This window comes from Nicotiana tabacum, chromosome 17 (genome assembly GCF_000715075.1).
Source record: "Nicotiana tabacum cultivar K326 chromosome 17, ASM71507v2, whole genome shotgun sequence".
NCBI classification, from domain to species: Eukaryota; Viridiplantae; Streptophyta; class Magnoliopsida; order Solanales; family Solanaceae; genus Nicotiana; species Nicotiana tabacum.
Genome location: NC_134096.1, coordinates 83,957,208 through 84,028,627, shown reverse-complemented (window position 1 = coordinate 84,028,627; position 71,420 = coordinate 83,957,208). Strand labels below are relative to the sequence as shown.

The window sequence follows — 71,420 nt, the reverse complement described above, 5'->3', positions numbered from 1 at the left end:
TATCAATTTACCAACAACAAGACAAATTGCACAAGGTATAAAAATAAACATAAGAAAATCATAACATCACATGAAAATCACCAACACCACGACTCCACATCATCACATATCATCCCTGACAATAGCCACCCTTATCTATCAAATAGCCACCTTTATCCCTCCGCCCCGACAATATCAATAGCCACCCTTATCGATCCTATAGTCACCCTTAGGCCTTATCACTCCTCCCAGACAATATTCCAACAAACACAACAATACTGAAATGCCACCCTTATACCCACATAATATCAATGGTGAAATGCCGCCCTTATCTCCTCAAAATAATAACTCACACAACACAACAATTTACACAGAAAATTATCACGGCAACATACAAAATCAATTCATATCACAATTTGCCCAATGGCCACAACCAAAATTCCAAAGATACAACCAAGTCAATTAATTTCACAACAAATAGCCGAAGGCTCCACATAATGTGTATAACACCCCAAAATAATCAACAGAGATAGAAATTACTCAGCATAAAGCAAGCCTTCATTAACCCAAATTTAGATAATTATATTAACACTTCTTTTTAAACTTGCTTAAATTAATTATTTGCATAGGGAAAATTCATATTGGAATTAAATTCCAATAAATATCAAACCAACAATAATCACGAAATTACATAATTTTTCAAGTAACAATCACACCAAATTGTCATGTAAACATAAATTCAACAACAAGGATTTAGACATGGCAAATAGACGATTTAACAAATACTAACAATTATCCAAATTACTATACAATTTGCCCAAGACTTTAACTCAATGAATTTTGCATATATAAGCCTGAGTACGTACTCGTCACCTCGCGTACACGGCTTTTCACATTTCACAAATGGCACATAAGGCTCGATGCCTAAGGGGTAATTCCCCCACTCGAGGTTAAGCAAGACACTTATCTTTTTTAAGTTATGCCGATATTCCAAAATTGCCTTCTTGCTTGAATTGACCTCCGTACAGCTCAAATCTATCTAAATTAATTGCATAACTTCATTAGAATTCATCAGAAACAATTCCGGATAATAATACGTCGACTTAAAAATTTTATTCCAAAAAGTCAACAAAAGTCAACGCGGGGCTCGCCTCTCGAAGGCCGACATAATTTTCATGGATTCATGAAATATAAACACTTTAGGATATAGAACACTTACCCCAACCAAGCTTGTGAAAATCCCTCCAGAATCACCCAAATCCAAGCTCCAAAAATCCAAAATGAAAATGGCAAAATGACCAATTTTGGTCCTTAATGATTCTATCTAGTTTTGCTTCTGCGAGCATTGTTCACGCTTATGCAGGCACTGTTCACGCTTCTGCGCTGCCTCCGCTTCTGCGAGTACTGTTCACGCTTCTGCGATCACTGTTCACGCTTTTGCGAATCACTGCTCATGTTGCTGCCCAGAAATTCCAGCAGCTTATCTTCATGTCCGAATTGATCCGTTAACCTTCCGAAATCCACCTGAGGCCCTCGGAACCTCAACCAAATATACCAACACGTCCCAAAATATAATATGAACTTAGTCGAGGCTTCAAACCATGTCAAACAATACCGAAATTACGAATCGCACGTCGAATCGAATTATGAGTTTTCAACTCTTCCAACTCATAATACATCATTTTGAACTCTTCCAACTCTTCCAACTATTCAAATTTTCGGAATCAAAATTCGACCTCGTTATAAAAAATTCAACCTTCGATCGGACTTTCCAAAAATCTTCCATTTTCCAACTTTCGCCAAAATACGTCGAATTGTCCAACGGACTTCCAAATCCAAATCCGAACATACGCCTCTAAGTCCGAAATCATCATACGAAGCTATTGCCATCATCGAAATTCCATTCCGGGGTCAATTGCTCAAAAGTCAACTCTCCAGTCAACTCTTTCTATTTTAAGCTTCTAAATATGAATTGTTCTTTCAATTTAATTCTGAATCTTCCGAAAATCAAACTCGACCACACCCGCGGGTCATAATACATATTACGAAGCTGCTTGAGACCTTAAGTCACTGAACGGGACGTTAATTCTTAAAACGACAAGTCGGGTCATTACATTCTCCACCTCTTAAACAAACGTTCGTCCTCGAACGTGCTAAGAATTATTCTAAGGACATTAAATTACTGAGTGTATTATTACACACCTACTAGCGTGCGATTCTATGTTTTGCAATTTAACATGGGTCCGATAACACCATCTCAATTGAGATTATTTCTTTTATCTATACATATAAATCTTAAAACCAATTTCTTACACTCCTAACATGTTCAAAAGGCCTGATTTTCACATCAACGCATGATATTAGTCTCAACTGGCTATAGCAACTCGTGCCTATGCACACATCAACTTTCTTGATAGTGTTGAAGTGCTTCAAAAATTTTCTGGGGTGTTACATTCTCCCCTGCTCAGGATCATTCGCCCTTAAACACATAACATAACTTATCTCTTCTTTTGCACGTCTCAATCCCCCAAATTTTACTAACTCCCAAATTTTTCAGAAATTTCGGCAGAGTCTCCCCTGTAATTGGGCCTATCCACCTGCCAGAGTAACACCAAAATAATTCCTAACAACACATCCACAACCCAACAAAATACCACAATGTATATATCAATAACACTAATCTCAGCGTCACAAGCACTGCATTATCATAATGATATCAAGACATGAAGTACATCATATGTATGCCTATCACCACATTTCTGGTATTAATAGTTGTTCATAATCGATTACAACATCGCCAATTAACCTCATATTAACCCAAACCTCGTTTCACATTTTCACAACACTGACAGTAAAATATGAGGCATGAAGACCTCATAACTATTTACCCGACTTAACGAGCCACATTTAACGCCGCCTGGGCACTCACCTCATAGGTTAAAACTCAATATTTTCTCACAATTATGGATAAATATGCACAGAAACACATAAAAGAATTATCAAATAAGCCTAAGAGGCATGTCTCCATATTACTACTATAGTACAAATTTTAATTTCACAAAAGGAGAATTTAAACTCATAAAATTTTCACAAGGACCTCGTCCTTATATAACTTACACCGCGGCTCGTAGCCCAATTTAAATATTTCACATCATATAAAAATGAGAGGATCTCGTCCTCAATTCCGAATCAGAAGTATTTTGCACATTGTACCAACTGAAATTTCAATTTTCTTTCTTTCTTCTTTTCAATAAATTTCGTAAATATTTTTCATAACACATAATGAACCCTCATATCGGTAGGACATATAATTCATAAAATTGGAATCAATTATTTCGAAACACATTAAACCCACTATAATGAATAATAAAAGTTACTTTTGGACTCATAGCCCTCAATGGTGTACAAAAATAAAAATGACAGATACGATCTCACATCTTCAAATCTCCCAACAGGGATAAACATATAAGCGGGTCATAAAATTACGAAGCTCGCCCATAAGCGGAGCATAATAGGAGGACTCGCTTCAATATTCAGAACCGAATCAAATTAAGGGAAAATATTCGTTTATAACCAATCAGGATCGTACTTGTAACGACACCATCCGGTGTATCGGCCTTAGCCAAATCATAGCGATTATATCAACGGGTCGGGCCTCCACCTCTTAGGCGCCCACTACCCGCCTGTCCTCCACCTCTAACGGACTGTGCACGTGGAGTATTAACTAGAATAAAGCTTGTAGCTGGAGTGCTCTGATAAAATCCACCCCTCCCAAGACTGGGACAATCTCTCATGATGTGCCTAGTATCACCACACTCATAACAACCCCTCTGAGGTCGCGGTTGCTCGTACGGAGTCTGTGCCAGATAATTGAAATAATCATTATAAGAATCTCATGCCGGTGGTATATAAGAACTTATTGGAGCACTCCGAGTAATTTGATGTGCGGACTGAGCTGGCCGACTGCTCGAGCCTCCGCTATAATGGGTCCTAGCTGAAGAGTAAAATCCATTGAACCCTCCAGATCTTCGAGACCTTTTGGTCTCCTTAGACTCCCTTTCCTCTCCTAAAACACCCTCAATCTTACTTGCAATCTCCACTACTTATTTAAATGGAGTATCAGTTTGCAACTCTCGAGCCATGCAAATTTTAATATCATAATCGAGCCCTCAATGAATCTGCAGACCCGCTCTCTGATTGTAGGAACCAAGATAGGTGTATGACGAGCTAACTCGCTGAACCTAATAGCATATTCTGACACTGTCATAGTGCCTTGACGCAACCGTTCAAACTCTGTGCGCCACACATCTCTGAGAGTCTGGGGAACAAACTCTTTCAAGAACATTTCCGAAAATGGAGCCCAAGTTGGTGGTGTTGCATCGGCTGGTCTACCCTCTTCATAGATTTGCCACCACCGATATGCTGCGCCTGACAGTTGAAATGTAGTAAAGACAACTCCGCTCATCACCAGCAACCGGATATCCCGCCAAACAACTTAAGGTATCAAGATTCGACCCAGCATGAGCTCTAATCAAATTATATTCACAGGTTTAGGTAATTAAACTAATAAGTTGAGTGCAAGTAATACAAATATCACATGATAGAGTCCTAAGTCTACTCGGACTTAAGCATGATTTTAGCTACGTACGGACTCTCGTCACCTTGTGCGTACGTAGACCTCACAACAAGTAGCACATAACAAATACATCACCTATGGGGTAATTTTCCCCTCACAAGGTTAGACACGAGACTTACCTCACTCTAAAATTCCATAACTGGCTCTAATGCCTCTCCAACACCTCAATTCAATGCCAAACGATCCAAAACTAATTAAACAACGTGCAAACAAATCAAAATATACTCCAATACTCTTAATTTAATAATTTATAACAATTTCCAACTCCGCTCGAAAAGTCAACAAAGTTAACCCCCAGCCCACGTGCCCTGATTCCGAAACTTTTCAAGGATAAACATTACTCATAACACCACGAACTCAAATATGTAATTTATTCCTAATTCTATATCCAATTTCGTGTTCAAAATCCAAAAATTCAATTTCTAGGTTTTCTTCAAAAGTTCCATAATTTCTACAAATTTTCATGTTTAAATCCATATATAACTTATGTATTTAGCTCACAATGTACAGGAATTCACTTACCACATGATGGATGATGGAATGACACTTCAAAATCGCCCCAAGCTCGGCTCCCATGGAAGAATTGAGATAAAATGAACCAAAAATCCATTTTTGCAAAATTATACACTGCCCAGTCGACCCTTCTTCGCGAACACGGCAAGTCCATCGCGTTCGCGGAGCACAATCATCTTCTGCTCCCCAATTCCTCTAGAGAATGCAAGAAAGGACTTGCGAACGCAAAGCTTTACCAGGCTTCGGTTCGCAAATGTGGCATCGCCTACGCGAATGCGAAGGCCAAGTCACCGCGAACGCGAACCTGGCATAGCGAACGCGAAGCATTACTGACCATACACACGAGACCTCAATCGCGAACACGAAGAATAGATCTCCACTAACTCCAAATCCTTCTTCGCGAACGCGAGCTTCCCTACGCTTTCGCAAAGAACAAAATCAGAACCAGCAAACCAACAACAACAATTCACCTAAACTTGGTCCGAAACCATCCCGGAATACACCCGAGGCCCCCAGGACTCCGTCCAATCACACCAACAAGTTTCACTACCTCATTCAAACTTATCCAAAGGCTCGAAACGCCACAAATAATATCAAAACCATGAATCGACGATCAAAATTCTTCTTTTAACTTCCAAACATCAAACTTCGTCGAACGCGTCCGAATCACACCTAGACATTCCAGAATGACGTCAAATTTTACGTACAAGTCACAAATCACAATACGAACCTATTCCAAGTCTCGGAATCCCATATGGATATCGATATCACCAAAGTCTACTTCAAATCGAACTTAGAAAATTTTAAAATCTTCACAATGCCAACTTTCCACAAGAAGCGTCAAAACGCTCCTGGACCATCCGATTCTCAAACCGAACATATGCCCAAGTCCAAAATCATCATACGAACCTACTGGAACCTTCAAATACCAATTCCGAGGTGATTTACTCAAAAGTCAAGTGTTGGTAAAGTCTTTCAACTTAAAGCTTCTGAATTGAGAATTATACTTCCAAATCAACTCCGAACTTTGCGAAAACCGAAACCGACCACACGTGCAAGTCATAATACATAAAGTGAAGCTATTCAAGGCCTCAAACTGCCGAACGACCGCGCTAGAACTCAAAACGACTGATCGAATCGTTACATTATCCTCCTAGAATATTTACTTCGAAAATTTATAGATTCTCTAAGGTCGTTTATGTCACATTACATTTTACCTGCTTGATGGCCAAATTTTTTTAATTGATTACTTATATATGGAAGATGCATGACTAATTTGATTTTATTGGGAAATGGAAGGGTAATCACGTATTTGTGTTGAATTATTCTTGCTTAGGCAGCCGGATAAGTGATTTAAAAAAAAAATTATTCTCTCCCTTATAAAAAATTTCACAGGTAAAACAATGTAGATTAGTAGTAATTTGGTACTTATATAGTTTCCCATTTCAAAACTTACAAATTCCATTTTAAGTAATCATTCCAACAGTCATTAATAGAAGTAAGTACTCATCCAAATGTTGATTATTTGTATTAACGAAAACACAAAGAAAAGAGAAAAAAGAAGAAAGAAAAATGAAGGGCCTTAAAAGACAAAGACAACACTAAAGGGGTTTTAGAAGGGTTTTAGCAAGTGCAAGGTAAATACGACGTCGCAGAAGCATGACTTATCTAGTCCGGAGACGAGAAAAGGAAATCAGAAATCAGGAATTAGCCATTGTTGGAGTTTTGTCTCAGCTCCCAATAGTGAAGCATGACCCATTTTCTCAGCTTGGATACATCAATTTCCGCCACCACAAATCTCTCAATCTTTCACACCCCCTTTTCACCTTCCAATGCAGTAATATTACCCTTAGTTTCTCCCAAATCTCTGGCTTTGCCCTTAGAGAATTCCAAGAAATCAGCATCAAGAACACCAACTAGAACTAGTACTAAAACCCCATTAACCAGTAACTACTTTGTCATCTTTTCTTTTATTGTTATCTTTTTATTTTTTTCACTTTTCTTGATTTATAATTTTTTTTATGGTTCCTTTTTAGAGGTATTGGCCAGTGGTGTAGCTGCTACTTCAGTGGAGGGAGAAGGTGATGTTGAAGTTGCTCAGGGATATACAATTACTCAGTTTTGTGATAAAATGATTGATTTATTCCTAAATGAAAAACCCAAGTCAAAAGAATGGAAAAAGTACTTGGTTTTTAGAGAAGAATGGAAAAAATACAGGGATAGATTTTACAGTCGGTGTCAAACTCGAGCTGATTCAGAAGCTGATTCTCAAATGAAGGAGAAATTAATTAGCTTGGCTAGAAAAGTTAGGAAGGTATGTTGAATTTCCTTTAATGCATATTTCAGTTGATGGTTGAAAATGAGAAGTCAGTGTTTTACTTTGGAAAGGCTTTGGCTTTGAATATTTATGTGGTTTTAGTTCGGTAAAGGCTTTAGTTTTGGATATTCCCAAGTTGTTCTTGATCAGGAATGAGCCATTTGCAGATTGATGATGAACTGGAAAGGCATACTGAACTTCTCAAAGAGATACAAGATAACCCGAGGGATTTGAATGCAATCGTTACTAAGAGGCGCAAGGACTTCACTGGTGAATTCTTTCGTCATTTGACTCTGCTTTCAGAAGTTTATGATAGCTTGGAGGAGCGGGATGGTAAAGTGTCTTTCACTTAAGGCATTAATTTTATTTTAGCTCTATTGGTCTTAGTTATATGATGTTTGCAATTCAAGGGAATCAAAATCGTTTTGCAGCATGCTGCTGCATTCTGAACTTTTCTGCTATAAAAATGAAATTGGACTATATTTTCATGGCATACTGTTCAAGCTAAAGCAGTCAGGCTTGCAACCAATTATTAGTTAAAAGCTTGTTTCTGGGGGCGCTTAAGCCCTGAAGCTCAGTGCACACACTAAGTTATTAAGGTGTGTCTCGATGCCGACGGGCTTTGTTCTAAAGAGGGCCAGACTAAGGATAAGTATAGCTGGCGAAATGAAATATCAATTGTTAAGGAATCATTATGGACGAATATGTCAGTGATTACGAACTGAGATTAGGAAGTTAGAAATTTAGAATAAGATGGATAGTCACCAGTATCAATCTAAATTAGAAACCTAAACTTGCTCTTTGCAGTAGAATTATAAATTAAGATGTTTTTTAATTAATTGGAATCATACTTTATGTAGTTCACTTAATTGCAGATTTTTATTTCGCTTTCTTGGACTCTGCATAACATATATTTCTAATTTTTGTCCTCATTTGCGCCTTTCTGCACTAAGGAGCTTGCTTTAATCCACTTCGGGCTTAAAGCCCCAATAGGCACAAAACTGATCAGCCTGTATAAGTCCTTTTTTCCCTTTCCTCTTAGCTCGAAGTCTTGTCTGTTCTAAGAGGTATCTAATGAGCATGTCATTCATTTTGTTTATTTATTTTATGATAAAGATCATGTTATTGATTTAGTGGTTATTTCACGTTATCATATTTTGTGAACTTTTTATGAGCAGCAATTGCCAGACTTGGGACTAGATGCTTGTCTGCAGTCAGTGCTTATGATAACACATTGGAGATTGTGGGAACACTAGATACCGCCCAGGCCAAATTTGATGACATCTTGAACTCTCCATCAATTGATGCATCATGTGAGAAGATTAAAAGCCTTGCCAAGTCTAAAGAACTTGACTCTTCTTTGGTCCTGCTGATAAATGGTGCTTGGGCTTCAGCAAAAGAATCCTCTACCATGAGAAATGAGGTATGGACTTTTGTAGTCTACTCCACTTGATTCACAAACAAGAGATTTCCTTGTTGATCTATTTTTTGAAGTGAAATGCTGAATTTCGTCATATGTTCAGGAACTTATAATTTGTCCAAACAGTGTTATGGACTAGACATTATTGTAATGTTGATGATGTTCCATAAACTGTTCTGGATTTGTTTTGTGTCTTAAACTTGTCAAGAAGATGGACTCTTTCATATTGCACATATATAAATGGTTTTCCTACTTCATTTTTTCTCCCACATCCATTAATGTGCTAGGAAATTTATAGTTTGTGCATTCAAGTTGTACCCTAGTGAAATAGAGAGAACTCGCACTTGTCAAATTCGGGATGTGCACTGTTAAGTTGCAACTTATTTAACCGTCCTAACCAAATTATGATACGGTTATATTTGTTTTAAGCACTTTGAGATTGTTGAAATGTGTTTTTTCGGTTATTGTGATGTTGAAATAGTTTTACATCATTGTTTGTCATGTTGGAATATATGGATTGGTGGAGTATGCCCATCAGGGCTTTAGGGGTGTCAATTTTGATCAATAAAAGCATATGGTATTCAAACTTAAGTTGGGCCATGTTACGTTTATTGACTCAATTCGTTTTAACTCATCCAAACCTGACGAGATCCAACCTATGTTTGATTCATGAATTGTGACGATCCCAAACTCGAGTTGGACTAGCTGGATTATGACTAGTTTCTTAATCCATTTTAATCCAAGCAAACATTGGGTGTGTTGGTCATGACCCGATTATTAACTTCACCCCTTTTAATGTGCCTCAACTTAAGTCAATCCATCTATTTGATACCCCTATTTGAATTTTCCTATTAGTAGTTCTCCTTTTTTCCTTGTTTTTAATTTCTTTTAAAAAAAGAAAAATAAAATATGACTGCTTTTCGTTTTTGGAGACTTGAGGATTGATGGTATGGATGTATATACAGGTTGGGGTATAGCCTAACCCCCCCCCCCCCCAAAACCATGGTGGATATTTTGATTGGAAAAAAAAAAAAAGATGTACAGTTGCAGACATTCTTCTATGTTGAATAGTAAACTCCTTCTATTCCGATTTTTGGCACACATTCCATGTGCTATATTCCAAAACATTTGACACCAATATGATGTACATGTCAAAACTTTGTGCCAATGAAATTATCACGTAACATGCTATGTGGGGAGTAGATGGTTTATTAGAACCTGTAGCTCATATACAAGAAAAACATTAGTAGTATGACAATTGCAACGAGGAATACTACTATACAGTTTAGAAAGTGTAGAACATCCTGAAGCTACTCATAATTCCTGGGCCATTCGATGCCATTGGTTCCAATTAAGTAAATTTAACTGTTTTTCAATTGTCTTAAATTAAATTCCATGTCCTCATGCTTTCTTCTTATTCTATTTGGAGGGGGTGAAAGGGAGGACTTCAATATAATTGTAAAAACTGGAAAATGTCTTCAGATGAAAATATGTTTTAACTAAACCATTGGTTGTGTTTGCACAAGTAATTTGTGGAGTCCACTTATCAATTTATCCTGAAAATGTTAGCAGTAGCCTTATTCTAGACGTTCTTCTGTTTTCCTCCTTTTCTTTAACTATATAGGCCAATTTGACTTCAGTAATTTAAACCATATCTGTCCCAAATGTTAAATATGTTCTATCTTGTACTCGAATTTCCCTCCCTCTGATGGAAATCTTTTATTCAGTTGAAGTCCCAGATAATTTTTACTAGAGCTGATGCTGACATATGGGTGTAGGTAAAGGAGATAATGCACCGTCTATACAAGGCTACACAAAGTAGTCTAAGGAGTATGGCACCAAAAGAAATAAAGTTGCTTAAGTACTTGCTAAACATCACAGATCCTGAAGAGCGATTCTCAGCATTGGCAACAGCTTTCAGTCCTGGTCATGAACATGATGCTAAGGATCCTAATGCTATTTATACGTAAGAGCTTAGCGCTTTCTTGTCGGAAGAATTCATGATATTCATTTAGATAATCTAGGAATTAGTTGGTATTTGCATGGGTTATGACGCACCTCAAAACTTATTTTCTTTGTTGTGTGGAGCAGAACTCCAAAAGAGCTGCACAAGTGGATTAAAATCATGCTTGACGCGTACAACCTGAATAAAGAAGAGACTGAAATTAGGGAAGCCAAGCAGATAAATCAACCTGTTGTTATTCAGAGACTTTTCATTCTGAAGGAGACAATTGAAGCAGAATACTTGGAAAAAGAAGCTAACAAAGAAAAAGATTCAAAACCAGAGGAAGTAGTGATATGAGTACCGACTCTGCCAACATATCTGTTGCTTACCACCATTTATTGTTATTGCTAGCTACCAGTTATCTGCTTCAAAATTTGTAATAATAGGCAATGTCTTTGGTGATTTATGTATCTCCTTCAGCATGCAGGTTTACAATGCATAGCATGTGTTGCAATAGTGAAGGCATTATGTTTAGTTGGTTTTGTAGAAATAGCAAAAAGTTGTTTGCTCACCTAGATGTAACTGATAGCTTGTTGGAATTTTCTCTTCTGAAAGACAGAGAGAGCTTTCTACACTTGCCCGAAGTTCTGCGTATTGGTTTCAAAGATCTATAGGGTTCATGTTTCTATATGTACTCAGGTGTATCTAGAATTCGAGATGCTTGCAAGTTGCATGGCCTCAAAGACATATCTAGACTGTTTGGCCAAGCTTTTAAAAAGAAAAAAAGTGCTTTTGAGTAGGAACAAAAGCAGTTTTTTAGAAGTAGAAAGAAAAAGTTTGGTCAAATATTAATTGTTGCTCAAAAGTGCTTTTCAAATTAAATAGCCAAACATAAAATGCTTCTCACGAACAATAGTTTTTTTGAAAAGTACTTCTGAGAAAAACATTCTCAAAATAAGTTGATTTTAGAAGCATGACTAAAGGGCTAAAAAAATTCATTTTTCATGAATCAAGGACTCAATTTATTATTAGCAAATCGTCTTGTATTTTCACTGCCATTAAAAAACTCTAGCCTGAAATGGATGGATTCCGTAAGTCAAAATATTTGATGACAAAAGGTCTAAATTTGCTTTCCTATCTTTTACTATAGGTTAAAATTACACTCAGTGTGAAGCTTGTTAGGGATAAAGGATAGAAAGGAGATTTTTTTCCTAAACATGGTTAATATTAGACCCAAAATATATATTAGCAACAAAAAAGAAAGATCCCAAGTATATACTTATCAAAATAAAATAAGCAAAAAGTAGTTCCAAAGAGCCCGTTTGGATTGACTTAAAAAAAGTGGCTTTTAAGCATTAGTGCTTAAAAACATTTTTTAAGTGCTGAAACTTATTTTATAAATAAGCAGTTACGTGTTTTGATAAAAGTGCTGAAACTGAAAAAAAGTTGTTGAAATGTTGTAAACAAGTGCTGGTAAGCACTTTTTTCTGTTAAAATGACTGCAATATCTTTAAAGTTATTAACATTATAATATTAACATTATAATGAAGACGATTACTATAATATTTTATTCTAAGTTGACACATATACAAATAATTTATAATTTATAATTTAACTCACTTTCAATTTAAACTGATTGCCTAAATATAACATATTCATTTAAATAACATGTAATAATTAATTATTTGTCAAAAAAGTGGTTTTTTCGTTCATAACTTCAAATTCTGTGGTAATATATAAACTCATCGAATGATTTGATTTAGAATATAGTTACACCAATTAAAAAAAGGAAGGATTCAACGACCAAAAAATAAATGTTATGGAACCAAAAAAGAAGCTAAAAGAATATAATATTTACAAAATATTGGAATGTATCAAACATTGGTTTAAAAAACTATTGTTTGCTTCACGTTAAGAAATTCACGAAATTGACAAATTTTTGAGAATGACATCAGCAACGGCAAGATTAAAAATGGTGATTAGAACTGACACGAGGATTTAATTTGTAAGGGAAGGGTAGTTTTGGGTTTTAGAAAAAAGTGAAAGGGATAGTAGGGTAAATTATTTGGTCAAACATAAAAAGCTTTTACGCCAAAAAGTAATAAGTTGGACAACCCCAACTTATTACTTTTAGCTTGTTTTGAGTATTTCAGCCTAAAAGCATTTGGCTTAAAAGTAATTTTATGATCTATCCAAACATTCAAATAAGCCAAAAAGTCATTTTAAGCTAATTTGACCTGTTTTTAAGCCAATCCAAACATAAGCCAATCCAAACACCAGACGGGTAAATTTGACCCTTTTTCGAAAGAAAAAAAAAAGCATGTAATCAGAGGGTAGTTTTGTCATAAGAAAAGCATGGTGGACTTGATGAAGTCTAGAACTCGTCGTACTACTACTCTTATTCGCGGCTTCGTCCACATGCTAATCTATAAATATTGATTGATGTTCAAACTCGAAGCTTTCGTTGAAATTACTCGGCAAAATCTACTTATATTTGGAGTCACAAAGACTTTGAAAACCTCAAACTCCTACACAATATAAAAAAGAGTCGCTATCTCCATAGAGTTGTCCGGCGATCATCGTTTCTTTTGTTTTCTCTGTAAGTTCAACAAGCAAATTACTTAGTACTAATTGTGCATTTTTCCTTCTGTGCGATTCTGAATTAACTTTCTCCAAACTGGTGATTTGCCTTGGCTTTTCTATACCCAATCTTTTTAAAATTTATAGAATATCATTCTGCAATTTACCAATTGCGTTGTCAACCCAATAGCTTGTGGTCGAAGAAGGCATGGAGATGGAGCAGCAGTTGGAGTGGGATGAAGCACAGAAGATTGTGATAAATGTAGACCTTGTTGCTGCAGCCAAACTGCATCTTGAGTTTCTTGCTACCCTTGATAGGAACCGTTGGCTCTATGAGGGCCCTGGTCTGGATATGGCTATTTATAGGTAATCCCCAATTTTGAAATGTGACGTCTGTTGCAATTGTTCACTTAGCTATGATATTTTTTTATTATAACGGTGGTGTCCGGCCAGCTTGCACGCAACTTGACTATTCTATTGGGTACCTGCTAAATCGTATCCGCACAAGTACTATCAGCATGTTTGGATGGTTGTTACTTGTTGTATTGTATCCTATTATTACTTTAAATACAATGTTTGTTTTGATTGTTACTTAAATTTTATTGTATCATATCGTTAAATCCGTCGTTACGTAACGACGAAAAGTGTCATGACCAATTTGTATGGTCGCGTCGTTACCTTATTTTTTTCTCTCACCATGCCCTTCCTTATTCTTAAACAATCTTATTTTATGTTTTACCCTACCTTTTTATATAATAATTTTACTTCGTACCTTACTTTTTTTTATAATGACATCGAAGTGAGGCTGGACACACAAGTCATACCTAAGAGAGAAAGTTTTAAGTATCTTAGATCTATAATCCAAGGAAATAGGGAAATTGACGAGCATGTCACACATCTATTGGAGCGGGGTGGATGAAGTGGAGGCTCGCATCCAGCGTTTTGTGCGACAAGAATGTGCCACCAAGACTTAAAAGTAAGTTTTACGGATTAGTGGTTAGACCGGTCATGTTGTATGTGGCAGAATGTTGGCCAGTCAAGACCTCTCATGTTCAGAAGTTAAAAGTTGCGGAGATGAGGATGCTGAGATGGATGTATGGTCATACTAGGAGGGATAAGATTAGAAATGAAGATATTCGAAATAAGGTGGGAGTGGCTTGTGTGGTGGACAAGATGCGGGAAGCGAGGCTGAGATGGTTCAGGCACGTGAAGAGGAGAGGCACAGATGTCCCAGTGAGGAGGTGTGAGATGTTGGCTATGGTGGGTCCTAGGAATGGTAGAGGTAGGCAGAAGAAATATTGAGGAGAGGTGATCAGATAAGACATGACACATTTTCACCTAACCGAGGACATGACCCTTTCAAGGATTAGGGTTGTAGGTTAGTAAGTAGTCGAGCGTATTTCTTTTCCAAACCTGTACTTTCTTCCATAGCTGTAGTACTAGTGTTATCCTCGTGTTCCCTATTTTTAGATCGATATTATTACCTTATGTTTCCTTTGCTTCGTTGTGTTTTTTTTCTCCCTCTGGATGTTGTTACTATTTCGCTTACTGTAGTTTTTTTGCCATAACTGATGCGTTTTTGCTTTATTGAGCCGAGGCTCTTCCGGAAACAGTTTCTCTACCTTCACAAGGTAGGGGTAAGGTTTGCGTACATATTACCCTCCCCAGACCCCACTTGTGGTAATACACTGGGTATGTTGTTGTTGTACCTTACTTTTTCTTTATAATATTGCAAGTTTATTCTTCATATTATTTGTGCATGACATCATGAAACGGCGGAAACTAATACAATCTATCCAAACATTACTATACATCAAAACGATACACTACATTACAATACAATACAATACAATACAATACTATACGATACATTATGAAGCGATACATAACAACCATCCAAACAAGCTGTAAGTACTCTGCCTACCAAGGTTTAGGCAAATTAGAAAAATCACCTAGTGGTTTTTTGCCGCTACTGGGATTTGAACCTAAGACCTCATGGTTCTCCGCCCAGTTCACTTAGCTATGATGTTACTACTTGTTGAGAATGCTTTCTTAATTCGACATTTTATCGTGTCTTCTGGTCTTAGGGTGATACTGGCAGTTAATATTGCATTGGTTTAAGTATAATATTCAGTGCTAGATACTGATTCAGATTTTATTTTCTTTGGCTTCTCGCTCATGTCGTGTATTATACTATTATGTTTCGTGATCCTTGAAAAAGACTTGAGATTGTTTCTGTTATCTTGGGGGATTTGACCTTGATTCATGTATTTCAGTTTTCTTTATTTGGAAAACTTGCAATGAAAATCTCCATTTCAGGTATTATTCGTGTTGGCTACCGTTATTGGCAAAACACTCTGAGTCCCCCTTCTTTGAAGGACCTTTGGTCATTCCCCTTGATTGTGAATGGGTTTGGCATTGTCACAGACTCAATCCTGTAAGCTTCTGAACAGTTGAAACATTTGTTTTCAATTATACCTTTGTGACTGATTGCTTTTATTGACACGTGAAATGGTTATTCTACCTTTCCAGGTTAGATACAAGACTGACTGCGAGCAATTATATGGGAGACTTCTTGACAACCATAATGTTGTATCTTCTTTGAAAGGAATATCAAATAGGGAAACGGAAGAAATATGGAAGCACTCGTATCCAAATGAACCCTATGACTTGGAGTCAGAAAGAGCTCTTTCAGATAATATCCCTGTACAAATTCTAGAATCTGAAAAGTGCAGTAACTATGATTTAGTCTCTGCTGTTAAAAGGCAAAGCCCTTTCTTCTACCAGGTGAGCAAGAGGATGCTAACACTTCATTTTAAGTAAATCACAGGCCAAACAATTAGCAAAATTCAGTTTTATAAAAATCACAAACTTTAATTTTTGTTACAAGTCTTATTTGAATGTAATGCTTGAGTGCTTGACAATCAATGGTACGTGACAAACTTTATAAACAGAATGATATAAGACAATTCTGAAAGGGATAAATAAGGAAAAACCTGAAATGGGAGGTAGAGGGATCATTTCTCCTGCCTGCCTGCTCATCCTTGTCATATATAAAGGAGATAGAGAAGCGAAGTAGCAAAGATCAACTATCTAGGACAATTCTGAAAGGGACAATTATGAAACAGATAAATAAGGAAAAACCTGAAATGTGAGGTAGAGGGATCATTTCTCCTGCCTGCCTGCTCATCCTTGTCATATATAAAAGAGGTAGAGAAGCGAAGTAGCAAACTTCAACTATCTCTTGCAAATTATTGTGGATGGTGAAGTGGCTATTTGGTCTTTATATCTTTTGCATTATTAGGAGTGGCCTATAAGTTAGCACGTTTTCTTAAACTTTTTATTAATACCACATTGTTCAGACATGCTAGTATAGTATGTATCATTTGCTGTCTTATATCATATCTTTCTTCCAGGTGTCTAGACCCCACATGAACAACGAGCTCTATCTTGAAGGAGCTGTGGCTCGATACAAGGGTTTCTTACACTTAATCCGGAGAAACAGAGAAAGATCAATCAAGAGCTTCTCTGTTCCGACTTATGACATTGACCTTATCTGGCACACTCACCAGTTACATCCGATTTCTTATTGTAAAGACCTTGTTGATATTATGGGTAAGGTGTTAGATCATGACGATACTGATTCAGACAGAACAAAAGGGATGAAGCTGGACACTGGGTTTTCTGGAACTACAAAGCTAGGGGAGGAAATGTATGGTTTAAGATATTGGAGAGCAGGTGCAATGTATAGAGGAAATGCACCATCTCCTCTTAGAATTTGTCCTTATCCTTCCAATTCCATGAGCAAGAAGGCAGATACATTCCATGCAGATCAGAAGATAATTCATCTTCCAGAGATGAAAGTTCTTGAAGTAATTTTCTGAATCTTTCTAGTGTTTCTAAAGCCTGTTCTGTTTTTGTTTTATTTGTTGGATTGTTGATATAATTTTGTATATACATCCAATGAAATTCATTACCAGCTTTATATCTTAAAAAATAGTGCAAAAAGGGGATCTGGAGTATGTGATGACCATATAAAATTGAGTTGTTTCCATCAATCGGTGTGCAGGGAAAGTTAGAGATGATAGGGGAACCACTACTTCCGAGCCACTTTAATCGGGCATAGATTATTTGATTAAAACTTTAACCTTGATTAGGAAATTTAAGACTGCTGTCCTTTATAGTATTTTGTTAGCTTGGAATTGGGTTAAATCATTTTTGTGTAACCTAGACCGCTTGATCGCCAAAAATAGAACAGAAGCCTCCTTTTCTTCTGTCTCAATCTTCGAGCCTTCGACAGAACTGTTGCCATTTCTTCGGTTCTTCATCATCCATACCTTATCTAGTTATCATCTGTTAATCTGATTTTAGCTTTGGACTATGTGATGTTCAAAAGTTTGTAACTTCTAGCAATTTCTTTTGCAGGTCATGTTGGAGATCATAGGCATAAGAAACTTACCCGAAGGTCAAAAGGAATGCTTCTTTGTTTCTTTTAGCAAGACACAGCCTGATAGGATCTTTAATGCAAAAAAGAAACTTACTATTTTCTCTGAGAGTGGAGAAAAGCAGGTTGCTTATTTCCAATGTGAACCTAGTGGCCATCTTCTATTAGAACTCATGTCCCAATCATCTCATGGTTTGCCGATTTCAAAATCTGGTGAAGTTCTGGGTTCTACTGCCTTCTCTTTAGAAGATTTGATTTGCCCAGCTTCGAAACTCACAATGGAAAAATGGTTGGAAGTTGTGCCAAGCACTAAAATAAAAGTACTGGAACCAATCTGTATACGAGTAGCTGTATCGGTTACAACACCTACTGCAGCACCATATGTTTTTCACATGGTTCGCTCCCGAGCATTCTCAAAAACTTCTTGTTTTTTCCCACTACCTGGAAGTATTCAATATGCAAAGAATTGGACTCGTGTCATTGATGATGCTGGTGATGAGCTCATTAGCCTGCAAATGAGGTATGTAGCTTTTGGTATTCTTTGTTGTTAGTGCTGTTCTAGTTTTTGACTTGCTCATAAATCTGCATGTTGTTTGTGTATATATCTACTTTACTTTTCTTTTCCCTCTAATTCAAGATTAAAATTTTAATCAATCGTAACATCTTGTGTGGTCATATAGTTAACACATCGGTAACCTTTAACATCACCATCAAAATATTGAGAAAGTTATTGTTCCTTTAAAACAAATTTAAAGGAACAATAACTTTCTCAATATTTTGATGGTGGAAGGGGACCATCTGATATTTGAATGTGCGTAGAAGGATGTGCTTGTTTTGACTTAAGTGAGAGTTCTAACCACTTCTACAATTCCATGGAACACTTTCAATTAAAACAGTTAAAAGACTATTGTCACCTTTACTTCTTGCTGTTTGAAACTGTCAGCTGTATTGAACTTGAGCTATTCTCATGAAATTCATGTTTTGACTGCAGGAACTCCAAGAAATCAAAGAGATTGAGAAACTCTACATTGCAAAAGGAGGTGATTGGCATCAGCAAGTCTGGTGAGACGCATTCTCTTGCGGAGTTAGTCGGGAAAGAGTGGTTGCTGTTAGATTCCCACTGGTCCCTCCAACTTCAAACTTGCAGTGGTGATGAAGGTTACCTTTTGGAGTTGGTTGGTGGTTCCAGGATTGTGAGTATTCATCCACTACACCTTACAAATTTTTTCTTCTTAAAACAGGATAGATTGGTAAACATGCGCATTAAATGCCTATGATTTTCACTTATCACTCTTTAATTTCACTCATCGACTGAATGATTGATATTTTCCATCAGATTTTAGGAATACTTCTTGCGGATAAGCACTATGTGTTGTTCCTTATACATTCATTCAAAACATTTCTCATTGATTTTTATGGGAATACAGTTTTGCTACATCTGAGTTCTTCTATTTAGACTTACTCCAGTCAATATCATACTATTTTGCTTCCAGCTGTACTGTCCAAACTTCAAAAGCTTAATATGAGCAGCCTTTGTCAGATTTGATTGTGTCAAAATTAGGTGCACAAAACTTCCAGTCGCCAAAAATCAATGAAAGACCTAAAAAACTTATACCTTGTGTGGTCGTTGTCGTCTTCTGAAGAATTAAGATTGTGTTTGAAGTCTCCTCAATCATTAGGAATTGGAGGTGGTGGTTAGTACTCCTGAGATTGCCTATTTTCCTTTATGTTGAGAATTTTATAAGAATAGCTCCTTGTTTTGCTTTTTTCTCATCTTGCTTTATGAAAATTTGTTTGGAAGAAAAATGAGAAATCTACCTTATCTCCACAACTTTAAATTATGTAAATAAATAACAAAGCATTAGCATGCACCATGAATGTTCAGCAATGAGCAATCTAAGGAATTAGAATCAACCAAAAAAAAAAACCAAGGGAAAATAAGAAAAGAACTTAAGGAAGTAGCACAGAGGGGATACGGTTTAATAAACTAGAAAGAAGCAAAAAACCATAGTTGAAGATAATCTTGGTTTTGGATTAAATCTGTTCTCACTCACTTCGTCAAAGCATGATAATGAATTGCTTATTTGACAGGAGATAGAAATGGGTCAGTGGTTCTTAACTTGGAGAAAGAGAAGAGGCGCAATTAAGGTTTAGAGAGAAAGAAGTGAATCCAATTGGCAGGTGGAAGTTGGTGAGGAGGGGAGGGGAGGCGGGTGTTCAATGGTTTTCTGCTATGTAGGACTAACGAAAAGAGAGGATAGGAAGATGGATAATGCATAGCTTCTAATTATTTCTTTTGATTGTAGTTTTGAGGATCTCACAAGTTTGCATCGTCTTTGCTCTCCATGACTTTACACTTTCCATACTCATTTCACAGGTAAAATTCTTCCCTGGTCAGAGATTGGATTATGAGCACAAGCATTGTGCAAAGCGAAGAAATCAAGATGATTTTATGACAGCAGTTGAATTCTCTTCAGAGCACCCATATGGAAGGGCACTGGCGTTGCTCGACTTAAAATGTGGTGTAATCAACGTAAGTCTATTAAATTCATTTACAATATGTTGCTTGTTTCAATTTCAAAACATGGGGTTACATCTGCCTGACTGCACGTGTTTCTTTGAAAAATCAGGTGAAAGAGGAGTGGTTACTTTTGCCTGGCACCATAACAACTTTTATACTAGGTGATATTTTGAGAAAGGAAGGGTATAGTAGCTTGCTGAGCAGCGGCAACAATTTGAAGGATAAGAATAATTCAACTGAATAAACTAATGCATGCAATGAATAGAGCAGTAAAAATAATCTACAATTTCAGATGCTGAGAAGACAACGCATGTTGATGTAGAGACTGCGAAAGGAAACGAGTAAATGCTGCCAAAAGGAGGAGCAAACAGCTGAGGCAGTGGCACTAGCAATGGCTGTGGTAGTGTCGTAAATAGCTTTTGACCTTAAAGATTTGCTCACGGGCAAATGAGGATCAAAAAATTAAGACCATCTATTTTCAAGGTCAATGAATGTAATTTTCTGTAGTTTTATTCGATGGCCTAAATTTAGTGTAAAAATGGCGCGACTGACCACTTTTGGTGGTATTTATTTTTTATCCAGCAATTCTAATGTTGAGCAAAAATAGCCACTACTCTATTAAAATTAATATGAAAAGACATTTTTACCCTTTCTTCCATTGCTTTTCTTCCCAAACCCTCGCTTCTCTCTCTCAAGTTCGATGCAGAGACATGTTTTATTGGATGCATATGTTGTTTGTGATAAAAATGTTGGATTGGGTTTTTTGATTCTTGTGAATTTGATGACTTTGAACAGTTACGAAGATGAAAAATGATATCTTGCTGTTTTTCTAACGAGGGTCAGCTTTGTCTTGTTTCGTGTGATTGCCACCTTTATTCGGTTTTTGCCTTCAATTTTAAGTATGGATTCAATGCTGAATTGGGTTTCTGATTCTTGTTGATGCATGTGTTGTTGAAAGGATTTTGTCCTTAACTTATAGTTACAAGCACAGAAATTAAGGACAAGTAGTCCTGAACTTAGAGTTACAAGTTCAAAAGTTAAGGACATGTAGTCCTGGATTTAGAGTTACAAGCTCAAAAACTAAGGACAGGTAGTCCTTACCTTAGACGTACAAGCTCATAAATTAAGGACAGTTAGTCCTGAACTTATAATAACAAGCTTATAAGTTAAGGACACTTGGTCCTGAACTTAGAATTGGAAGTTCAAAAATTAAGGACACTTGGTCCTTAACCACAAAAATTAAGGATATGTAGTCCTGAACTTCGAGTTCCAAGCACAGAAGTTAAGGACATGTAGTCCTGAATTTAGAGTTACAAGTTCAAAAGTTAAGGACAAGTAGTCCTAAACTTAAACTTACAAGCTCATAAATTAAGGACAGCTAGTCCTGAACTTACCGTAACAAGCTCATAAGTTAAGGACACTTGGTCCTGAACTTTATGAGCAGAAGAGTATTTTCGTTCGGGCGGGTAAAGTTTATTAAAGTAGTGGCTAAAGACTAAAGACATTTTAAACAGTGACTTAAAAGTAAATACATGTCTTATTAGTGGTTAACTGTGCACTTCCCACGGAGAAAGGTCTGGCCCAAAATAGTATTTGAGCTAATTTGGTCCTACTGATGGGTTGATGCTTGTATGTTTGTAGAGGTGGAACCACTCCCAATGTGTACATATAAGCACTTCGGGTTCTTGATGCTAGAGTGTCTTAATCATGATCTGGATGTTTGGAAATGTATTTATATAGTTATATGGTCTTCTGTGTGAAGCTTTCTGAGTTCTCAATTATTTACTTGCTTTGGTGGGGACTGTTACAGTCAAATTTATGAAAACCGGGTAGTAACAATAATACTTTGAGAGAGACTAACTAAATTGACAGATTCTAATGGTTGTAGGAGAAAAGCATACCGATGACCTCTTGACCACACATCTCGACTTAATGATGCATAATTTATTTTAATCGGTTTTGACTCTGATTCTTTACCCAAGTAGTATAATTTTACTTTGAGAAGCTCGACATCAAAAGTCTAACCGCAAAGAGATTCATAACGTGGCACAGTGGAATCATTGTCATTCAGCACAACGTGGTCCTACACACTTAACAAAGTGGGAATTGGGGTGTTGTAAGCATTTGCAAACTTTTTCACTTAGCCGATTGGTACAGTAAAACTTGCTATTCATTTTCATGATGTATATAGTATATTAAGATAGCGAAATTTTACCCACTCATTTTAGCTCCAAATTATGTATACATTGTTAAAAATTGAAACCATTATATGCGTGGTTCAATAGGTTCGAACCATTGACCTAAATCCTAAATTTACATGTCTGTGAAAGAGAGTAAAGATGCAGACAAATGATAGTGCATAACGCATCCAAGGAGTTGGTTCAGACAACTGTATTTGACCATTCCAAATGAGTATTTTTCGCAAAGATAAATATGATTTCATGAGTTAGTTGAGGTATCATTTCCCAATTTCCAAAATATTCTGTCATCTCTTCTATTCCAAGTTATACTCTATGCTTCTCCTTAATTTTGCCGTCAGCAGAAAGAACAAGAGGCAAGAGAGAACAAAAAAAACCACTCAAAATTTATCTAAGAATGACCCTTACCTAAAAGTTGATACGACTTTAATACTGATCACACAAAGTGGTGCTCTCTCAAAAGAATCAGGTCTCAAGTCTGAACATGTCCCTACTCTGTTCCTATAGCTTTTAAATTCCTTAGAATTAAAAACCCGTGTCTTTTTTTGCTCTAAATTTATATGGATTTGCTTATTTACTAAATGAAAATCATAGTGAGTTGATCTCCAAAAGAAAAAAAAAACTTGTGTGTGAGCTGGGTATAGCTTTTATTAACCAATTAAAGTTCTGTTAGTCATTTGATTTCAGATATGTAAAGTAAATCCAACTCTGAGTTCTTCTGAAGGTTGATTTGGAGATTCGGATGGCTTTTTTTTTCTCCAGAAACTTGCTGCGTCAAATTGAAGGTATGTTTTCCTGCATCTACTCCTTTTGAGGATTTACTTTGCGATCTGCAATTTTTTTTTTCCTTTTGTGCTTTATTGGTGTTAGAGTATGAATTTAGTCCTTTTGATTCAGTCACGGATCTATTGTGACGTGATCTACTGTGATGTGATGTTTATCAATGCTCTGTGATCCACTCTGCAGGAGTTTCTCGTGACTCTACTTTCTGTAACTTAGGGTCCATAAGCTTCTATTATCTTACCTGCAGTGAATTAGGACGTCGAAGTCTTCATTGTTTTAAGTAAAATTTATGCAATTAGGATTTAAATAAAAATACTATGAGTTACAATTTTTATGGTTTAAATTGTATCAGAAATTGTTATAAAAGGAAAAACATATGTCAAACTATTGAGACAAGGAGTATTTTGTCATCAACTTGAAGTTAGAGGTGTTAAAGATGAACAAGTGTTTCCATTTGATTAGCAATGGGAGGAGATAGCATCTAAAGATGTTCAGTAATCCTCAATCTCATTCTAGAAGTCACAGGTTTCATAGGAGGAGATAACTAGTTCTTAGATTGTTTTATGTTCAGCACTTGTGAAAATAAGTGGGAGATCTGATGGATTGAAAAGGATCTTGCTCCCTTCTTGGGTGCATGGTTTGCAAAGAAGCGTCTTGTTACCATCCAACAAGTGTCACAGCACGACCTTTCTGTAGATTAGCTATGTAAACAATTTACATGTGTGATTTGTCTCTCCTCATTCAAATAAATCAGAGATGCTTAGTTGTAGTTGAGGGAATAGAAACCTTTATTTTTGTACATCCGGAATCTAACCTTTCCCGTTGCCAGTTCTTTTGGGATTGAGTAATTCCACAGCTTTAACATTGTCATTCTGAAAGCTAAGAGGGAATCAGTTTTAGATGGAGCTTGTATGAGTAAAACTTCTGCGAGCCTTATCTGTGGGTCGTCATAGTGGTCTTTATCGCAGATGTTGGAGTAGATGAATAAAAGACGAAAGGATCGTGTGGAGTTTTTTTCCAGAAATTCCATAGCCTAATCTTCCAAATGCTGGTTTTAGTTCTTATAGAAGAAAACATCCTTCCTGAATTTGATCTTTTTGTCCTTCAGCTTAGAGAATATGAAATCATGCAATCTCTCTAAGCTAGACATTATTGATTGACAAATTCAACTATTACTCTTTTTCTCTGGAATCAGCTATTAGTGTAGAAGATTTTTAAGGCAAACATGTAACAGGTTTTGTTTCATGTCTTTTGTAACAAAGCTATCACATTTCTCTGGCAAATGGATGTGGATTTTGAGAGGTTTCATAAGAACCGGAATAAATAAATAAAAACTGACTCTTTTGCCATTACATATTCACAAGATAAGTTGGGAGATCTATTTGAACGGACATATATTAATCCTTGTTCCATCCCCGACTTTTGAGCAGGTCAACATTTTGCCATCTATACATGGTACTATTTATTAAACGTATATATACTTGACTCCACATATCCATAACTGCAGTCAGTCTGGATCCTACTTCCACGGACACTGATTAAGTGATTATTCTTTCCACTAGCATCATTTACTTTAATGTACAATTAGATATTTAGGAAGAAATTTCTGGTTTCAAATTATGAATCTCCCCTTAGGTTGACTATAACAAAGTCGCAACCTAAGTTGAATCAAATGGTAAGCGCGTAAAGTGTTTTTTTCACAATGGCCATAAACAATTGCTTCGAGGATGGCCAAAAAACACTTAGCTGATCAGATTTACTGTATTTTCAACAATCTGGATTGGCAGAATGATCTGTGTCATTTCCCAACTTTGTTTTTATAAATGATATAACTCCTAGTTTGTTGGTAGCAGACCTGTTTGATAGCTAAACCACTATCTCCCGTCTAACTCACCTTCAGCAACTCAAATTTTTTATTTTTCTTATTTCTGATCAAAGGAATGACATCTTTTTAAATCCTAACTATTATTAGCACGATATTGGAAATCTTATTGCTATTACTCAAACAAGCATGAAACTTCTGGGGTTTTCAACAGATGAACGGCTAACTAGATCTGATTTGTCAGATCAACATGAAAGGCATTTGCAGTGGCAGCATCTGTTGTCTTTCGGGTTTGGTAAGGGGAGCAGTTCATAGAGCTTATAGATGCTTATTTGACTGTACTGATACTGCAGACTGTTCCATTGTTCTTTCTTGCTGCAAGCTTTGGCTAGATAACATCATTGTGATTCACGATATTCAGAACTTTAGTGTTAGTAATGTTTTATCTGGATATTCAGATCTTTAGTTTTAGTAATGTTTTATCAGGATATTCAGAACTCTACTTATTGTCAACAATGTTATCCATTTTGTCACTTACTCATTCAAAAGGAAATAACTGTTGAGCGATAACTCTTCATAAAATACACTCTCCATAAGATAAGCAGCTAATCTTCTCGACTCTCAAATTGGTTCATAACAAAATGTGATCGTCATTGTAGGAGAAAATAGTTGATGTATAATTAGATAACAGTTAAATGCCCTTGTTTTTAGGCATATTCGAATGCTTTTGTTAGGTACTTGATGCTATCAGTTGCTACCAACTTGCTGTTGCAAGATCTCTAGTGTATAGTAATCTTTGTTGGGATAGGCAGCCACTCAATCGACTCCTAATCTTTAATAAGGGAATCAGACATTTGTATTTACGATGTTGCCTATGGGGATGACATTCTCTTTCTGTAAATCCTAGCAGTTTTAGCACTTCCCCTCTTTCTGAACGATTAAATAACACTACAAAAGCCTTTAGAGTCAGAGTAGCAAATTTCTGATGCAATAATATCACAACAGGACTACAGGAGCCTTTTGAGTAGGCATAGGAAGCTTATCTTTTCATGTGGTAGCAGGTTCCACTATTTATAGTAGTATTATCTTTTTCCTTTGCAAAGAATCTCTATTACCGATGTTTTACTAGTGTGCCTCATAATTTTGAGTTTTAATTTATCAGTTGGACCTTGTGGCCATTGAATCAGTTCTAGGAGCTGTCACCTCACCCTCTAGTATTGGCAATTACTTGGTTCATGAGGTGAAAAGCATTTGCCTTCTCTTTGCTTTCATTTGAGGTCGCTATCCTGCTTTAATCAAATATTTGATTGATTTGCCTGTTTCAAATTTGTGCTAATTGTTTTTCCATAGTGGCCCAATTTAAGGGTGAAATGGTATTCCTTTCAGCAGAGCTAGGGATAAGGAAGAAACTCAAAACAAAAGCTTTAGAGAAATAACAAGCTTTCAAATAGAAGAGCCAAACGAGAGATTTCTTCATCTTTGGGTCAATAGAGACTACAACTTTGTTTCGTAAACTCAGTCATGTCTTCACTGTACAAGTTACTCCTATCCTCCCTAAACACTGAAAATCAGCAGGTGGTTTTCTGTATACAAGCAAAAAATAAACCCAAATCTTTGTTGTCAGTCCCCAATTGTAACATCTACTCTGAAGTTAACTAAAACCTCTCAATTCCTAATCTTGAGCTAGTCATAATTCCAAAAAGCCAAACCCAGCCAAACTATGATCATCTTCTGAGCTGCTGCAAAAACAGATGTACAAAAACCAGCCAAGGAAAAAACCTAATACAAAAACACCATATTCACTATTCAATTGACCTAAAACCCAGCAGCACCGACATTTCTTAATCAAACCCATAAATGGCTTATATCTCTTTTGCTTCAACATAAGGTGACTGTACACTATCCTCATCAGAATCACTCTCAGACGAACTTCCTGAATCTGAATCTGCAAATTTACCATGGCAAGAGTAAATAATACATCATACCGATTTACCAAAATGAATGACGAAAAAAAAGAAATATCAGAATTTTACCACTGGAAGAGGAATCGCTGCCAGAACTTGAGCTACTAGAACTGCTTGACCCACTACTTGCACATGGGGCATCCTTCTCAATCTGCACCGGAGGAAAGTTTTCAACTGGTATTTCCTCCCCGATATCAACATCCTCTTCCCCAATGTCCCCCTTCTTGTTTTTCTGCATTGCATGCTCTGGTGTTGGTGCCTTCTCAGGCGACTTAAATCACAGAACCAACAGGGTGATCAGAAAATGAGGCATAATAATATTGATTAGTTAACAAATGTATGAAAACTCCAAATGCTATGCTTACCTTGTTGAGCTGTGTGGCAGCAACATCTTCAGTGATTCCTTGTCTCTGCATTGCGCTCAGAGCCTTCCTATGGTAACTTACAAATCTATCCAGTTCCCATAGCGTTTCATTGTCAAGGACCTCGAAGTCGAGCTCAATCTCGTCATCTTCCTGTGCCACATTAGGGTTCCTCCTCTTCACAATTTGCACCACATGACCCATCTTCTCTGGTGGAAGATTCTGCAAGTTAACCCCTAACTTTGCCTTCTCCTCAAAGGTCATCTGCCTTTTGTTTGGATCCTTAGTCTTAGGCTTGGGCAATTTAGCTGTGCGAGGCATAATGACAGGCTGCTGTGGAGGAGTTTTCACTGCAGGGGTTACAAAAAAAGGTGCAGGTGGTGCACTCAAATTCTGTACCTGAAATTGGTGTTGATTCAACAATGTGGAATGCAATCGCTCAGGGTCTGATCTTTTTGTAACTGGCAATGGTCCACGTAACACATTTGGTGGCGGAATTAGTGCAGGCTGAGACAGATTCTTCTGGCAATTCACCTGCATAATAGTTGCAACCTTCTGATGCTCAGCTTCATACTTTTTGTAAGCTGGTTTAAACATCTCTTCAAAGTCAACTAGGAACTTTTCAGCCATAGCATGCACATCCTGGCCTTTAGGGTTATAAGTCATGGCATTGTTGAAAGTCAGTCTCACATCAGCTGCAAAATCTTGTGGCGTTCTGTACTCATTCCTGTCCAGCCTTAATTTCACAGTTCCGAGATCCATAGGGTGCTTTATGATATCAAAATAGTCATAAAGTCCCAGGCTCTTAACATCCACTGGTGTATTAAACACCCAGCCATTCTTATGCTTCATTAATTTCGCCAATATCTGCCGGCACTTCCTCATCAGAGTTACAAAAAACTTATCCCCTTCGACCACTGGCTGCCGCTTAGGTTCTTTCCCCGATGCTAATGCCGCTAAAGCTCGCTTTTGTCCAGAGAGCTTCTTGCTCTTGCTCTTTCCACCAGGTTTCTCATGATGCGGGGGCAATGCCGGTTGGTTCTGCTGAAGCTCTGGTGCTACCGTCGGCTGTACGAGTTCTCTGGACGTCCTGGAGACGAAATCATGGGATTCGATGCTGTTCAGAACGCCCCGGACCCGATTTAGATCAGAGATTAGCCGCTTCTTGAGATCCTTCAACTCTCTTCTCGAATAAGAAGCCAAATTGAAAGTCACGTACTCTCTGTGAAACGAGTCGCTGAGATCATGAACAGCATTTGGTTTCCAACTGAACGGCGGCACATTAGTGTTAGCCGTTTCCACCGCCGGCGACGGAACAGCCCTAGGCAATGGCTCGTTGCCTTGCCGGAGGTGAGGTAAGGCTGAAACATTTTGGACTTGTCTGCTAAGGTTAAAATTGGGGTTAGGGTTAGGGTTAGGGTTAGGGTTGAACCGGCTGTTGAGCTGAGAATGAGCAGTGGAATTACTTGTATATTTCCTCATAAAAACATCCCAGTGCGCTTCATTTCTGCTCGGTAAAACGGCCGATGCCATAGAAGTTTACAGGTTTCATATAAGGGTTTTCGAAATTCCGACAACTAATCTCCGGCGAGGAAATGGCGGGAGCCCATCATTTCAACGGAAAATTCAATTGCACCGGCCGGAAGATCAAAAGTGAGAAACCATAGGGAATTTTTTTTTTCCCCAGCGGAATGAAGTGGAGAAGAAGCAAAGAAAAGGCGAGGGTTTCCAAGACCCTCTCTTTAACCTGAACGAGGAAAAATGTGAAGGCCACGATCTCCTCTTAAAGACAACAAGATCTGCCCCTTTCTGTTTCGGGCAGTTTTTGAGCCCTTTATTCTAAATCACACGGTTGAGATTTTCATCATATATGCTGCCCGACATACTAACCTTGCCATCTGTCACGGACGGCCTAGATTTACGTTACGTACACGTGGAGAGAGATAAAAGCTGTTGAGGAAACTGTGTTTTCCTTTTGGTGGGAAAAGTAAGGACTCGTTTGGCTATAGATTTTGTCAAAATAAACTTGGGTTTTATTTGGCAAACACATGTTTGGCCATAGATTTTGCCTATATTTTGGCCAAATTCCAAATCCCAAAACCAGTAGCTGGTTTTGGACCAAAATATCACTATTGTTTTTTTTAAAAATTACTCCAAACTTTTGTATTTTATAAAAGAGCCCACCATTTGTTATTTTGTAACGATGTTGCTTCGTTTTCTCGGTCATATGATAGTGTATCATGTAGTTCATTATAAAAATGATAATTTTGTATCAAATTTATATATGTTCAGGATTATGGTTTGCGATAATATAATGAATGTTATTGATAATGGTACTGTTGGGTATTTGTGATAGTTTTTAGAACTTGTGGGTATAAGTCATGTTTCATGTTTTTCCAAACCAAACTTCACCCAACACAGATGTCCAAACGCATTTTCATCTTCAAACCAAACTTCACCCAAATCAATTTTTTCAGAATAAATTTGGGAATCTATGGCCAAACGCTAGTTAAATTTTGGTTCGGGAATTTGGTTTCAAGTATATTTGGCAGGCGGTTGGACATGAATTCCATTTTTTATTTTTTCAAATTTAAAATTTCACTAAAATTTGAATTGAAGATGAAATTGTGTTTGGTTATAATTTTTGCAAACATATTTGAATGTCATTTTTTCAATATGTTTTGCAACTAAACACTAACAACCTTCCCATTTTTAATTGAAAAATTGATTCTCACCAGTTTTTTAAATTTAAAAATATATTTTCAAGTGAGATTGAAAAAATTATAAAATTTTGATAAGCAAACATTATTTTTTTAAAAAAATTGAAAAAAAGAAAAAAAAATTTGTATGTCCAAATGACTCTTGGTTGGCAAAAAATGGAGCCTTACAGGTTGGACGTGATGACGTATTATGGATGGGACCCATTGGACCGTCGAAAATATCTATTGCGATGTGCGGTGATGTAGCGGAATTTTGTACCGGCCTAGAATCAGAGGATTATCTTTTCTTTCTTTTCGTTGCCAGGTCACCACCGTTAAAAATTTAGTCCACATGTGCATCCCATTATTTTGTGAAAGGTGACATTAGGGGTGTGTAAATGAAATTGACAAATCATACCAACTCGATAATTCGAGTCAAATCGAAAAAAAAATTCGACTATAGTTTGGTTTAATTTGGTTTGGTGTTACAAAAAAAATCCGACCATATTTGATTTGGTTTTGTTTTAACTAAAAAAAGTCAAATCGAAATCAAACCAACCGGATATTATATGTATAGAAGTTTTAAATATAGTTAATACATAAAAATATTTATGGTAGTGTAGTTTATAAATATTTCTTAAGCTTTTTCATAGTTTTATCTTTTAACGTATTATTTCAAGCTTGGACTTATAATTTTTGGATGCTCCAATAAGTTTTATAGTCCATAAATGTTAGTAACTCAAATAAATCCTAAACCAAAATCAAATCAATACTAATGCTAATTAAAAATATTCAATTCAATTGTACTATGAATGAAAATAGTGTTGGATATATAGTTTTTTAGTTTTTTCATGGTTTAGATAAAATGTATAACTTATTTTTCTTTTAGTGGTTAGTCATGTAAATAATACTAGTACTTATTAGTCATAATTTTAAATTATGTTTGTTTTTATTATGGCTTATTAATAGTAATATTTTTTTTATGCGGTTTATTATCTTTATTGTTGAATATTTTAATACAATGCTATGACTCATCTCATATTTATGTTATTTTTATTGAAAAACACCTTATATAGTTCTGTCTTATTAGGATTAAAGAAATATTTGGAGCACAAATTTTACGTTTTGTGCTATGAAGACTTTATGAGGAAAAAACAAAAAAAATTCGAAAATCCGAGATTAAAAAAATTGACTTTTATTAGTTTGATTTGGTATTTAAATTTAATAATCCGATATAATTGATTTGATTTGGTAATTAAAAAATCCGAACGTCATGTACACCTAGTGGACATAAGGAGGGAAGAGGGAAAGACTACTTCGGCTGACTATATTGGCAAAGATAAGCATAGAACTTTGCATAGATCGCCTGATAAAAATAAAAAGCTAGATAGTAATGCATGTTTGATTATCCACATGCGTAAGCACAACGTTTGTTATGTGATATTAAATACTAATAATAATCTAAAGACATAGATGCTCTTAAAGAGATAATTCTTGTGTAATATTCTTTATATTATCATTCGTTGCATAACAATTTATTCATCAACGATATTTAATTATTCACAACTTAATCCCTTTTTTTTTTTTTTTTGTGATAACGCTAGCAAAACTAGTATATGTACCAAACGACTGAGATTTAAACCTACATCTACATTTAGAGTTGAGTTATGATATCTACTAGAACTCTAATCGATCCAAGTCATGGACTCATGAGATGCCTCTCTAGATGTTTTTTTTCTTTTTTCTTTTTTGATGCCATTAAAAATAATAAAACATCAACTCAATATTTTCCAACAAGTTTCGTTTATTTCAAATTGTGCAACGAGATTCTTTTAAAAAAAATTATTTCGGTGGGAGAAGCCCAGTAAAGGAAAGGAAAAGAAAGAACAGGTGAAACGCTGAACCTCTGTCGCATCTTATTACCCTGTTTTTTTTTTTCATGTATCCTCCTTTGTCGCACCTTTGCGCATTACGCTGGTTACTCTTCTGCAAACGAGGTCTAAGCAAGTGTTAAATCTGACATTGAGGATGAGCTTGAAGCTCGATCTGGAGTTCCAATGGAGTACTTCTAAAGGATTCTATGAGAGAGAGTTTGTGAGAGATAAAAGTAGAAATTGGAAAGTGAAAATCTGACTCCTTTCTCATTACTATACCGAGTATATACATGTGTGGATACAACTAATGCTGAGTTGGCCACTAACTACACAACTAACTCTACTCAATTATAATTAACTAACATCACTAACTATACAATTAACATATAACAATATAATTATACAAGTCTTAACACCCCCCTCAAGTTGGAGGTGTTGTGTACACTGCCAACTTGCTCAAAATTGCTGAGTGCTTCACTCCTGTTAGAACCTTGGTAAGGACATCAGCCAACTGATTGTCTGTTGCTACATGCTGAAGTGAGATCAGTCCCTCTTGTAGCTTGCTTCTGACAAAGTGACAATCCACATCTATGTATTTTATCCGCTCATGAAACACAGGATTTCTTGCTATATGTAGAGCTGATTGGCTATCACAAAAGACTTCTACTGGTTTACCAAAGGACACATTGAGCTCTTCAAGTAATCTGCACAGCCACACCAATTCCCCTACTACTTTTCTGAGTGCCTTGTACTCTGCCTCTGCTGATGACAATGAAATAGTCTCTTGTTTCTTAGATTTCCAGCATATAGGACTGTTCCCTAATAGAATTAAGTAACCACTCACTGATTTTCTTGAGTCTGGGCAAGCAGCCCAATCAGAATCACAATAGGCTCTAACATTATAGTTTGGATCATGTGACATGAATATTCCCATGGAGGGGCCACCCTTCAAGTATCTAAGCAGGTGAAAGGCTGCTTTCAAGTGGGGTTCTCTTGGATCTTGCATGAATTGGCTAAGATGTTGTACACTGTAGGCTATGTCTATTCTTATGTTGGTGAGAAAATTCAATTTCCCAACCAGCTTTCTGTAATAGGTGGGATCAGTTAATGCAGTCCCCTCTTTAGCTTTCGACTTCACCGTTGGATCAAGTGGAGAGGCTAGGCTACTATAATCTATGCAGTTGTACTCTTTTAGCAAATCAAGCACAAACTTTCTTTGTGAAATTACAACTCCATCAGCTTTATAGAATATTTCCAGCCCCAGAAAATAGTGGAGCTTACCCAAGTCTTTAATCTTGAAACTTTCATGTAGAAATGCCTTCAGTTCCTCTATCTCCTCCTTGTTTGTTCCTGTCAGTATTACATCATCTACGTATACTTCCACATATATTGTTGATTCAGTTGTCTTCTTGTAGAAAAGTGAATAATCATACATAGAGTGGGTATATCCCTTACAGCATAATGCTTCACTCAATTTTGCATACCATTGTCTGCTTGCCTGTTTGAGGCCATACAAGGACTTCTTGAGTTTGCATACTAGATGTCCATTGTCTACTACCAAACCTTGTGGCACTTCCATATACACCTCTTCATGGAGGTCTCTGTGAAGAAAGGCATTGTTCACATCTAACTGAAATATATCCCAGCCTTTCTTGACTGCTACAACTATGAGAGCTCTTACTGTTGTAATTTTCACCACATGACTGAATGTTTCTGTGTAATCAATTCCAGCTTGTTGGGTATATCCCTTTATCACTAACCTGGCCTTGAACCTTTCTACACTGCCATCTGCCTTATGCTTCACTTTATACACCCATTTACACTCTATGGCTTGTTTCTCAACTGGTAATGGTACTAGCTCCCAAGTGTTGTTGGCATGCAATGCCTCAAACTCTTGTGTCATTGCTGCTTGCCAGGCAGGATACATAGCTGCTTCCTCATATGAGTTAGGCTCTTTGTCACTGTAAGTGCTTCTCACAGGGCACTGATTATCCTGATTTAGATTCTCAGTAGATATGTGAATGTGAGGAGAGGATAAGGCATTAACAGAAAGAGAGGCATTAGTGTTTTTGGCATTTGGTTTCAGTTGGGGTAGTTTGTGAACATAATCCCTCAAGTATGTGGGAACTTTGTGTGTTCTATGAGATTGCCTTGGTGCCAAGACATGTTCAGGTGAGGTATTCCTAATATATCTTACTGGTGAGTCATTTTGTGGATCTTCTGGAGTATGTGAATCAAGTGAATCTATGTTATTGGGGGAAAGGGATAAAGGATCAGATGACAAATCTGGATGTGTGACATTTGAAACCCCTTGATCATTTGATTCACTAGTTTAACTTTGCTCATTCTCACTAGACATATGATCAATAAAAGGAATGGATTGAATGACATAGGGAAATGAAGCAGTATCCTTAGACATACTAAAAGGGAAGATATTTTCATTGAAAATTACATCTTTAGATACATGTGTTTTCTTGATGGCCAGACTGAGCACTTTGTATCCCTTTACCCCAAAGGGATATCCAACAAAAACATGTGGTGTGGTTCTAGGTTCAAATTTATCTCTGTGGACCTTGGGTACTGTAGGATAGCACACGCACCCAAAACTCATCATGTGAGAGTAGGTAGGTTTTCTGTTATGTAATAGTTCATATGGTGACTTTCCCTTGAAGTGAGAAGAAGGCAGTCTATTTATTATATAGGTTGCACATAGGATACATTCACCCCAATATCTTAGAGGTAATTTTGACTGGAATAAGAGGGCTCTGGCTGTTTCCAATAGGTACTTATGCTTTCTTTCCACTATGCCATTTTATTGTGGTGTATAAGGACATGTCTTTTGGTGGATAATCCCTTTAGAAAGGAAGAACTGATTTGCTTCTGTATTATTAAACTCTAGGCCATTGTCTGACCTTATATATTGGATAGTGGTATTGAATTGGTTTTCAATCATTGACACAAAGTTTTTGATGACTTGTAGGGCATTACTTTTGTTGGTTAGTAGGTGAGTCCAGGTGGATCTACTGTAATCATCCACCATGGTGATGAAATATCTGAAATTGTCATAAGTTGGCATATGGTAAGGACCCCAGAGATCAACATGAAGAAGTTGGAAGATCTTGGTAGAATTAGTGGATTGTTTTGGAAATGGTAATCTCCCATGTCTTGCCATTGGACAGACAGAGCAGGTAAATGGTTGTTTTGGTGAGAAAGATGCTGGAATACTGGATATTCCCTTCATCTTGGTAAAGGGCACATGACCCAGTCTGTTATGCCACAACACATTTATGTCATTACTTGAAGGAATGGAAGGATTGATACTATTCACAATGGGGAGTTGCACTTTATTATTTGGGGAACATGTATTTACAGCTGAATGAGATGTGCAATTATCCCTGGACAATGAGCTATTTACAGTGGAATGATGAAAACAGTGTGAGTTGTGCGTGCAACAATTGAAAGAAACAGAACTAGCAATTGAACTATTTACAATTGATTCTGAATGGTTGTTCCTGAGACACCTTGGGTAGAGGAGATAGAGTCCATTACTCACTTTACCAATTTTCAGAGGCCTCTTTATTGAAGGGGCATGCAGAATACAGATGTTATCAGTAAAGGCAACTATGCTATGAGGAGTTAAACTAGTTAATGAATGAATTGATATGAGGTTGTATTTGAAGGAAGGTATGTACATAACCTTATGCAAAATGATCTTAGGAACACTGTCACACTTCTAATTTGTGTTACTCTTACCTTATATCCGTTTGGAAGAACTACCAATAAGGGATATGGTAAGGTTACAATGTTGGTTAATAAGGACATATTGAAGGTCATATGATTAGATGCTCCTGAATCTAATATCCAAGAGTCTGCCTTGTTTTTGAAGCACTCACAGGACAATTTGCTAAAATCAATAGAGGAAGTGCATACTATTATACCTGCAAAGTTCATAGCACCATTGACATAGTTTGTGCAACTGGAGCTTTCTCCTCCTGTTCCAATTTAAAAATGTTGCAGCAACTTTAGGATCTGTCCATACTGTTCCTTAGAGAGGTTGACTTGCCCGACCTCATTTCCATCTTCTAATGGCATTGCCTCATAAGGAGTTCCCTGCACACTAGCTACTATTCTCCTTCCTTTGTTGAACCTTTCAGCTTGGTTCATGTTCTGTCCTCTATTTGGATTCTGAGTGTGTGAATTTCCAAAGTTCTGAGGGTACCCGTGTAACTTGTAGCATTTTTTCTTAGTATGTCCTAGCTTCTTGCAGTAGTCACAAAATGGACGGGACTTATTGCCTCCAGTTGAACTGTTATTGGCAGCATAATTTGTTCTGTAAGAACCAGATTTTGATGTGTTGACACTTAGGGAAGCAGATCAAATAGCATTTGATTATTTGTCTTGATCTCTCTCTGTTTCTCATCCTGAATGAGTAGTGCGAAGGCTTGTGCAAGATTTGGTAGCGGATTCATCATGAGAATGCTTCCACGTACGACCGTGTAGACTTCATTAAGTCCCATAAGAAATTATTTCAATCTTCTGTCCTGCTCGGCCTTGTGCATATTCTCCTTGGCACCACATGTACAGATACAACTGCAATGAGTCTTTTTGCTCAAAGTATTTAGTTCTTCCCACAGCTTCTTCAGCTTAGTATAATAACCTGTAATATCCAGCACACCCTGAGACAAGTCGTTTATCTCCTTTTGGATCAGGTATAGCCTAGCACCATTAGTCCGCTCATATCGATCCTCCAATTCTCTCCACAACTCAACATCATTATTAGCATATTCCACACTGTCCGCGATGTCTTTAGAGAGTGAATTTAGAATCCAAGACGTTACCATATCGTCGCATCGCTCCAATTGTCGGAATCTCTGAGATTGAGGCTCTGGTGGTTTACATTCTCCACTTATAAACCCAAGCTTATTTTTGACGGACAGACCACGCATAACACTGCGTCTCCAAGACCTATATCCAATTCCACTAAAAGGAACCGAGACGAGCATCGCTCCAGGATTATCTGACGGATGTAGATAAAGAGGATCGCTTGGATCTATTCCAAAGTTTGTCGCAGCGGTGACACCAGCAAATGTGTCTTCCTGATCTAATGTGGCCATGAGTGTAAGATTTCGTTGAGTTACACACTAGTTCCAGTAGAAATTTGAAGAATAGATTGTCAATTTGCGATTTGAAGAAATTAGGGCAAAAAAAAAATCCATCAGACCAGAAAAGCAGAATTATGGGAAGGAAAAAATGGGAAAAATTGATGGAGACGATGATGGATAGTCGAGCATGAGCGTCCCTTGCTTTGATACCATGTTAAATTTGACATTGAGGATGAGCTTGAAGCTCGATCTGGAGCTCCAATGGAGTCCTTCTGGAGGATTCTATGAGAGAGAGTTTGTGAGAGATAAAAGTAAAAATTAGAAAGTGAAAATCTGACTCCTTTCTCATTACTACACCTAGTATATACATGTGTGGATACAAATAATGCTGAGCTGACCACTAACTACACAACTAACTCTACTCAATTTCAATTAACTAACATCACTAACTATACAATTAACATATAACAATATAATTATACAAGTCTTAACAAAAAGTATAGCTTTGCTGGGACTTGGGAGTTGGGGACCAAATGTGTGCCCAGCTGGAAAAGTTGGTCCTAGTGAATCTTATGTGGTGGGCACTCTTAGCTTGACTCATAACTGGAACGACAAAAGGTCTTGTTATAGAATATTGCAAGCAGCAAATTTGGTCGAACTTTCTTCTATCGGTTCAAACCAAAAAGAAGTTCAAATTGGTTAGCAACAATTATCAATAAATGCACATCCATTGGGATTTTATTTCTTTAATGCGCTGAATGGTATTGATTGCTCGTTCCGTGCTAATGAAGTGACTCTCATCAACCAATCAATATGACCGATGAAACTGTAGCTATTGAATGGTAATCTTGTAATCAAGTTATAGTTGTTGTACTCTATTAGTACATCTTCTTGGCTAAAAGGCGTTTTCGGGGCGAGCCCTAAGGCGAGACGCACCAAAAATACTCTAGTGCGATGGTGTGAGGCGAAAGTCTCAAGAGGCATACGCCCAACAATTTGGGGCGTACGCTCGGGCATTCGGGGCGTAAGCCCGGGCGTTTGAGGCGCGTTTTTGTAGTGAGGCGTAAGCCCCAGAGACTTTTTCAAATTAAAACAAAATTTATTGTATAATTGTATAAGTCCTTCATATAATACCCAAATTCTCAAAAGTCAACTTGTAATTACTCACTATACTATATTAAAAGCACGAAACACCTTAGCGAAATATTGTTCACCTTTTTTATCCTCTAAAAATAAATTTAACACTTGACAAAATTATAATTTTAAATATTTTTCTAATATTTAGGACTTCTAAATCAAATAAAATTTTAGTCATTAAACTTTTTCTTATTTGGACTAGGTAAGAAGTCCTAATATTTAGAATATTAAACGAGTAATATTACTTTCCCATGTTTACTTTTGTGGAAGTTGTAAAAGTACGTACAACAACAAAATATATTATCAAGCAAACTTGTGTCATGTATATGAGGTACAAATTTCATACGGAAAATAATGGCAAATGCTTTAAAAATGTTATTCATTTTTAATCAGCTATAAGTTTGTTTATTTAGTCATTGCTTTGAACCATGTAAAAAACCAAGTAAGAAATTTTAAATAGGAATTAAAATCAATTATTATTTAATTATTGAATATAAATTATTTATTTATTTTAAAAAATGTAACTTAACTGTAGTGTGCTAATTTTATAAAAATAATGGTTACCACTTAAGAAAGTTATCCCTTTTTCAAAATTAATTAAAATTTTATTTATTAGAGAATTTTTTATTTGAACTATGTAAGAAATCTTAATATAAGCATTTAAAATCATTTAATATCTAAATTATCTAATATAAATTATTTATTTATTTGGACAATGCAATATAATTGTAATTATTTATTTATCTTTGATTCATAAAAAATAAAAGATAATACATTTTCATATCAAATTTGGGCTATTTTTCATCAAATAATAAATTTTTTATATAATATTTGAAAACTGCATTTAATAATTAGAGCAAGCAACTACACTTAAAAATATAAAAGATTATAGATCGGAAGAAAGAGAGATCAGAAACGTAGTTGGCAAGAATCAATAACACTAATTGTTTTGCAAACACACAAAATTCAAAAAACAAATATGACTATATCAGTTTTTTGACCCTTTTCACATAATTCATAGTGGATAAATTATAATTATAGTTAAATATTTATATCATGAGATTATATTTAAGAATTTGAATCAATAAAAAATAAATTATTTTTGTTAATGCTGTTAATAAATAGTTAAGTCTCTAAATTATATAACTAATTCGCAAAAGAATCCTATTAAATTCTTTTTCAAATTTATGAAAAATTAAATTTCAAGTTGACAAACTCTTAATTAAGGTCATTAATTTATTTTCATAGAAAGAGCATTGGTACTAAAAGCAACCAGAAAATAAAGCAAACCCAGTTATAATATAGTATTAAGAGTCAAATTGGTAAAATGCAAACTTAAAACAATAAAGATGAAATAACAAAAGACAAGATATATTTTATTTGATTTGTCATAAATTAATTTTTTCTTTTGTCGCATTTGTTCCAACAAATGATAGGTCCCTATATTTATTCTATAATTAATTAATTATTATAAAATATCAACCAAACATTAGTCATTTTTAGACTTTAGATTATCACTTATCAAAATTATAAGAGATGTAAACGAACCTCCCCATTCACAAATCTCTAAAAGATCAAAAGATTATTTTTTTTATTAGTATTATTTGCCAAATATTTGAAGAATAGTGATAGAGGTATTTTTTTTTGTTTATTTTCAGTATTAACTCAATAAAATATCAAAAACAATTATAAAATATTCCTAGAAAAGTCCTCAAATCACAATAAGGCATTTGCGGACTTTAGTGGGACACGATTACTTTCTTTATTGAGCTAGCTAAATGGAGTCAACATTCATCATTTTTAAGAACTTATATTTTTAAAATTCTTAATTTATAACTCAAACGCATTAGTTGATAATATCTAAGTGATTTCTTAAACTTATGTACTCATTAAAATGGGTACACGCGCAAAGCGCGTACCCTAAGACTAGTTACTCAAAAATTTTAAAACGGAACTGAAATGTATTAAATTTAAAAGTCAAGACATTTTTTATTGATTGAAACCTTAATTTATGGTCTTTCCCAGTTCTTTATCTTGTCCGGTAGTCTACTAATATCCCCAAAAAGCAACGGATATTCAATATTTTGTTTTTTTACAAATACAAAGAGAACTCTATTCTCCTTCATAGCAGCAAGTTCAAAGTTCAAATTGCAGGTTAGTCATCCTTTTTATTCCTCCATGTAAAAAAATTGTATTTTTTTCGACTCAAGTTATTTGGGCTTGTAAGTAGCGTATAATAGATTGTTTTGACTAATTTTTTATTGGGATGGAGCATATATACACATATGTATAGTTTTCTTCAATTTTTATGCAATTTTACCTGTTTATAAGTATTTACTGTAATTATATTATTTCTTAAAATATTAAAAATTAAATACCCATGGGGCTTATGCCTCGCTGAGGCATATGTAAAACGCTCCGACTTATGCCCGCCCTTTAAAATACTGATCAGAAACAATCAAAAATAGTAGGTTTTTCGCTTTCTATTTCCTTAATATGCATATTCACTCGGAGCAAATTAAAGTCAGTGTTAGGGTAGGAATGGTTCTTTAGTAGGTCCAAAATGGTGGTGTGTTTTGAGGAGGCCCAATAAGTTTGCTAATAGATGTCCAAACATGAATGAACTTGAAGCAGTGAGAGTAAATAAAATGGCAGCAAAATGAATAATAAAATCTTCTTACACGACCAAATCTGTATCTGTGACGTATTGTATTAAGGTTGGCGGTGGCCAATGTTCAATTATTTTGTGAAATATTAAAATCTCGGGATAAAAATCCAACTTTATAAATGTTAATCGAGTCGTTCACCTCCATATTATTTACCAATTTAATTTATCGCACCTGTTTTGGCCATGGTGGAGAACTAATACGACCTAGATCATAAATAACAATCAAACGAAAGGGGAAAAAGACAGCCTTCTAAATACAGACTGCTGAGAGCTAAGGAGCACGAAGGTAAATGAGGAAGCAATTTTGGTTCTCTCGATGTAAGATTTATAAAACTGCAGAACTTAATATTTAAACTTCTACTGGAATTATTTGTCCGGACCTAGTTCATGCACTAAAGCAATGAGTGATGGCATGTGTCCTTCATATAAAGTTTATCACTTAATCATGAATTAGTTAGGTAATATATGTATTTTAACTTAAGTTTATCGTGTAATCATGTAAATAGGAAGCGGAAGTGGACGTGAGACTTGAATCACAGGCCATCCCCAAGAGGGGCCGTTTCAAGTATCTTGGGTCGGTTATTCAGGGGATGGTTAGATCGACGAGGATGTCACACACCGTATAGGGGTGGGATAGATGAAGTGGAGGTTAGCGTCTGGAGTACTGTGTGATAAGAAAGTACCACCGATACTCCAAGGTAAGTTCTATAGAGCGGTGGTTAGACCGGCCATGTTGTATGGGGTTGAGTGTAGGCCAGTTAAGAACTCTCATATCTAGAAGATGAAAGTAGCCAGGTGGATGTGCGGGCACACTAAGATGGATAAGATTAGGAATGAAGATATTCGAGAGAAGGTGGGCGTGACCCCCATGGATGACAAGCTGCGAGAAGCAAGGCTCAGATGGTTCGGGCACGTTCAGAGGAGAAGCCCAGATGCCTCGGTAAGGAGGTGTGAGCGGCTGGCTTTGGTGGGTACAAAGAGAGGTAGAGGGCGGCCTAAGAAGTATTGGGGAGAGATGATCGGGCAGGACATGGCGTGTCTTTAGATTACCGAGGACATGACCCTAGATAGGATGTTGTAAAGGTCGAGCATTAAGGTTGTAGTTTAGTAGGTAGTTGTGCATATTTCTACGGCGCTCCAGAGTGAGGCTAGTCTGTTAGGGTTTAGTCTTAGATTGCTAGTAGTTTATGTTGAGTTCGCATCACTCTTTCATTTCTCATAGTGCCGGGCTTTATCTATCGATTATTATTTTGATTTTCATCTATTTTCTTGTTCTTGAGATGCTGCTATGTTTTTCTATGATTTTTATTGATGATACTGATATATTGCCTCTTTTCGTCTTCTTGAGCCGAGTGTCTATCGGAAACATCCTCTCTACTCCTCGGGATAGGGATAAGATCTGCGTACACATTATCTTTCCCAGACCTTACTAGTAAAATTTTACTAGGTCGTCGTTGTTGTTGTTGCATCATATGCAGTATATTATTCAATGCCAGAAAAATTGAAGAGAATGAGAAAGAATACTTAGTGGCGTGTATGATACACTATCCTTAAAGAAATATTGTTTGTGTATTCTTTTGGGGAAAACAGACAAGTTTCTTCAGGATTTCTCAAAGTTAATTGTTACTGCAGAATATTTAGCCACTTCCTGGGATGGTGAATTTATAGAGGAAGAAGAGAACTATTCGTAAACGGCAATTCACTTCTGAACAGTCACTTAATTAAAATTTAAAATTTAAATTAATAACTACTGCAGAAATAAAATCGAAAAAACATAATAGTCCGTTTGAAGGTCCAAATCCAAGTCATTTAATATATAATATATATAATCATATATTACAAAGGAAAGGACAATTGGTGGGACTCATCTGTTCAATTTCAAAAGCTAACAGATCAAAGAAGTTCAAGATATATAAGTGTTTACCCTTGAAATTGGATAACAATTAAACTTATAGTGTGACTCTAAGAACACGTGATTTCACTTAATACCAATTGATAAATATGAGAATTAATAGCAGAAATGAACTGTAAAATAAAGCAAACCAGTGTTAGAATGGAACTCAGCCCTCGAGTCGGGATACCCTCGAACTGGTTGATGCAAGAACAATTAAAATATAGCAAGCTGATGAACAAGAGAGTATAAGCTAGAGAGAAAGTTACATTCTTTTTTATGCGAGAATAATGTGTCTTACAAATGGTTAACATTCCCCTTTATATAGTAGAGGAGTTCTACTTATGGTATAATTCTAATTACAGAAGGAAATCCCATGATTAGCTAATTAACCGTTTATGATTTGATCCGTTCCGAGATTTACGCCACGATCCTCGACCAATCACCGAGATTTACGCCGTGATCTTCGACCAGTCACGGATATCTCGCCTCCCTGTTATTATGCTATCTTTGATCTTGCTCGATGTCTGTCTCATTTGGCTTCGATCGCTACTAGCCTAGATCTCGACAGGTACCTCGGTTCTGAACTTGGTACCTAGTCCTCGTGATTTAGTCTGTTCCATTACGAGGCCGCCCTTCGATGCAATCTCCTGGTCTCGGTCAAATAGTAAAATCGGGTCGCCCTGGCTTCAACCGTATACAGATAGTCCCCTCGTTTTTTTTGAAGTGTAATGACAAGAAACGAATTGAGCCTTCGATTTTTCTACCTCGACCTGTCATGACATCATCCTCGTGACGTAAGCGATGGAAGTGACCGAAACGTCCTGTCTGTACAGTTACCAAGGCATTAAATGCGCGTCAGTCGATGGTCGGCCACCGCCAGTTTTGAACCGTCGTTGTGTAATCTATAAATAGATCCTCTCTTCACCATTTCAAACTTTTACTTTCAGATTTCCAATCTCCAAAGCTTTTTACATCTTCTAAGTTTTTCATCTGTAAATCTATGATTCTCACTGCTAACCTCTTCTTAGAAAATCAAATCTTATCATCCCCATCTACTTTTAACTTTAAATTCAAATGGCGAAAACGTCAAAAACTGTTCCTCAAAAGGAAAATGCTTCTTTATCGCAGCCGGCCGGCGACAAAACACCGGTGGAGCCGCGCCCTGAGGAGTGTGTTCCCGGGGGGTACGTTCTCACTTCCGACTTTAAAACTGATAAAGCCTCGTCGATTCCTGGTTGATGTGAGCCAGTGTCGAGGTATATATGCTCGATAACCGAATGATACCTTAAGCAGGTAAAGAAAGACAGCAACTGGGAGGGCAAAGAGGTGGTGATCCCGACCCCCGAAGAGGATATCACCACCCACGTGAAAGGGTTTCTAAGTGTTTACACTTACCCTTTCACGATGGGCCCCCTCGACCCCGTCGTCGTTGATTTTTGCCGTCAATACCAAATAACCCTAGGCCAAATCCATCCTTCCTTTTGGCGAATTGTTATTCTGCTCCGATTCTTCGTGAGCAAAGTCGAGGGGATGCCTTTCACCCTCGACCACCTCATCAGGTTATACAGTCCCCGCCTCTATCGAGGCGGATTAATAAAGCTCCAACGCTGGGCTACCAAAGTGTTGTTCTCGAGCATAGACGAGGACAAGGACCGAGGCTGGATGGGTCGGTTCGTTCGAGTGAGGACTTCCGACCTAATCCCGACCGAGAAGATGCCATTTCCCGAGAAATGGAATATGAAGCGTAAGTACAATCCCACTGCTAGCTCCTATTTATTGTTTTGCTCTTTTGCTTCTTCTCATTGATATCCTTTTCTGTGATGTAGCGGTCGCTTGGATGCTCGGTGCAATCCCTAACCTCAAGAGTTGGGTTCGGGACCTGGCCTTGACCTCTACGTATGCCGAGCGCTCATGGCACGATTTATCAAACGGCCGATGGGAGGCCAAAACTCATGGTAAGATTCTTTTCCATATCTTTGGTGATTTTGTTAAAGCGTCTCTTAATTTTTTTTCATACAGGCCTTGACAAAGATGTTGTCATGAGGCCCATATCTAGTGAGGAGAAGACTTCGATCCCAGAACCGAAACTGGCGAAGGACGAAAAGAGGAAAAAGATCTCAACCTCCGAGGATCCAGAACCTAAGAAGAAGAAGGCTCGTAAGCCGAGGAAGAACATCATCCTCCTGACCGAAGACTCTGTTCAGCGTCTAAGGGATAAAGATGAAGAAGAAGATGACTCCGGGCTAGTGGCCTGAGTGAGAATGAGCACCGAGGCCCAAAAAGCCACTGAATCGGTGAAGACCGTAGAGACTCTGTCTCGAGATGAGGGGGTCTCGGGAAGAGACTTGGGCGAAATCCCCGAGTCATCGAGGATGCCTCCCATCATAATGAGCCAACAGTGGGTACGACAGTAGGGGCTGGTCTCGAGGCCCCTCGAGATGGAGAAAACGTCCCAAGTGATCCACTTGGGGCAATAGAAATAGGAGGCTCCCCGCTGCTCCTCTCGTTTTCCGAGGAGATGATTCAAGAGGATTAGGCCTTGAATACCCTCTACATCGAAGGAACCCACGGAAGGGAAGATCCCTTCCGTGATTACTTTATTGGGGTCGAAGATGCTACCGGCCTGAGTGACTTGGAGGTCTCGAGGAAGGACTCGGGCAAGGCATCGAGCCTCTTCAACGAAGCGCAGCAAGCTCTGAATCGGGTAAGCCTTAACTCACCTTGTTGGTGTTACATTTTTGTTCATTTTTCTCTTCCTATCTAACTTCTTTTCTTCTTTCTACGTAGGCCTCAGTGCTTCATCGGGAAGCATTTTCTCGGTCTCGAGCTGAGCTGAGTCGGTATGAGGCTGACCTCCGAGGGTTCACGGAGGAGAGAAATGCCCTTAGACTTCTCTGTGGGCAAAAAGAGGAGGAGACCAAGGACCTCCGAGCCGAGTTGTCTAAGGCTCACCAAGATCAGACCGACCTGATCGAGCAGGTAATAAAAATCTTAAAAGCTCATGGGCTCAATTCGGGAATGGTGGCTAATATTTCAATCTCACAGCTGCATCAGAAGGTCGAGAGGATCGAGAAGCTCCGCGAAGAGGTCAATATGATGAAGGCTGAGACCTTGGGTTGGAAAGAAGGCATGGACCGCTTCGCTATAGAAAAAGAGACAGCTTTATCCCAATTGTCATCGGCCGAAAGTCAGCTTCGAGGCATGAAGAAGAAGAGCTCGACTCAGGAAAAGAAAATATGGGAGCTCGAAGCTCGGTTGGCTTCCGAACTTGCGAAGGCCAAATCTGAAGCTGAAAAGGCTAAAGCCGAGGCAAATGCGATCGTGGCAGTCTACCGGGCCGATGCTGAAGCCGCTCAAGTCCAAGCGAAAGAGGCAGCCGCGACCGCTCAAACTCGAGCATATTGGATTACTGAACTCGCCAAATGCCAATCTCGGAGGGAAACCCTCGAGGAGATCCACGCTCGAGGTTTCGATCTTACCGACGAGATAATAAAGGCTAGAGAGAATGAAGTCGATGCTGGAGCGTTGGCCTCCTCCGATGATGATGATGATGCTGAGAGCAAGAGCGGGTCCGAGAGAGGGGGAGACCTCGATGAAAAAGAAGCTACCCCTGGAGAAAATTAGGAACCTTGATATTTTTTACTTTTGATTTTTTGTGTAGGATCCTGATCGGACCTTGTAAATATTCTCATATATATAAAGATCTCTTTCCGACTTGTTCTTTATTTCATTTTCTGCCTCATGAAAATTTTGTTTCATTCATGTCTTATGAAAGTTTTGTTCATAAGTTCGAGGCTTAAGCAATTTGATCGAAGCCGGACTAGTGTAGTTTTTATAATCGAGTGAGTACTTGCTCGAACTCGGAGTAGGGTGACCCTTAGGTTTTAATTGAGTGAGGATGATTTCTTGAACTCAAAAATAAAATGGCCCTTTAGGCTCTTAAATTAGGCCAATACGGCCATAGTAAAAAGAATGGCTTTCTCCCCTTTTTTGCTTGAAAAGTTTATTGTTTAATCATATAAAATCTGTTGTGCCTTAGCATGAAATAAAGAATTTGCTCGAGAGTTCGAACGACTTTGTATCCATTAGGGTTTTCGGGGGTCGATATTATCGAGACCCTTATTAATTCAGCCAAGGGTAGCCTTTTTAACCAGTTTATGAAAATATTCAAAGGCCTGTTTTATAACAGAAATCGGACGTCTTCGAACCGTGTTAGTTTAGCCGTAGCCTTTAACTTGGGACTCGTCTTTTAGTCTTGTTCCCCTGTTATACTTCAAACTTGTTCGAAGTATCAGTCCCCGAGTGGGGCGGCCATGGACGTGGCCTATAAAATCGAGGGTTGCCTTTTTAAGGTCTTACGATCTCGAGGTTTTAGTAATTCGATCATGTCGATTCTTTTGATGGTGGTCCCCGAGTGCGGGGTTAATTGTTCGAACTTTAGTTGTGACCGGCCCTTAAGCCAGTTTCCGTAATAGATCACAAGCACGACATTGTAAAGTAAAAATTTCTCTAAGGCATGAAAATCCGACAAGACAAAATACTTTTTTCAATAGATTAACATGCATACATGTTTGACATTAGGGCTCGAGTAATCTACATGGGCATGATTTGTTCAACCATTTGACCCTTACAAAATTTGCCTATCGAGTCCCTGTCGGCACGAAGTATTTTCCTATCCGAGGGTGATATCCCCCAGTATTCGAGGTTGATTGTAAAGGAGTCTCGAATACTGTTGAATTGCTCTAAGTTAGCACGAACAATGGTTGCCTCGTTAAAAACCTCACCGGAAAAAACCCATTTGGGATAAAAACTGGTCTAAGGGAAAAAAAGTGCAACGCGTGCTTTCAGACCTAAGGACTTTGTGTTTGAAGAATCCTTTGATGTATTTGATTAAACACCTGCAAATGGTTAGTATGAAATATAAATAAAAATGGAGAAGGTCGTACCTTAGCAGTAATATCGTTTGAGGAGTGATATATTCCAATTGTTTGGTAACTGTTCGTCGTTCATCGTGCCAAGTTTGTAGGATCCCTTTCCGATGATATCGAGGACCTAATATGGCCCCTCACAGTTCGGGCCAAGTTTTCCTTCATTTGGGTCTCGAATATTGAGGGTGACCTTCCTCAGAACCAAGTCCCCGATTTTAAAGTGTCTAAGATTAGCTCTTTGGTTGTAATACCTTTCGATCCGTTGTTTCTGTGCGGCCTTCCGAACGAAGGCGGCTTCCCATTTTTCATCTAGCAATTCGAGGCTTGTATTCATAGCCTCATGATTTGACTCTTCTGTTGCATATCGAAACCTGATGCTAGGTTCCCTAACTTCAACCGGGATCAGAGCTTCGGCGCCATATACTAAAGAGAACGGTGTTTCCCTCATACTGGATTTTGACGTTTTTCGATACGCCCAAAGGACTTCGGACAATATTTCTCTCCATTTTTCCTTAGCGCCGTTCAATCTTTTCTTTAGATTTTGAATGATGGTCTTGTTTGTCGATTCGGCCTGTCCATTCCCACTAGGATGAAACGACGTCAACAAGATCCTTTTTATTTTGTGATCTTCGAGAAACTTTGTCATTTTGCTGCCTACGAATTGCTTTCCATTGTTACATACGATCTCGGAAGGAATCCCGAATCGACATATAATATGGTCCCAGATGAAGTCTATGACTTCTTTCTCTCTAATTTTCTCGAAAGCCCGTGCTTCAACCCACTTAGAGAAATAGTCAGTCACAAACAAAATAAATTTAGCTTTACCTGGGGCCGATGGTAGAGGGCCGACGATATTCATTCCCCATTTCATGAATGGCCATGGGGATAAGACTGAGAGGAGTTGCTCTCCGGGTTGGTGAATCATCGGCGCATACCTTTGACATTTGTCGCACTTTCGAACAAACTCTTTTGTATCTTTTTCCATATCGGCCCAATAGTATCCTGCTCTGATGACTTTGTGAACCAATGATTCGGCACAAGAATTATTTCCACAGGTGCCCTCGTGGATTTCTCGTAGGACGTAGTCAGTATCTCATAGTCCCAAATATATTTCCAATGGTCCATCGAACATCCTTCTATACAGTGTTCCATCTTCGGCCAATATGAATCGTGCGGCCTTCTTACGTAGAGTCCTCGATTCCCTGGGGTCTAATGGAAGCTTCCTGTTCTTTAGGTATTTGATATATTTGTTACTCCAATCCCAGGCCAAACTTGTGGATTTGATTTCGGCGTGGCCTTCTTCGATTACTGACCTTGAAAGTTGTACGACAGTCCCCGAGCTAATCTCGTGGTCTTCGACTAATGACCCCAAATTTGTGAGGGCATCGACCTCACTGTTTTGTTCTCGAGGCACATGCTGTAGGGTCCATTCTTTAATCCAATGTAGAGTCACCTGTAGTTTGTCCAAGTATCTCTGCATTCGATATTCTCAAACCTCAAAGGTTCTGTTGACTTAGTTCACCACAAGCAAGGAGTCACATTTGGCCTCGATAACTTCTGCTCCCAAACCTTTAGATAACTCGAGACCTGAAATCATGGCCTCATACTCGGCCTCATTGTTAGTTAACTTGGAAGTTTTGATAGCTTGTCTAATTGTATTACCCGTGGGTGGCTTCAAAATTATGCCTAACCCGCACCCCTTCACGTTTGAAGCATCGTCTGTGAAGAGGGTCCACACCCGATGATGTACCCGACTTTATTAATAGTTCCTTTTCGACCTTGGGTACGAGGGTTGGCTTAAAGTCGGCCACGAAGTCTGCTAAGATTTGAGACTTGATGGTTGTTCGGGGTCGATACTCGATATTGTTCCCACTGATCTCGACGGCCCATTTGGCCAATCGGCCCGAAAGCTCGGGCTTATGTAAAATATTGCAAAGAGGATAAGTAGTCACCACGCATATTGGGTGACATTGAAAATGTGGTTTTAATTTCCTAGAGGCACTTATTAGGGCAAGCGCTAATTTTTCTAAGTGTGGGTACCGAGTCTCGGCCTCACCTAAAGTCCGACTAACATAGTAAATAGAAAATTGCGTACCTTGCTCTTCTCGAACTAGGACCCCACTTACCGGGATTTCCGAGACTGCTAAGTACAAGTAGAGTCGCTCATCCGCTTTCGGGGTATGAAGCAGTGGCGGGTTCGAGAGGTACCGCTTTAATTCTTCCAATGCTTGTTGGCATTCCGTGGTCCATGCAAAACTGTTCTTCTTTTTTAGCAGTGAGAAGAACCTGTGACTTCTATCTGAAGACCTCGAGATGAATTGGCCTAGGGCGGCTATGCGCCCTGTTAATCTTTGTACGGACTTAACATTGTCCACGACCGTGATGTCTTCGATTGCCTTGATATTATCGGGGTTAATTTCGATTTACCGATTTGATACCATAAAGCCGAGGAACTTGCCCGAGACAACCCCAAATGCACATTTCTCCGAGTTGAGCTTCATATTGTATTTCCTTAGTATATCGAAGGTCTCCTGCAAATGTGTTAAATGGTAGCATATCGTCAATATAAACCTCCATTAATTTACCTATTTGTTCTTCGAACATTCGATTTACTAAGCGTTGATAAGTGGCACCAGAATTTTTTAGTCCAAAAGGCATTACATTATAATAATAGGTACCGTACTTAGTGATGAACGAAGTCTTTTCCTGATCTTCCGGGTTTATTTGTATTTGATTGTACCCAGAGTAGGCATTAAGAAAATTAAGGATCTCGTGGACGGCCGTGGCATCGATCATGCGATCGATATTCGGCAGAGGAAAAGAGTCTTTAGGATATGCTTTGTTTAAATCTTTATAGTCTACGCACATTCTAAGTTTATTTTCCTTTTTAGGGACTACAACTACGTTTGCTAACCATTCGGGATAATTTACCTCCCGGATGGATCCTATTTTAAGAAGTTTGGTTACCTCGTCCTTGATGAATGCATGTTTTACCTCGGACTGAGGCCTTCTCTTTTATTTTACCAAGCGAAACTTCGGGTCCAAGCTCAGTCGATGTGTAGTGATCTCCGGCTGGATTCCTGTCATATCTAGGTAGGACCAATCAAAACAATCCATATTATCGATAAGAAATCTAATGAATTTTTCCCTGAGCTTGGGGGTTAACCCCGTACCCAGGTATACCTTTCGATCGTGTAGATGCTCGATCAATATGACTTGCTCCAGTTCCTCGACAGTCGATTTGGTGGCATCATAATCCTCGGGGATTATGAAGGATCGAGGGATCCAGTAGTTATCGTCCTCGTCCGTTCCATGATTCTCCGACCGAGTCGAGGTTGGTGGTTGTGTTTGCTATTTAGCTTCCTGTTTTTCTTTGGACTCTGATCCCTTTGTTTACGAAAGCGCCGACACCGGTATTACTTCGTCGATCGTGAACATATCTTTTGCAGCATGATGTTCCCCATACACCGTTTTTACTCTATCCGGTGTTGGGAACTTCAGCATTTGGTGAAGGGTTGAAGGGACCACCCTCATGTTATGAATCCAGGGTCTTCCGAGAAGTGCGTTGTATCTCATATCGCCCTCGATCACATGGAACTTTATTTCTTGAATAGCCCCGACTACATTTACTGGTAGGGTGATTTCACCTTTAGTTGCTTTACTCGCCATGTTGAAGCCATTGAGAATTCGAGCTGCGGGTACGATCTGATCTTGTAGGCCAAGCTGCTCCACATTGAATAATATTGGCCGAGCTTCCTGGATCAATTAAAACATGTTTAACCTAAATTTTATTCATAAGTATAGAGATTACCAAAGCATCATTGTGGGGTTGTGAGATCCCTTCTGCTTCATCATCATTGAATGATAAAGTGCCTTCTGGCACATAGACTTGAGTTCATTTTTCCCTGGCGATTGATACTTTAGTGCATTTGAACACGCGTCCTTGTGGAATATCGACCCCGCCAACGATCATGTGAATCATGTGTTGTGGTTCTTCCTGCTCGTTTTTCCTGTTTGCATTCTTGTCTCTTAAATGGTTCTTAGCTCGGTCACTTAAGAATTCTCGAAGGTGACCCTCGTTGAATAGACGGGCCACCTCCTCCCTTAGTTGTCTGCAGTCTTCGGTTCTATGACCATGTGTACCATGGTATTTGCATATTTGATTGGGGTTTCTTTGTGATGGATCGGTTTGTATGGGTCTGGGCCATCTAGTATCTTTGATTCTCCCAATGGCTGACACAATACCTGATGTGTCGATGCTGAAGTTGTATTCTAATAATTGTGGTGCTTCTGCAGGATTGGCATGTTTATCGAAGCCATTTTTGCTCATGAGCCCTCAAGAGCTCTGTCCTCGATCATTCCTTTGATCATTTCGGATGGGATTGCGTCATGTGCCGCTGTTTCTACGACCTGCGTTTATGGTTGATACTGATCTCTGTTCGACCGGGGTTCTCTGTTGATATCCCTTTGAGTTCTGCCGATGGGCCTATTTGGATAAACGGAACTGGAAGGGGTCCCCAATTGATCATCCTCGATCCTGATCTCTCACTAGTACGATTATGTACATCGACCGAGGGTCTTGGAGCAGCTCGGCCTACAATATCAGATCTTACCCGCAGCTCGAATTCTCAATGGCTTCAACATGGCGAGTGAAACAACTAAAGGTGAAATCGCCCTACCAGTAAATGTAGCCGAGACTATTCAAGAAACAAAGTTCCATGTGATCGAGGGCGATATGAGATACACCGCACTGCTCGGAAGACCCTGGATTCATAACATGAGGGCGGTCCCCTCAACCCTTCACCAAATGCTGAAGTTCCCAACACCGGATGAAGTAAAAATGGTGTATGGGGAACATCAAGCTGCAAAAGTGATGTTCGCGATCGACGAAGTAATACCGGTGTCAGCGCTTTCATCAACAAAGGGATCTGAGTCCAAAAGAAAACATGAAGCTAAATAACAACCACAACCACCAGCCTCGACTCAGTCGGAGAAGCAGGGAACAGGCGAGGATAATAATTACGGGATCCCTCGATCCTTCATAATCCTCGAGGATTCCGACGCCACCAAATCAACTGTCGAGGAACTGGAGCAAGTCATATTGATCGAGCATCTACACGATCGAAAGGTATACCTGGGTATGGGGTTAACCCCCAAGCTCAGGGAAAAATTCATTAGATTTCTTATCGATAATATGGATTGTTTTGACTGGTCCCACCTAGATATGACAGGAATCCAGCCGGAGATCACTACACATGGATTGAGCTTGGACCCGAAGTTCCGCCTGGTAAAATAAAAGAGAAGGCCTCAGTCCGAGGTAAAACATGCATTCATCAAGGACGAGGTAACCAAACTTCTTAAAATAGGATCCATCCGGGAGGTAAAATATCCTGAATGGTTAGCAAACGTAGTCGTAGTCCCTAAAAAGGGAAATACACTTAGAATGTGCGTAGATTATAAAGATTTAAACAAAGCATGTCCTAAAGACTCTTTTCCTCTACCGAATATCGATCGCATGATCGATGCCACGGCCGGCCACGAGATCCTTAGTTTTCTCGATGCCTACTCTAGGTACAATCAAATACAAATGAACACAGAGGATCAGGAAAAGAGTTCGTTCATCACTAAGTACAGTACCTATTGTTATAATGTAATGCCGTTTGGACTAAAAAATTCTGGTGCCACTTATCAACTCTTAGTAAATCGAATGTTCGAAGAATAAATAGGTAAATAAATGGAGGTTTATATTAACGATATGCTAGTTAAGTCCCTGCAAGAAGAGGACCATTTGACACATTTGTAGGAGACCTTCGATATACTAAGGAAATTCAACATGAAGCTCAACCCGGAAAAATGTGCATTTGGGGTCGGATCAGGCAAGTTCCTCGGCTTTATGGTATCAAATCGGGGAATCAAAATCAACCTCGATAAGATCAAGAAAATCGAAGACATCACGGCCGTGGAAAATGTTAAGTCCGTGCAAAGATTAACAGGGAGCATAACTGCCCTAGGCCGATTCGTCTCGAGGTCTTCAGATAGAAGTCACAGGTTCTTCTCACTGCTCAAAAAGAAGAACAGTTTTGCATGGACCCCGGAATGCCAACAAGCATTGGAAGAATTAAAGCGGTACCTCTCGAACCCACCACTGTTTCATACCCCGAAAGCGGACGAGCGACTCTACTTGTACTTAACAGTCTTGCAAATCGCGGTAAGTGGGGTCCTAGTTCGAGAAGAGCAAGGTAAGAAATTTCTTGTTTACTATGTTAGTCGAACTTTAGGTGAGGCCGAGACTCGGTACCCACACTTAGAAAAATTAGCGCTTGCCCTAATAAGCACCTCTAGGAAATTAAAATCATATTTTCAGTGTCACCCAATCTGCGTGGTGACTACTTATCCTCTTCGCAATATTTAGCATAAGCCCAACTTTCGGGACGATTGGCCAAATGGGTCGTCGAGATCAGTGGGTACGATATCGAGTATCGACCCCGAACGACCATCAAGTCTCAAATCTTAGCGGACTTCGTGGGCAAATTTACGCCAGCCCTCGTACCCGAGGTCGAAAAGGAACTATTAATAAAGTCGGGTTCATCATGAGGGGTGTGGACCCTCTTCACAAACGGTGCTTCAAACGTCAATTCACATTGGCCGAAGACGGAACACTGCATAGAAGAATGTTCGATAGACCATTGGCAATATGTTTGGGACTAGGAGATACCGACTACGTCCTAGGAGAAATCCACGAGGGAACCTGTGGAAATCATTCCGGTGCCGAATCATTGGTTCACAAAGTCATCAGAGCAGGATACTATTGGGCCGATATGGAAAACGATACAAAAGAGTTTGTTCGAAAGTGCGACAAATGTCAAAGGTATGTGCCGATGATTCACCAACCCGGAGAGAAACTCTACTCAGTCTTATCCCCATGGCCATTCATGAAATGGGGAATGAATATCGTCGGCCCTCTACCATCGGCCCCAGGTAAAGCTTTTTTTATTTTGTTTATGACTGACTATTTCTCTATGTGGGTTGAAGCATAGGATTTCGAGAACATTAGAGAGAATAAGTTATAGACTTCATCTGGGACCACATTATATGCCGATTCGGGATACCTGCCGAGATCGTATGCGACAATGGAAAGCAATTCGTCGGCAGCAAAGTGACAAAGTTTCTCGAAGATCACAAAATAAAAAAGATCCCGTCGACGCCATATCATCCTAGTGGGAACGGACATGACGAATCGACAAACAAGACCATCATTCAAAATCTAAAGAAAATATTGAACGACACTAAGGAAAAATGGAGAGAAATATTGCCTGAAGTCCTTTGGGCGTATCGAACAACGTCAAAATCCAGTATGGGGGAAACACCGTTCTCTTTAGTATATGGCGTCGAAGCTCTGATCCCGGTTGAAGTCGTGGAACCTAGCGTCAGGTTTCGATATGCAACAGAAGAGTCAAATCATGAGGCTATGAATACAAGCCTCGAATTTCTATATGAAAAACGGGAAGCCGCCTTCGTTCGGATGGCCGCACATAAACAACGGATCGAAAGGTACTACAACCGAAGAGCTAATATTCGACACTTTAAAATCAGGGATTTGGTTATGAGGAAGGTCACCCTCAATACTCGAGACCCAAATGAAGGAAAACTTGGCCCGAACTGGGAGGGACCATATCAGGTCTTCGATATCATCGGAAAGGGATCCTACAAATTTGGCACGATGAACGGCGAACAGTTACCAAACAATTGGAATATATCACTCCTCAAACGATATTACTGCTAAGGTACGACCGTCTCCATTTTCATTTATATTTCATACTAACTATTTGCAGGTGTTTAATCAAAGACATCGAAGGATTCTTCAAACACAAAGTCCTTAGGTCTGAAAGCACGCGTTGCACTCCTTTTCTCTTAGACCTGTTTTTGTCCCAAATGGTTTTTTTTTTCAGAGAGGTTTTTAACGAGGCAACCATTGTTCGTGCTAACTTAGAGAAATTCAACAGTATCCGAGGCTCCTTTACAATCAACCTCGAATACTGGGGGGGTATCACCCTCGGATAGGAAAATACTTCGTGCCGATAGGGTCTCAATAGGAAAATTTTGTAAGGGTCAAATGGTTGAACGAACCATGCACATGTACATTACTCGAGCCCTAATGGCAAACATGTACGCATGTTAATCTATTGAAAAAAGTATTTTGTCTTTCCGGATATTTCATGCCTTATTGAAATTTTTACTTTACAATGTCGGGCTTGTGATCTATTGCGAAAACTGGCTTAAGGGCCGGTCACAACTAAAGTTTGAACAATTAACCCCGCACTCGGGGACCACCATCAGAAGAATCGACATGATCGAATTACTAAAACCTCGAGATCGTAAGACTTTAAAAAGGCATCCCTCGATTTTATAGGCCACAGCCACCCCACTCGGGGACTGATACTTCGAACAAGTTTGAAGTATAACAGGGGAACAAGCCCAAAAGACGAGTCCCAAGTTAAAGGCTACGGCCAAATTAACACTGTTCGGAGACGTCCGATTTCTGTTATAAAACACCTTCGAATATTTTTCTAAACCGGTTAAAAAGGCTACCCTCGACTGAATTACTAAGGGTCTCGATAATATTGACCCCCGAAAACCCTAATGGGTACAAAGTCGTTCTAACTCACGAGCAAATTCTTTATTTCATGCTAAGGCACAACAGATTTTATATGATTAAACAATAAACTTTTCAAGCCGAAAAAGAGAGAAAGCCATTCTTTTTACTATGGCCGTATCGGCCTAATTCAAGAGCCTAAAAGGCCATTTTACTTTTGAGTTCGAGAAATCATCATCACTCAATTAAAACCTAAGGGTCACCCTACTCTAATTTCGAGCAAGTACTCACTCGATTATAAAAACTACACTAGTCCGGCTTCGATCAAATTGCCTAAGCCTCGAACTTATGAACAAAATTTTCATATGTATGAATGAAACAAAATTTTCACAAGGTAGAAAATGAAATAAAGATCAAGTCGGAAAAAGATATTTATATATATGAGAATATTTACAAGGTCCGATCAGGGTCCTACACAAAAAACCAAAAGTAAAAAATCCTAAGGTTCCTAATTTTCTCCGGGGGCAGCTTTTTCTTCATCGAGGTCTCCCCCGCTCTCGAACCCGCTCTTGCTCTCGGTGTCATCATCATCATCATCGGAGGAGGCCAGCGCTCCAGCATCGGCTTCATGCTCTCTAGCCTTTATTATCTCGTCGGTAAGATCGAAACCTCAAGCGTGGATCTCCTCGAGGGTTTCCCTCCGAGATTGGCATTCGGTGAGTTCAACAATCCAATATGCTCGAGTTTGAGCGGTCTAGACTGCCTCTTTCGCTTGGACTTGAGCAGCTTCAACATTGGCCCGGTAGACTGCCATGATAGCATATGCCTCTGCTTTAGCATTTTCAGCTTCAGATTTGGCCTTTGAAAGTTCGGAAGCCAACCGAGCTTCGAGCTCCCCTATTTTCTTTTCCTGAGCCGAGCTCTTCTCATTCATGCCTCAAAGCTGACTTTCGGCCGATGACAATTGGGATAAAGCAATCTCTTTTTTTGCAGTGAAGAGGTCCATGCCTTCTTTCCACCCCAAGGTCTCCGCCTTCATCATATTGACCTCCTCGCGGAGCTGCTCGATCCTCTTGACCTTCTGGTGCAGCTGTGAGATTGAAATATTAACCACCGTTCCCGAATCGAGCCCATGAGCTTTTAAGATTTTCATTACCTGCTCGATCAGGTCGGTCTGATCTTGGTGAGCCTTGGCCAACTCGGCTCGGAGGTCCTTGGTCTCCTCTTCTTTTTGCCCACAGAGAAGTCTAAGGGCATTTCTCTCCTCCGTGAGCCCTCGGAGGTCGGCTTCATACCGACTCAGCTCAGCTCGAGACCGGAAAAATGCTTCACGATGAAGCACTGAGGCCTACGCAGAAAGAAGAAAAGAAGTTAGATAGGAAGAGAAAAATGAACACAAGTGTAACACCAATAAGGGGAGTTAAGGCTTACCCGATTCAGAGCTTGCTGTGCTTCGTTGAAGAGGCTCGATGTCTCACCCGAGTCCTTCCTCGAGACCTCCAAGTCACTCAGGCCGGTAGCATCTTCGACCCTAGTAAAGTAATCACGGAAGGGATCCTCCCTTCCGTGGGCTCCTTCGATGGAGAGGGTATTCAAGGCCCGAGCCTCTTGAATCATCTCCTCGAAAAACGAGAGGAGCAGTGGGGAGCCTCTTATTTCTATTGCCCCAAGTGGATCACTTGGGGCGTTTTCTCCATCTCGAGAGGCCTCGAGACCAGCCCCTACAGCTGTACCCACCGTTGGCTCATTATGATGGGAGCCATCTTCAATCCTCGATGACTCGGGGACTTCGCCCATGTCTCTTCCCGAGACCCCCTCATCTAGAGACGGAGTCTCTGCAGTCTTTATCGATTCAGTGGCTTTTGGGGCCTCGTTGCTCATTCCCACTCTGGCCACTAGCGCGGAGTCATCATCTTATTTATATTCATCCCTTAGATGCCGAACAGAGTCTTCGGTCAGGAGTATGATGCTCTTCCTCGGCTTACGATCCTTCTTCTTCTTAGGTTCTGGATCCTCGGAGGTTGAGATCTTTTTCCTCTTTTTGTCCTTCACCGGTTTCGGTGTCGGGATCGACGTCTCCTCCTCACCAGATAAGGGCCTCATGACAGCATCTTTGCCAAGGCCTGTATGAAAATAAATTAAGAGATACTTTAACAAAATCACTAAAGACGTGGAAAAAAAGCTTACCATGAGTTTTGGCCTCCCATCGGTCCTTTGATAAATCGCGCTATGAGCGCTCGACATACGTAGAGGTCGAGACCATGTCCTGAACCTAGCTCTTGAGATTAGGGATTGCACCGGGCATCTAATCGACCGCTACATCATAGAAAAGGATTTCAATGAGAAGAAGCAAATGATCAAAACAATAAATAGGATCTAACAGTGGGATTGTACTTATGCTTCATATTCCATTTCTAGGGAAATGGCATCTTCTCGGCCTGGATTAGGTCGGAAGTCCTCACTCGAACGAACTGACCCATCCATCCTCGGTCCTTGTCCTCGTCTATGCTCGAGAATAGCACTTTGGTAGCCCAGCATTGGAGCTTTATTAATCCACCTCGATAGAGGCAGGGACTGTATAACCTGATGAGGTGGTCGAGGGTGAAAGGCATCCCCTCGACTTTGCTCACGAAGAATCGTGCAGAATAACAATACGCCAAAAGGAAGGATGGATTTGGCCTAGGGTTATTTGGTATTGATGGCAAAAATCAACGACGACGGGGTCGAGGGGACTCGGCGTGAAAGGGTAAGTGTAAACACTTAGAAACCCTTCCACATGTGTGGTGATATCCTCTTCGGGGGTCGGGATCACCACCTCTTTGCCCTCCCAGTTGCAGTCTTTCTTTACCTCCTTAAGGTATCATTCGGTTATCGAGCATATATACCTCGACACTGGCTCACATCAACCAGGAATCGACGAGGCTTTATCAGTTTTAAAGTCATAAGTGAGAACGCACCCCCCGGGAACACACTCCTCAGGGCGCGGCTCCACCGGTGTTTTGTCGCCGGCCGGCCGCGATGAAGAAGCATTTTCCGTTTGAGGAACAATTTTTGACGTTTTCACCATTTGAACTTGAAGTTAAAAATAGATAGGGATGATAAGATTTGGTTTTCTAAGAAGAGGTTAGCAGTGAGAATCGTAGATTTACAGATGAAGAACTTAGAAGATGTAAAAAGCTTTGGAGATTGGAAATCTGAAAGTAAAAGTTTGAAATAGTGAAGAGAGGAGCTATTTATAGATTTCACAACTACGGTTCAAAACTGGCTGTGGCCGACCATCGACTGACGCGCATTTAATGCCTTGGTAACTGTACAGACTGGACGTTTCGGTCACTTCTGTCGCTTACGTCATGAGGATGACATTATGACAGGTCGAGGTAGAAAAATCGAAGGCTCAATTCGTTTCTTGTCATTACACTCCAAAAAAACGAGGGGACTATCTGTATACGGTTAAAGCCGGCCCCATCCAATTTTACTATTTGACCGAGATCGGGAGATTGCATCGAAGAGCGGCCTCGTAACGGAACAGACTAAATCACGAGGACTTGGTACTAAGTTCAGAACCAGGGTACCTGTCGAGATCGAGGATAGTAGCGATCAAAACCAAATGAGACAGACATCGGACAAGATCAAATATAACATAATAATGGGAAGGTAAGATATCTGTGACTGGTCGAAGATCACGGCGTAAATCTCGATGACTGGTCGAGGATCGTAGCGTAAATCTCAAAACGGATCAAATCAGAAACGGTTAATTAGCTAATCATGAGATTTTCTTCTGTAATTAGAATTATACCATAAGTAGAACTCCTCTACTATATAAAGGGGAGTATTAACCATTTGTAAGACACATTGTTCTCGCATTAGAAAGAATATAACTCTCTCTAGCTTATACTCTCTTGTTCATCAGCTTGCTATATTTTAATTGTTCTTGCATCAACCAGTTCGAGGGTATCCCGACTCGAGGGCTGAGTTCCATTCTAACACTGGTTTGCTTTACTTTACAGTTCATTTCTGCTATTAATCCTCATATTTATCAATTGGTATTAAGTGAAATCACGTGTTCTTAGAGCCACGCTGTAAGTTTAATTGTTATCCAATTTCAAAGGTAAACAATTACAAACCAATAGAAGAAGAGAGTAGAATGATTGGTCTAATTTCTAATGGGGAAGAGTAGCACATTTATACAGTGATATCAAGAGTAAAGTTATATCTCGCGCTCACTGATATATTGACTCTAATATATACTTTATGTGTCATGAGACCTATTCGTCTTTAAAGTGCATTCTTAATTTTCTCTCTCTCCCTTACATGCGTGATAGTATGTGTGCCCTTATTTTTGTCATTAATTGAGCTCATGCAAAGAAGACTTTTGTTGGAAAATTTCACTCCATAAAATTTACATTCGTCTAACTTTATTAGTAGGTAAAATAGAGTCCCCACCACTGATGTCATGGACAATATTATCTATATATCCCTTTAGTTAACTCTCTTTGGTCGATTTCTTTTAAGTTTTGTCGAGTCCTTAATTATTTTTAGTTTTTTTCGAAAGGGAGGTCGGGGGGTTGAAGAAGAACTTCTATACGTATCAAAGTCCAAAGAGTGCAGATCATTTGAGCTTTGCCTCTATAGTTTTGAGCTTAAACTAGTTCCTCCTTTAGTTTTCACTAGAAAAAGAAAAGAAAGAAGGAATTGAAAACAATTGAATTCCCCATGAACTCGAGGAAAATGTTCAAGAGAAACCCTAAGAATATTTGTGTGTATAGAGAGAAAGAAGTATGAGCTGAACAGAGCAATTTTATTAATGTTTAAGAAATGTACAAAATAATATGAAAGTCTGTATTTATATTTATACAATCCGGGTAGGGTAAAGACTTAAATTAAAGGACCGGGTCCAGACTAAGAAGGCTTCATCAGCTTCAGCTTCTTCAAGTGGGCCTCTCCTTCATTAGGCCCGTGTATTGCTTCATGGACTCCAACATCCTTCATTGGGACTGTGTATTGCTTATTAGACTCCAACACCCCCTTCAATCTGGAAGGAGAAGCCACTCCAAGCTTGGAGATAAAGGTCTGTTGACTGCTACCTAGAAGAGGCTTAATAAAAATGTCAGCAAGTTGAGAATGAATAGAGATAGAATGCAGAGTAATGAGCCCAGCCTTTAAAGCATCCTCAACAAAATGGCAATCCACTTCAATATCCTTAGTACGCTCATGGAAAATAAGATTCTTGGCGATGTGTATGGCAGATTTACTATCACAGAAAACATCAACAGGGACAAGACCTGCCACACTAAGCTCAGCCAAGAGTCGAAGGACCCAAGAAACCTCAACAACCAACAATATAAGTACCCTGTACTCGGCCTCAGCAGAGGATAAAGCAATGGTGGGTTGTTTCTTAGACTTCCAGGCAATGGGGAAGCCACCAAGAAACACAATAAGGCCATCAACAGACCTTCTAGTATCAACACAGCTTGCCCAATCGGCAACACAATAACCTTGGAGAGTAAAGTCAGGAGAGTTACACAATAACAAACCAACTGAGGGGGTGCTAGCCAAGTACCTCAAGACATGATAAGCATCATTTCAAATGGTCCAGTCGTGGGGCATAGGGCTGTTCAAAATCGAACCGAAACTATTAGTCGAACTGAACCAAACCGATGGCTTATTGGCTTATTGATATCGGATTATCGGGGTAATGGATGGTGAACAAATTGAGATTTTATAATTAACGGCGTAACGGTTTGGGGGCGGATTACTCAATTTTCTTATTGGGTAAACCGTTAACCCGTTAATTTTTTTTATATTTACACTTTTACCCTTATGTATACAAAGTACTATTGAAACCCTATATGGCTAAATCCCTAATTTTTATTTTCTAATTCTCAATTATCTGCAGCCACCAGAGGCAGAGAAGTCGTTAGTCTCGTCCCTCTCTTGAATTAAGAACTGAGAAGTCAAAAAAATCGAAATCTGAATCTGCTCGTGGCCTCGTGCTCATCAGTCATCACTCGTTACTCGTTAATCGTCACACAGTAAGGCAGTCTCGCTCTCGTCTCATTCTGAATCTGCTCGTAGAATTTCATCATCTGATAATAGGATGATTAGTACTTCTTGTGAACTACTTTTCATCAATTTGGAAGTGTTTTCTTGGAAATTTAGAAAGCTTATCTCAACTTTCTACTAAATCTTCGTTGTTTAACGGTTTAGGAAATTATGCCATTGTTTATCTGTCTTCTTTTTTTATTTCCATGCATTTCCATTATTGTTTGTATATTACTAATCTTTTTCCAACTTCTTGATTCAATTACAGGTGGCTGCCCAGTTTTATATGAATATTGATTTTTCTCACATGCTGTACCTTTTATTTGCATATTACAGAATCGAATTACAACTTCTAGCTAAGTTAAGCGTAAGAGCTTTGAGGGCGAAGGCTGAAGCTTTTGCCTTTTGGTAAGGTTTTTCCCTTCACGAACTGAGAAGTCGTCAGTCACCAGAGCTTAGAAAATCCTTCAGCAATTCAGCTTCAGGTAAGGTTTTTGAGTTTTTCCTTTAGTTTGTTCTTTATGAAAGTCAACTATGTTTGGATTAATATAGTGTTTGAATATCAACATAGTCTGCTGGGAAACCTTAGGAACGTAATCGGTTGTTTGCCGGCATATGTACCATCTATGATAATGGCACGCCCTTTTTTCGCATCGTGTTAACAGATTAATTTGGCTACATATGTATTCATTAATTATTTTTTCTTATCGTAGTGAGTCATAACATGACTGAAAATATACAAAGTGATAAAAGGTGATGGGTGAAAGTAGAGCTTCTAATTCAAATGCAGCAAGTCAAGCTGAAACAACTGAGTCAAATCTAACAAAAAAGAGGAGAAAAAGGTCTGTTGCATGGGATCATTTTACAGAAGTTGTTGCTTCTGAAGGGAATACAAGCAAAATGTGACTATTACTTTTATGAGTATTGTTTTAAGACAAAAGACGGTACATCGACAATTCTTTATCAAATGGTTAAGTGTCCTAAACGTTGATAAAAAACAATCAAACTTAGGCTTTCAATCTGTTGCGGGGGGTAGCCAAGGTGATGTAGTTGTTGTCACTTGGAAATTTGATCAAGAAGAGTGTAGGAAGGCGTTATGTCATTTGGTAATAGTTGATGAGCTCCCTTTCAGCTTTGTTGATAAAGAAGGTTTAGAGACTTTATGAAAATGGCACAACCTTATTTGCGGATCCCTTCTCGTAGCACCGTGAATAGGGATTTTTTAATAAAGAAAAGCAAAAGTTGAGGAGGTCTTTTATGAAAAAAAAAACAAAGAGTATGTATTACCACTGGCACCTGGACTTCTATACAAAGAATTAATTATATGTGTATCACTGCCCATTGGATTGATACTGAATGGAATATCATAAGAGAATACTTAATTTCTGTCATATTGTTAGCCATAAAGGCGAAGATATGAAAAATGGTATTGGTAGGTGCTTACGTGAGTGAGGGATAAATAAGATCTTCACTATCACAGTTGATAATGCAAGCTCAAATGATATGACAGTAAAAGAATTGTCTAAGCAATTAATAAAAATGGGAACTAATTTGATGAACGGTAATCACCTTCATGTGAGATGTATGGATTACATCATGAATCTTGTAGTCCATGATGGTTTAGAAGAATCTTCTTTGTCTATTGAACGTGTGAGGCATGCAGTGAGATACATTAGGCAGTCACCTGCGAGGTTGAAGAGATTTCAAGAAAGTTTTGATGATGAACAACTCAATTGCAAAAAAAAATAATTTATGCTTGGATGTTCCAACTAGGTGGAATTCTACCTACTTGATGTTGAGTAGGGCTGTTGAATTTGAGAATGCATTTTCACATTATGCTTCTCATGAAATTGGCTTGAGGCATTATCTTGAGCATTCTTATATTGAAGATGGAGTTCCTACGGGTGAACTTTTGAGTAGTGATTGGAAAAATGTAAAAAGAATTACGATACTTCTTGAAATCTTCTATCTTCTTACTTTGAAAATATTTGGATCATGTTATGTTACATCAAGTATCCATTTTCTTTAAATTTGTGCGGTTGTTATTTATTTGAAGCAATTGATAGAAAGTGAAGATATTGTTTTAAGTGAAATGGCAATAAAGATGAAAGAAAATTTTGATAAATATTGGAGTGTTCTAGGGAAAATGAACAAGATAATTTTTATTTCATGTATTTTGGATCCTCGTTACAAGCTCGAATCAGTTGGTTATGCACTTCTAAAGATGTTTGGTGAAAACCCAGGGGCAACTATACAAGCAAAAGTTAAGAAGTGCATAACTTCATTATTTAATGAGTATTTAAAGTCCAGCTCAAAAGGTGTCGCGCTTGCTTCATCTTCAAGTTTCTCTTCATTGGACACTTCTACTTCTGGGCTTAGTGGCAGTCAAGTAAGTGCCCAAAGTACATGACTTTTAGAATCACTCACTCATGATCTAAAGAAATATAAAACTGTGAGTGGAGGTGTGGATGCTAGAACAGAGTTAGATAAATATTTTGGTGAAGAAACTGAGGATGACACTAAAGAATTTGATGTCCTTCGCCGGTGGAAAATGAACTCAGCTAGATTTCCTATTCTTGTGGATCTGGCTCGTGATGTATTAGCTGTTCCAGTTTCAAGTGTGGCATCCGAATGTGCGTTTAGTACATGAGGACGTCTTCTTGATTCATTTAGGAGTTCATTGACTCCTAAATTGGTACAAGCTCTAGTGTGTCTTCAAGATTGGCTTCGAAATGAAAAATTAAAACAACTTGTAAATGTTGAGGAAGATCTTGATAAAATTGAGTAGCTTGAACAAGGTAATAATATTATTAATATATTTATTGTATACTGTTGTTGTAAATAGTTTATATTTATTGTATGACTCATTATTATAATTTTTAGCGCCGGAAAAGACCCTTCCGTAGTTGATGTGTAACTGACTGACTGAAAATAGGGAAACAGAGGGTTTAGGCGGCAAAACCATTATAAGTTTTGTAGTTCAGTAGAATTAATATGGAATGCAGACAGCCGCAAATGTTTCGCAGTTTGTGGAATTGCTCTGCTGGTGGCATTATATATTCTAATACCTTTTGTTAGATGAACAGGAGGATGATTGATAAGCTTTGTGGAATTGATTAGTGATCATATTGTAGATTTTTATTGAAGAACTTTTCTAATGGTGATAACTATGTCCACATCATAAATTGTGTCACGTGTGTGACAGACAAGGTATTAACAGATTATTGACAACGGCATCTTCCAATTGGAGCCCAATCCTTCTTGCCAATTCCATCTTGGATGAAGAAGAAGCCTTCAAAATGTTAGCTGCTTTAAGCAATTTCAATAAGAAACTGCACCCTTTTCAGCTGGTAACAATGTGATAATTGACTCCAATAGCATCCTGTATTTTCCAATCGAATCCGAGTCTTTCTGATTATATTATAGCTGCTTCTTAGGATTTGCATATTTTGAAATGTTTGGTAGTCATCTTGATGCATAAATTCGCAATGCATCACCGATAACATTAGCAGGTACTTTCCCACCAGATTTGATAGCTATCATAGTTCTCCAATAAAGATCAATGAACTGGAAGTACTTGACTGGATTGTCTGTTTTATGTTCTTTTTTGCATGCATCTAACAAATTAAAGTATGATTTTCTAGATATTTGGTTTTACAATCCGGATATCTTGTGAAGAACGAATGTTAATAAAAGTTTGATTGATTAATACTTGTATGTTTGTATGAGTAGTCTTGATGATATTAAAAATTTGGTTAATACGCGTATGACAGTATGCATAGTCTTGAAAACTCTTCAATTCAAAAATACCATTTGGTTAGTCTTGAAAACTCTTCAATTCAAAAATACCATTTGGTTAGATCCTAGATGGTACTAAAAATTTAGTATTGATTTGAAACTGTTTGGTATTGATTGAATGATTTTTCAATTTTGTTAATTTGGTTTAGCCGATAAGTCGCCCGATAACCGCCTGATAATTATTAATCTGATACCAATCAGCCTGTTATCTTATTGGATGGCTAACGGATTACTATATTTATAATCTGATAACCGTTAGGCCGAACGGTTAAGCTTAAGTATCCGTATGATACGCCAAATAGTCCAGTCGTTGGGCAGACATGTATTCGCTCAAATGTTGAATAGTGAATGATATGTCAGGTCTAGTATGTTGCAAGAAATTTAACTTCCCTACCAACCTTCTATAGACAGAGGGAAGCAACAAATATCTAGAAACAACTAACTTAACATGAGGATCTAGGGGAGAAATAACAGCAGAACAATGGAACTCAGAAAGAAGTTCCACAAGAAATTTATGTTCATTAACCAGAAAACCATTTGCTTGCTTTACAACTTCAAGTCCAAGGAAAAAAATAAATTTCACCAAGATGTTTTATCTTAAACTGATCATCTAAAAACTGCTTCAAGGTAGCAATTTCACATAAATCATCCCCAGTCACCAGTATATCATCAACATAAACTGCTACTATAGTCACGGAATTCCCATGCAACTTCCTAAATAAAAGAATAGTCATTAACACTAGTCTGAAAACCCTTAGACTGAAGAGCTGAAGTCAACTTAGCATACTATTGTCTAGAGGCTTGTCTAAGACCATAGAGGGATTTATTAAGCTTACAGGCTAAAGGAGTATTAGAAGTAGAGGATTGAACAGTCAAACCAGGAGGTATTTTTATATACACCTCTTCATCAAAATTGCCATGTAGAAAAGTATTGTTAACATCAAGTTGGAATATTGTCCAATGTATTTAATTGCTATGGGCAGTAGACATATAATAGTGGTCAATTTGACCACTGGAGAGAAAGTTTCAGTAAAGTCTACTCCTTCCTGTTGACTATCCCCTCTAATCACCAACCTAGACTATCTCTCAATAGAGCCATCTGCCATCTGTTTTATCTTGTACACCCACATAGCTTTCTTCCCTGAAGGAAGAGGCATGATAGTCCATGTGTTATTGGAATCTAAATCTTGAAACTCATTCATAATGGCCTCTTGCCAAGCAGGATTAGACACAGCTTAATGATAAAATTGAGGCACTAGTAAGTAATTAACATCAGACGAGGACAACACTTTAGAACTAGAAACAGAGGTACATACATAATCATTAAGATAAGTAGGAGTTTTGGAGGGGCTACCAGATCTTCAAAGAGGAGGATTAGCAACACATGATGGATCATTAGAAGTGGAGATAGAGGAAGATGTAGATACATGAATAACATCAGGCATTGGAACATTATCAGGCATAGAAGAATGTGGGACTTGTGGAAACAAATGAGTAGAAGTAGATGCATCAGAATAGGGAATATGTGTTCATGGAACACCACATCCCTTGAGTGAAAAATGACTGAGCTGGATAAGTTGAGCAACTTATAAGTTTTCTTACTAGAACTTTATCCAATAAAAACATATGGATTAGTCCTGGATTTGAACTTATCTATGTAAGGCTTAGGCACAACAGCAAAACATAAGCAGCCAAATGTTTTCAAGTGTGCAAATGAAGGAGAGTAACCATGCAGCAACTCAAAAGGTGACTTATTTTGAAGTAGAGGTGAAGGAAGCCTGTTTATGAGGTATGTGGCAGTCAAAAATACTCATTCTAATATTTGAGAGGCAATTTGAATTGAAAAAGGAGTGCCCTGGCACCTTCAAGAAGATGTTTGTGTTTCTTCTCCACTACACCATTTTGCTGTGGTGTATGTGAACAGGAAGTCTGGTGAAGGATACCTTGAGTAGAGAAGAAGGTTATATCCTCATTACTACCTCCCAACTCTAAGGCATTATCTGATCTCACAGTTTTAACAGGAAGAGAAAACTGAGTGCTAACCATAGCAATAAAGGATTTCAAAACAGAAAAGGCATTTGATTTAGATGAAAGTAAGTGAGTCCAAGTGGCTCTAGTAAAATCATCTACAATAGTCAGAAAATAGTTAAAACCATTATAAGTTTGAGTGTGATAGGGTCCCCACAAATCTACATGAATTAGTTGGAAAGGCATATTGGAGTGAATGGTACTTTCAGGAAAGAGTATCCTTTGCTGTCTAGCCATGGGACAAATGGAGCAAATGAAAGATTGTTTATTAGGCAATTTATCAGAAATAAAAGAAATATGTTTCATTTAGCAAAATGAGCATGTCCTAATCTCAAATGCCATGCATGGTCAATAGACAAGGCAGAAGTAGAAAGATTAGCAAACACACAGAAGAATAGAGAGTAGAACCGCTCTTATTCTTTATATCAACATTGACAGTTATGGTTTTTATAGAGGAATTAAAAGAAGAAACATCACATTTACAAAGATCATTAGGCTGAAGGATGTAGAGACCCTTCAGAAGTCTACCACGCACCACTGACTTCTTCAGAAAAAGGCCCTGCAAAAAAGCACAAGCAGAGACAGTAAAAAAGGCATTACATTTAAGATGAACAAGTAGTTGATTTAAAGATATGAGATTATAATGAAAAGAAGGAACAAGTAGGACATTAGGAAGAGATATGATTGGAGAAAGAGAACCAGTACAATGGAAGAGTCACAAGGTAAGGGAAAAGTAAGGGTCTAATATCAGTTAGTAAATATTTGGGGGGGGGGGGGTCATATGATTAGTAGCACCAGAATCTATGATCCAAAAGTCATATCTCTACTTTAGTAAAATTGCAAACATAAGAATCACAACTATTGAAAGGAGAAATACCTATTAGACCTGCAAAATTTCCTGAACCAGATGGAATTTCTTGAGAAGCAGAGGACATCTTGGACTGTTGAAGAAAATTGAGCAGTTGATCATATCGATCCTTTATTAGAATGTTACCCCCAATGTCAAGTGGAATTACCTTGGAGCTCTCAGAAGTAGAGTTATCAGTAACTCCCATATCAGGTGAATCTGAGACTTGAGCAAATGCAGCTGACCTTTTGAATGCAGCTTATAACAGTTTTCAATCAGATGCCCATGTTTCTTATAACATCTGCACATCAAACTAGAGTTCCCCTTCTTAGCAGAATCAAAATTTATCCTTGGAGTGAAAGACCTTTGAACTCTAGTATTGTCCCTAGTAGTGTCAAATGGTACCCTTGAATTCATAGGCTTCTGAACATTTGTGGCAAAAGAGGAAGACTCTGGACTGAAGGAAAAATTTGAAATTTGAACTTCAGCTTGGCTTTCATCCTCAATTAGCATTGCATACACACTGTCATTATCAGGCAAAGGCTTCATCAACAAAATGTTTCTCCTAACCCCAGTGTAGGTTTCATTTAACCCCATCAAGAATTGATGAACCTTTTGCTCTTCTTCTAGCTTCTGAAAAGCCTCTTTATAACCACATGTATTGTCTAGATAAGCAATTGAGTAAGCCAACTCATCCAAAGATTTTTAATACGACTGAAATAGGAAGCAATGTTAGAAGGCCCCTGGGAAATGGAAGCAAGGTCCTTCATGATTTGAAATACCTTAGTCCCATTTGCTTTCCCATAACGTTGTTCGATTTCTTTGCAAAGTTTTTGAGCAGATTCTGTATACATCACACTCTCCCTAATCTCAGTGTCTAGGCTATTTTGTATCCACGCAGTCATCATATTATTATAAGGAACCCAGGGTTCAAACAACACAGAGTTTTCACTAGGTTTAGGGATTTTTCCATTCATTATCCCCAATTTGTTTTTACATGATAACCCAATCAAGATGCTTCGTCTCTAACCCCCATAACCCATGCCATTAAAGGTATTCATGACCAAAATTGTACCATGTGAGTCAGACGGATATAGGTACAAAGGGTGTGACGGTTCAACAGAAGAAGAAATAGTTGAGGTTGAAGCTAGAGTAGAGTGGTAGAATCGTCGATATGAGCCATTGATAGAAAATTACTCGGTCGAAAATTAGGGTTTTGAAAGAATTAGGGCTTCCACAAAATTCAATCAATTCTCACAGCAAAGCAAATGTAGACAACAAAAGTTATAGCAGAAGTAAGTTATCGGTCTCTGACGACTAATTTCAACAGAACACATCGTTAAGAAAACACCGAAGCAAACTCACCACCAAAAAATCCAAAACCACGAACCAACATCCAAGGATAGAATCGATCGATATGGAATGCTCATATGTCTTCAATTTTGAGCTTTGATAACATGAAAATAGTCAAATTCCCCATGAACTCGAAGAAAATCTTCAAGAGAAACCCTAAAAATATTTGTTCGTATAGAGAGAAAGAAGTATGAGTTGAACAGAGCACTTTATTAATGTGTAAGAACTGTACAAAATAGTATGAAAGTCTGTATTTATATTTATACAATCCGGGTCGGGTAAAGATTTAAATAAAAAGGATCGGGTCCAGACTAAGGAGGCTTTATCAGCTTTAGCATTTTCAAATGGGCCTCTCCTTCATTGGGCCTGTGTATTGCTTCATGGACTCCCAAGAATAATTTACCTTTCCCTTTTCTTTTTTATTTTTATTTTGGATACAACAATATATGTCCTGCAAATCCTTTGTTTCGAATTAATTAAATATGTAAAAGATTGGTCCTTGCGTTTTGCTCTTATTAGCTTGTGAAATGGTGTTTAGAATGGAAAAGGGAGGAAGAGGAGGAGAAAAAGATATTGAACTTAAGAAAGAATAATTATACTAGTAGTACAGATGATGGTGCAATTGACTTTTGTCCTTTGGGTGGAAAAATTCTATAATGGTCTTGGTTGATTGGAGTTAGTGACACTGCAAATATCATATATATTATATTTTGGAACAATAATTTTGGAAGTATGATCCACAAGTTCCCCCCGTTTCCTTTATAATATAGTAGCTTATATAATAGTAAAACTAAACAGCTATGATGAGATTTGTGTAGACACATAAAAGCAAAAAGGACATAAAAATTAACCAAAAAAAATCTTAGGTTAGTAATTATCAATTAGCCACAAAAGAGAAGAGTCAAAGCCTGCTATCGAGTTCCCAAATGAAAAACTAAAGTCCACCTTTGCTAAAAGACTCATCGTAAGTCTT

General features: G+C 38.2%; 5 protein-coding genes and 2 long non-coding RNA genes across 9 annotated transcripts; 4 read left to right on the top strand and 3 right to left on the bottom strand.

Moving 5' to 3' along the window:
- The first annotated feature begins 6,771 nt into the window (after window positions 1-6,771).
- On the top strand, window positions 6,772-11,451 carry LOC107831445 (uncharacterized protein At4g37920). Its single transcript, XM_016659211.2, has 6 exons — window positions 6,772-7,074; window positions 7,165-7,442; window positions 7,613-7,778; window positions 8,624-8,868; window positions 10,644-10,831; window positions 10,957-11,451. The coding sequence occupies exons 1-6, from the start codon at window positions 6,879-6,881 to the stop codon at window positions 11,165-11,167; spliced, it is 1,284 nt and encodes a 427-aa protein (XP_016514697.1). The 5' UTR covers window positions 6,772-6,878; the 3' UTR covers window positions 11,168-11,451.
- A 1,709-nt stretch (window positions 11,452-13,160) lies between these two features.
- Window positions 13,161-21,013, top strand: LOC107831436 (glycine-rich domain-containing protein 2). Of its 2 annotated transcripts, none has more exons than XM_016659198.2 (9): window positions 13,161-13,409; window positions 13,581-13,756; window positions 15,710-15,827; window positions 15,923-16,177; window positions 16,807-17,262; window positions 17,816-18,354; window positions 18,826-19,027; window positions 20,212-20,367; window positions 20,465-21,013. In XM_016659198.2, the coding sequence occupies exons 2-9, from the start codon at window positions 13,599-13,601 to the stop codon at window positions 20,597-20,599; spliced, it is 2,019 nt and encodes a 672-aa protein (XP_016514684.1). In that variant the 5' UTR covers window positions 13,161-13,409; window positions 13,581-13,598; the 3' UTR covers window positions 20,600-21,013. The 2 variants fall into 2 exon arrangements, with proteins under 2 accessions (XP_016514684.1, XP_016514690.1); XM_016659204.2 differs by having other exon boundaries at window positions 13,217-13,409; window positions 13,538-13,756.
- A 1,770-nt stretch (window positions 21,014-22,783) lies between these two features.
- On the top strand, window positions 22,784-25,740 carry LOC107831430 (uncharacterized). Of its 2 annotated transcripts, XR_001658359.2 has the most exons (3): window positions 22,784-23,022; window positions 23,241-23,338; window positions 25,373-25,740. It is a non-coding gene; the product is annotated as an uncharacterized LOC107831430 (long non-coding RNA). The 2 variants fall into 2 exon arrangements; XR_012701299.1 differs by lacking the exon at window positions 22,784-23,022 and having other exon boundaries at window positions 23,036-23,338.
- Window positions 25,741-26,608: 868 nt separating this feature from the next.
- On the bottom strand, window positions 26,609-30,330 carry LOC107831423 (transcription factor GTE7-like). The gene is made up of 3 exons (XM_016659182.2): window positions 27,488-30,330; window positions 27,192-27,393; window positions 26,609-27,103 (listed from the first exon to the last, which is right to left on the bottom strand). The coding sequence occupies exons 1-3, from the start codon at window positions 29,015-29,017 to the stop codon at window positions 27,021-27,023; spliced, it is 1,815 nt and encodes a 604-aa protein (XP_016514668.1). The 5' UTR covers window positions 29,018-30,330; the 3' UTR covers window positions 26,609-27,020.
- Window positions 30,331-36,580: 6,250 nt separating this feature from the next.
- Window positions 36,581-37,171, bottom strand: LOC142171961 (uncharacterized). The gene has a single exon (XM_075235692.1). The coding sequence runs from the start codon at window positions 37,169-37,171 to the stop codon at window positions 36,581-36,583; it is 591 nt and encodes a 196-aa protein (XP_075091793.1).
- Window positions 37,172-63,960: 26,789 nt separating this feature from the next.
- Window positions 63,961-65,071, top strand: LOC107831410 (zinc finger BED domain-containing protein RICESLEEPER 1-like). Its single transcript, XM_075235691.1, has 4 exons — window positions 63,961-64,076; window positions 64,195-64,354; window positions 64,478-64,810; window positions 64,862-65,071. Exons 1-4 carry the CDS (start codon window positions 63,961-63,963, stop codon window positions 65,069-65,071), a joined length of 819 nt encoding a protein of 272 aa, XP_075091792.1.
- Window positions 65,072-68,642: 3,571 nt separating this feature from the next.
- Window positions 68,643-70,675, bottom strand: LOC107831417 (uncharacterized). Its single transcript, XR_001658354.2, has 2 exons — window positions 69,125-70,675; window positions 68,643-68,806 (listed from the first exon to the last, which is right to left on the bottom strand). It is a non-coding gene; the product is annotated as an uncharacterized LOC107831417 (long non-coding RNA).
- Window positions 70,676-71,420: the final 745 nt, after the last annotated feature.

Coding starts and splice junctions, on each gene's coding strand:
- LOC107831445 (XM_016659211.2), top strand. CDS start 6,879: ATGACCCATTTTCTCAGCTTGGATACATCAATTTCCGCCACCACAAAT. Junction 7,779..8,623: donor TAGCTTGGAGGAGCGGGATG/GTAAAGTGTCTT, acceptor TTTTATGAGCAG/CAATTGCCAGACTTGGGACT. Junction 8,869..10,643: donor CCTCTACCATGAGAAATGAG/GTATGGACTTTT, acceptor ATATGGGTGTAG/GTAAAGGAGATAATGCACCG.
- LOC107831436 (XM_016659198.2), top strand. CDS start 13,599: ATGGAGATGGAGCAGCAGTTGGAGTGGGATGAAGCACAGAAGATTGTG. Junction 15,828..15,922: donor ATTGTCACAGACTCAATCCT/GTAAGCTTCTGA, acceptor CTACCTTTCCAG/GTTAGATACAAGACTGACTG. Junction 16,178..16,806: donor AAAGCCCTTTCTTCTACCAG/GTGAGCAAGAGG, acceptor TCTTTCTTCCAG/GTGTCTAGACCCCACATGAA.
- LOC107831423 (XM_016659182.2), bottom strand. CDS start 29,017: ATGGCATCGGCCGTTTTACCGAGCAGAAATGAAGCGCACTGGGATGTT. Junction 27,394..27,487: donor CTGCCACACAGCTCAACAAG/GTAAGCATAGCA, acceptor CTGTGATTTAAG/TCGCCTGAGAAGGCACCAAC. Junction 27,104..27,191: donor CAGCGATTCCTCTTCCAGTG/GTAAAATTCTGA, acceptor GTAAATTTGCAG/ATTCAGATTCAGGAAGTTCG.
- LOC142171961 (XM_075235692.1), bottom strand. CDS start 37,171: ATGGCCACATTAGATCAGGAAGACACATTTGCTGGTGTCACCGCTGCG.
- LOC107831410 (XM_075235691.1), top strand. CDS start 63,961: ATGGGAACTAATTTGATGAACGGTAATCACCTTCATGTGAGATGTATG. Junction 64,077..64,194: donor TTGTCTATTGAACGTGTGAG/GCATGCAGTGAG, acceptor TGTTCCAACTAG/GTGGAATTCTACCTACTTGA. Junction 64,355..64,477: donor TGAGTAGTGATTGGAAAAAT/GTAAAAAGAATT, acceptor ATTTATTTGAAG/CAATTGATAGAAAGTGAAGA.